Source organism: Chiloscyllium plagiosum, unplaced genomic scaffold, assembly GCF_037043375.1.
Source record: "Chiloscyllium plagiosum isolate Xiang-an unplaced genomic scaffold, Cpla_swu_hap1 HiC_scaffold_2, whole genome shotgun sequence".
Taxonomy (NCBI): Eukaryota; Metazoa; Chordata; class Chondrichthyes; order Orectolobiformes; family Hemiscylliidae; genus Chiloscyllium; species Chiloscyllium plagiosum.
The window spans coordinates 88,789,023-88,861,111 of record NW_028270140.1 but is presented as its reverse complement, the minus strand read 5'-3'; the positions used below and the strand labels follow the sequence as shown (position 1 = coordinate 88,861,111).

The 72,089-nt window shown below is 40.4% G+C and overlaps 1 protein-coding gene across 1 annotated transcript; it reads right to left on the bottom strand.

Moving 5' to 3' along the window:
• Nucleotides 1-50,676: 50,676 nt before the first annotated feature.
• Nucleotides 50,677-60,390, bottom strand: fem1c (fem-1 homolog c). The gene is made up of 2 exons (XM_043711069.2): nucleotides 59,310-60,390; nucleotides 50,677-53,086 (listed from the first exon to the last, which is right to left on the bottom strand). Exons 1-2 carry the CDS (start codon nucleotides 59,851-59,853, stop codon nucleotides 51,777-51,779), a joined length of 1,854 nt encoding a protein of 617 aa, XP_043567004.1. The 5' UTR covers nucleotides 59,854-60,390; the 3' UTR covers nucleotides 50,677-51,776.
• Between the last annotated feature and the right edge of the window lie 11,699 nt (nucleotides 60,391-72,089).

Genomic DNA, 72,089 nt, shown 5'->3' with positions numbered 1-72,089 from the left:
TTTGGCAATGGAGGAGACCCAGGATTTGCATGTCCTTGGGGAGTGGGAGAGAGAGTTAAACTTGTTGGCCACAGGGCAATGGGGTTGTTTGGTGCTTGTGTCCCAGACCTATCTTGTACTCACCAGCAGGGGAAGTGCCCAACACTGCTGGGATCTCCCAGGATTTCCAGGGCGTGTGCCATTTTTAAAACAGAGCTCCTTGATAGTCCCTATGTGAGACAAACTATCTCAGATATAGGTGATGTAAGGACATTGGCGCCCGCTTCCAGTCCTGCCACCTTTAAAGTGCACCAAAGACAGGACCATGTCAGGATGGCAAAGGGGACGTGACTCCCTACCAACAAAAAGATCGTAAGATGTTGGAGCAGATTGAGGCTAGTCAGCCCGTTGAGTCTGATCCACCATTCAATTATAGCTAATAAGGTTTTCAACCCTATTCTCCTGCCTTCAGCCCATAATCCTTGATTCCCCTTAATAATCAAGAACTTTCTTTGTCTTAAATACACTCAACGACTTGGCCTCCACAGCCTTCTGTGACAATATATTCCACAGATTCACCACTCTTTGGCTAAAGAAATTTATCCTCATCTCAGTTCTAAAGGGTCATACCTTCACTCTGAGTATGTGCCCTCAGGTTCTAGTCTCACCTCCTTATGGAAACATATTCTACACATCCATTCTATCCAGGCCCTTCAGTATTCTGTAAGTTTCAGTGAGATTCTGCCACCATCCCTGCACCCTCCGCCCCCCCCCCCAACCCACCTCCCATCCTTCTGAAAAATCAAGTACAGACCAAGAGTCCTGAATCACTCCTCATCTGACAAGCCCTTCATCCCCAGGATCATTCTTGTAAACCTCCTCTGGGCACCATCCAACATATCCTTCTTCAGATAGGGGGCCTGACACTGCTCACTATATTCCATATGTTTTCTGACCAGAGTCTTCTTCAGCTTCAACAATACAACCCTGCTCTTCCATTCTAGCCAGCCCTCTTGAAATGCATGCTAACATTGTATCTGCCTTCTTAACTGCCAAATGAATTTGCATGTTAACCTTAAGAAAATCCTGAACTAGGACTCCTAAGACAGTTTGTGCTTCAAATTTCCAAAGCTTTTCCCCATTTAGAAAATAATCTACATCTCATTCTTCCTAATGAAGTACATAACCTCACACTTGCTGACATTGTATTCCATCTTTCATTTCTTTATCCAGTCTTCTTGCCTGGCTGAGTCCTTCTGCAGCCTTCCTGCTTCCTCAACACCACCTGTCTCTCCACCTATATTTGTGTCATCTGTAAACTTAGCAACAATGCTCTTATTCCAGAGTGTTAATGTATAAAGTGAATAGTTATGGTCCTAACACTGACTCGTACAGAACTCCATTTGCCACTAGCAGCCATCCTGAAAACGATCCCTTGATCCCTACTCTCTGCCTTCTGCCAGTCAGCCAACCATCTATCCATGCTAGTGCCTTGCCCCTAACACCATGGGGTCTTATGTAGCAACCTCCTGTGTGACATCTTGTCAAAGCTCTTCTGGAAATCCAATTAGATCACACACAATAGCTTTCCTTTGACTTGCTTATTACTTCTAAGAAAATTCTAACAGATTTGTCAGGCATGACCTCCCCTTAACGAAGCTAGACTGACCCACCCCTGTTTTATCATCCAGTTCCAAGTACTCCACAATCTCATCCTTAATAATGAACACAAAAATGTTACCAATGACCAAGGTCAGATTAACAGGCTTGTAATTTCCTGTCATCTGCCTCTTTCCTTTCTTAAACACAGATGTTACATGAGCCATTTTCCAATCCTCTATCACTCTCCCTGACTCCAGTGGTTCCTGAAAGGTCCTCACCAATGCCTCTACAATCTCCTCAGCTACTTCCTTCAGAACCCTGGGGGTATAATGCACCTGGTCTGGATCATTTATCCACCTTCAGACCTTTCAGCATCCCCAGCACCTTCTCCTCAGTATGGCCACTAAACTCACTTTTGCCCCTGACTCTTTTGAAGTTCTGGTATTTTGCTGGTGTCATCTACTGTGAAAACTGATAGAAAGTATCTATTCAGTTCCTTCACGAGTTCTTTGCCCCCAATATTTGCATCTCCAGTTTCATTTTCAAGTGGTCTAATGTCCAGTCTTGTCTCTCTCCTACCTTTTAGATAACTAAAACAAATTCTTACAATCATCTTTCATATTACTATCTAGCTTACCCTCATATTTCATCTTGGCCCATCTTGTTTTGTTTAGTTATCCTCTGGTGATTTTTAAAGGTTTCACAATCCTTTGGTTTCCCATTTATCTTCACCACATTGTATGCTTTTTATTTCAATGATACACTGTCCCTGATTTCCCTTCTCAACCATGTTTGCCTGGTCCTCTCCTTAATATGTTTCTTTGTCATTTTGAGATGATTCTCTGTTGTGCCTCTCGAATTACCCCCAGAAACTCCTGCCATTGTTGCTCCACCATCTTCACTGTTAGAATCCCCTTCCAATCAACTCTGGCTAGCTCCTCCCTCATGTCTTTGTAGTTACCTTTACTCAATTGTAATACACCATTGTTCAAAATCAATGCATTCGCAAAATGGTTTCCTTGCCTACAGAACGTAAGTGTTTAGTCACAGAAAAACATTGTTTCTTGACTTTTGATTTTAATATGTTAGGTGTTTTTCCTTTTACCAATCATCTACTGTTAAAAGCAAGTACTTGGTTAATCTGGAATTGTTGGCTAGATATTTCAAATGATCTGATAACAAGGGGCAGTCTATTCACTGCATCTATTTTTCATGGAGCCTGCTCCAATAACTGTCCAAAATGTCTCAATATATGTTTGCAGCATAAAGAACCACCTCCTTATCTTGCCCATGTTTGATGTGGAATGGTATCTTTCCAGCTAAATCAGCTATTAACTCCAAAACAGAGAGAATTGACTATGGCATCTTTTAGGTTTTGGCCAATTAGATTTCATTACTTAAGCTCATCCTTGTAAACAGCAGGTTATGTTTGATGAGTTTGTTTTCAGCTTGGAGGTTCTTGCTCGTTTCCTAACAGTTACACATATGTATTTTTTAAGTGTGAGTCAAATTTCTACTTGATTCCAGCAGGCTGTAAGTTAAGATGGATAATAACAGGATTTCAGCAGATTTTCTGGCTGACTGTATTGTGCATGTTCCTAACTGAGGCAAGATATCATTGTATGTGATGTATATCAAGGGCATAAATCAAATCTTTGATTTATGTTGAGTGCTTATCCTATAGCCTGTCTGATTGACTCTGCAGTGAACTCAATGGATTTCAATCCTTGGTAAAAATGTGCAAAGTTTTAATGCACATAACATAGTAAAGAATTTTCTCTTAAACAATGCCCAGTCCACCTCTCCATCAGGTTATTTACACCTATAGTCAGCATGAAGTATGTGAGCTTCTGTTGTGTGTACACAAACTAACATTGCCCCTTATCTCAGATGAAAAGTTATCATTTGAGAAGTATTCATTTCTGTTATCGTGAGACACATAACTGGTACAGGGCACTTGATGGTGATGTATTGCAGATTCAGGAATGGACTCTGTGAGAGAACCACACCTGAAGCCCAGATGTGCTACAATGGCTTCTCTAGTACAGCAAAAGTATCAACAAAGAAAGCTAAATTTTGAAAGTTAAATAAAAAATAACCTTTACTGAATCTGAGATAAACAGTACCATTTTGCTGTTACTATGAATGAAGTTTCCAGGGATTAGGTCATTATGACTCAGAACTCATGCCAGAGGGAAAGTCCATCAAGTGGAGCAGGTGATAGTCAGAAAAGCATCTAAATTCCTATAACCTCTATCTGGCATCCACCATTAATGGCTTTATAATTGAAATGTGGAGCTTTGCAATGGGGTAGTAGCTGCATTTTTCTCTGGGACTCTGATGTTATTTGCTAGGCCAGTATTTATGGCCCAGAGGGCAGTTCGAAGTCAAGCGTATTCCTGTGGTCTGGAGGCAGAGGTAAGGATGGCAGATTTCTTCCCTAAAGAAAGGAAAGCTGGACTTTTACAACATTTGGCATTGGTTTCTATGATTGTATGTAAATTAGCTTTTTAATGCCAGATTTTTAAAAATTGTATTCAAATTTAACATTTGCCACACAAGATTCAAGTGTACATCCCAGAATGTTAACTTGAAGTTCTGGATTACTAGCCCAGTGACATTAGCACTATAGCACGACTGTGCCACTATTGCTGGAGTCCTGCCCCAAATTCCAATCTCATACATATTCACACTTCTGATTTCCACCCAGGGAGGATCAGAATTTCCAGGCACTTATTTTTGCACTGGCAGAAAAAGTATGTCTTACGATAAAAAGTGTGTTTGCATCTGGGGAGATGATTGAAGAAGCATGGAATATTTGCTTTCAAAATGTGGAAAATCCATCTGCAGTGATGCTCAACTTGGAAGATGCCCTCCTGACTGTATTTTCTTCAAATGAGGCATTAACTAGGTATTAAAATCAAAACCCTGTTGTCAGCATCTTTCCATCTCCGTACAATGAAAGATAAGCAATTTTATTAAAAATGTTCGAAGTTCTGGTTTTACTGGAGTCAAGAAATGTTAATATTAAAAGAGAATATCAGCATTTCAAGATATTTCAATTTCTAATACATTAAAACTGCTTCCCTACCTTACATTTTCTCACATGGTATTTAAAACTATGATCTGCCCCACCTCCTCTACCACCTCCTTATTTACCTTTCAACCTTCAACGATATTGTATACCAAAGTTAACGTTGTCTTGGAAACAGAAACACAGATCTAGTCCTCAAAATAGAATTGATTACAATGCAAGCACATTGATTTTCCTCCCTATGAATGTAGTTATCTATCCTGAATTCTGGTATACAAAGAGTCCATATGTCTATATGCTTCTGTCTTCCGCATTGCAGTGTTAGCATTGGAATTGCGACACTTCTCAAGAATCTGTTTTGTATGAGGAAAGAGGTCAACAATTTCACCTGACCATGGCTACAGTTGTAACAGTATCAGATGCTAAGAGTAGTCCTGTCAATGACTGTCAAAGCAGAGTTGTTATCAGCAGAAGGAGATCTATTCATGATCTCACACTTCTTGACAGAAGGCACATCACATACTAGTGGTACCTGGGGTCCAGTACAGCTTCAACAATAACATCTACCCCGGAAAATTGTCCAGGGATGTAAGGGAATGAAAAGCAGAACAAAATTGACCCAACCAATTATTGTGCTATCAGCCATTATACTGTCAGCAAACTGATGGAAGGGGTCATCCAAAGTGACATCAAGTGACACTTGCAAAGGAATAACCTGCAGTCTGATGTTCAGTTTGGGTGCTGCCAGGGTTACATTTGATCTTGGTCCAAACATGAACAAAAGAGCTGAATTCCAGAGGCGAGGAGGAAGTGTTCACCCTTGGGCATCAAGGCAGCATTTGAGAACACCTAGTAAAACTGGAATCAATAGAAATCATGTGGAAAACTCTCCCACTCACAAACACAAAACAAAATCATTCTAGTTGTTGGAGGTCAATTGGCTGAGTCCCAGGACAATACTGCAGGGGTTCATCAGGCTAGTATCCTTGACCCAATTGTCTTCTATTGCTTCATCAATGATCTTCCCTTAATCCAAATGTCAGAACTTTGCTGATGCTTACACAATGTTCATGACTTCACCGATACTAAAGCTTTCTATGTCCACGAGCATGATCTAGACAACAATCAGGCTTGGCTTGAAAAGTGGAAAGTAACAAGAGGTAATCTCGCAGTCATCCCTTGGCATTCAGTGGCAGTACCATCACTGAATCCTTTCTTCTCATCATTCTGGGGGTTGCCATTGATCAGAAACTGAACAGGATCAGCCATATAAATACCCTGGCTCCAAGAATAGGTCAGAGGCTGGGAATTTTGTAATTTACCTCTTGATTCCTCAGTCCAAGAGCCATAAGGCAAAAGTGAGGTGTGTGATGGAATACTCTTCATTTTCTTAGAAAAGTGCACTCAAGAAGCTTGACATCATTCAGGACAAAGCAATCTGCTTGACTGGTAACCTATCAACCACCTTCAACATTTACTCTCTCAATACCAACACAGTGATCATTTGGTGCACCATCTACGGGTTATGATCCAGTAACTCACCAAGGATCCTCAAACCATCCTGACTTGGAAATATATTGCTGTTCTTTCCCTTGTCTGGGTCAAAATCCTGGAATACCCTTCCCAACAGCACTTTGAGACTCCCTAACACCTAAAGAACTGCAACAGTTCAAAAAGGCATCTCACCACCACTTTCTCTAGGGCAAGTAGGAATGGATAATAAACATTGACCTAGCCAACAATGCCCACATCCTATGAATGAATTTTAAAAACTCTAGGTACCCTCTGCATTATACATTTGTTTGATTACATAAGTAGAGCTGCCATTTATTTTCAAGGCTAAAGGAATATGAATCTATTGATTAAAAATAATAATCAACAATTGTTTGTAATTCAAGAGCCCCAGAAATAGAGCGGACATAGCTGATTTTTACATTCCAAAATACAATGAGCTTATAGGTTTTGCTGGAGATAATTCAGCTACTTCCAGGCACCCCACTTACATGGAAGAAATTTCAACAATATATGTGTAAATAAATCACTTCTAACTAAGCAGGGTAAAATGGTGTTTCCTTGGCTTAGTTTGTAGCACTGTCACCTCAGTCAAATAGATGTGGATTCTAGGTAAAAGTGAAGACTGCAAATGCTGGAAACCAGATTTTAGATTAGAGTGGTGCTGGAAAAGCACAGCAGGTCAGGCAGCATTGGAGGAGCAGGAAAATCGACATTTCGGGCAAAAGCCCTTCATCAGGAATGAAGTTCCATTCCTGATGAAAGGCTTTTGCCCGAAACGTCAATTTTCCTGCTCCTTGGATGCTGCCTGACCTGCTGTGCTTTTCCAGCACCACTCTAATCTAAACCCTAGATGTAAATACTGTTAGAATTAGAATAGTTAGGTGGTTGCTTTTACTGGCATGGATGTGATGGGCTGAAGGGCTTTTCTTCTGTGCTGCAGTCAATGCCGTTCTACATTTCTAAGTCTCACTGTGGAATCTAATTTATTTACTAGTCTGACTCCATGCAGTGCAGCGGTAGATGATGTCTTTCAAGTAAGGTATTAAATGTGATCATGTTCAGTTAAATACTAAAGATCCCAAAGCAGAGCAGAGAGATTTCTGGCCATCCTCCCCTTGACTGACAGTGGAATATTTTTCCCTTGGGTGATTGCAGTATCTTACTACATGCAGAAAGGACTATTTGCAAAGGAGGTGATTACGTGTTTTATTACTTCAGCTCATAAATGTATTGAAAATGATATTATCATCCATAAGGATACTTTGCTAAATCCCCCATCTTTAGTGGCATTCTAAAAATATGATGAAACCTGAACGTGAACTAGATAGATAGAGAGACAGACAAAGAGAGAGACAGATAGAGAGGTAGATATGTAGAGAGAAAGGTAGATAGCTTTGATTGATTTGATTTGATTGAAGCTTAGACTTCAAACTACTAGCATGTTGTCTATTTTTGTGAAAGCGATTAACAATGAATTAGGTCAGTCTTCCCAGAAACATGATTTTAAACCAGTATATGTCAGACAGCAGGTGACTGCAAAGCCTTCTCAAGTCTTAAAGGAAGTTAGATTATACTGTGGGAGATTTACGGCAGTAGAGAGAAAACATTAAGCAATTGGTATTCACAGAATCTAGGATGAGCAAGTTTTATTTTCATCATGTAGTTCAAAAATTTTGGTTCAGTTTGAAGGAGATCTGACAAAGGTCAGATGCAAGTATTGTATCTCCTAGTAAAGAAGATTTTCCAGTGCAGTGATGTTAAATAAATATATTACCTTATGGAAGAGTGTAATGTTCGATAGCATAGAGAAAGCTCTCTTGATTTTGATTAATTGTTAAGTGGTGATTTTGGTGAATGAATGGATTTTGGTTAACCATGTGTTTTGGAAATATTTCAAAGTTGTTCTAGTTAGATAGCTTGGTTTACTTATTTTTCTTTATTGTTTATTTTGTGTAATGTGCTTTGATAATGATAAAAATGTAGGCACACAATGTCTTGCATGCTTATATTTCATTGAAAAACTGTCATGTTAAACTAAGAAAGAAAACAAGATCTATCAAGCCAACTTTTGCTTCTGGAATCTAACTGTTAATAAAAGTGTGAACATAAGAACTAGGAGCAGGAATAAGCAAGTTATGCCATCGAGCCTACTCCACTACCTAATATGATCATGGCTGATCTCATTTCAACCTCAACCTCCACCCCTCCATGACTTTCCTGCCATTCCTTCACTGTTGCTGGGTCAAAATCCTGGAACTCTATCCTTAACTTAAAGCACATGGATGACCACAGGTTCAAGAAGACAGTTCACCACCACCTTCTCAAAGGCAATAAATGCTGGCTCAGCCAACACATCTCACATCCCATGAGTGAATTAAAAAAAGAAAAGAACTTTAACCCATTAATTAAAAGTCTGTCCATCTCCTTTTTAAATTTACCAGGACAGGTGCATCTGTAGCTAGCAGATTGGTAAGGATGAGGTCTAGTATGTTTTTCCCTCTTGTTGGTTCCCCCAACACCTTTTACAGACCCCTGTCTAGCAGCCACATCCTTTAGGACCCAAGCAGACTGATCAGTCATACTGCTGCTGAGCCACTCTTACTGATGGACATTGAAATCCCCCAACTAATTTGTGTCCTTATCATTTGCAGTGCTTCCTCCAAGTATTAATCAACATGGAAGAGTACAGATTCATCAGCCAGGGGAGGAAGGTAATCAGCAGAAGGTGTCCTTGTCCATATTTAACCTGAAGCCATGAGACCTCATGGGGTCCAGAGTCAATGTTGAGGACTCCCTTGGCAACTCCCTCCTGACTGTATACCACTGTGCTGCTGGTTGGACAGGACATATCCAGGGATGGCAATGATTTGGAGTGTTGGATTGGGGTGTACAAAGTTATAAATCACAACACCAGGTTATAGTCCAATAGGTTTAATTGGAAGCACACTAGCTTTCGGAGTGCTGCTTCTTCATCAGGTGGTTGTGGAGGACACAATTGTAAGGCACAGAATTTATAGCAAAAGTTTACAGTGTGATGTAACTGGGGCATTACCTGTAAGGTATGGTTCCATGAGCATGACTACGTCAGGCTGTTGCTTGACTTGTCTGTGAGACAGCTCTCCCAATTTTGGCACTAGCTCCCAGATATCCATAAGGAGGACTTTGCAGGATGGACAGAGCTGTTTCTGCCATTGTCTTTTCTGGTGCCTAATTTGCTGCCAGGTGTTCCAGCTAGTTCCATTTCTTTCAGACTTTGTAGTGATTGATACAACTGAATGGCTTTCAGAGATCAAATAAGAGTTAATCACATTGCTGTGAGTCTGGAGACACCTGTAGGACAGACCAGATGAGAATGGCTGATTTCCTTTCCTGAAGGGCTTTTGCCTTTAATGTTTGCTCACACAAAACCTGCAGGGCTTTGTGTATAAGCCTATTCAAATTAGAAATGGCTTTAAATCTCATTGTTTTTGTTTTATTTAACCTATGTTCAGTGATGTTATAACACACATCTGGAGCAGGTGGAACTTGAACCCAGGCTTTCCAGTGAAAGGTAGAGACACTGCCACCACACCATAAGAGCACCCCACTCCGCCAACTGTATCCTTTATAGTGATGTTTTGATTGTTTTCAACTGTTTGACCTTCTCGAAACAGTCAGTTTGGTTATAAATCTAGCTAAGAGTGAATTTTCCAAAGCTGAAGTGACTTATTTAGGCCATACTATGGGACAAGACCAAATAACACCCAAGAAAGTGGAAGAAAAGGTTATTTTGGATTCTCCTGTTCTTACAGCATTATGGTCTACCTATACAAAAAAGGTCTGCAGGGGTTCAAAAAGGCAACCCACCATCACTTTGTCATGAGCAATTAAAGCTATATAATAAATGCTGGTCTAGCCAGTGAAGCTGAAATCCCACAAACGAATGGCTGAATTAGACAGATTCTTATTCAATATGAAATACAAGAGTTATGGGGGAGATATGAAAATGGAGTTAAGGCCACAATTGGCTCAGATGGATCCTATTGAATGCAAATACAGGTTCAAGGGCTGAATGGCCCACTCCTGATCCTATCTCTTTTGATCTTTATGGTCTTACTGCACATTCAAATTCATATCTCAGATTATTATTCAGTTGCCAAGTTTGTGATTGTGGCTTGCAAACATTTAAGGTTTTCTAGGTTGGCATGTTACGGAACTGATATCCTATTTTTTAATGAATAAAGATTATATTTAGTCTTCAGCAGAGTATTGAGATATTTAAAGAAATACCTCTTTGATGAAACAGTTGTTTTTAGAATGTAATGTGAGTAATCTTCTCCACATATGAAAGCAGAGGTCAGTCTGTAGCACAACATTAGCCTCACCCACTTAGCATTCCGGCCATGTCATCAATCAAAGTTCCAACTGCCTTCAGTGTTCCATGAATACTGTGAGTGGAGTCATCCAGCAACATATTAGCAACCATAACATAATCAATGTGTTCTTTTACCAATTTTTAACCAAGATAGAAGTCTATAAAATTATGAGATGCATAGATAAGGTTGACGGTCAGAATCTTTTTCCCAGAGTTGAAATGTGTAATACTAAGGGGTATGCACTTAAGGTGAGAGGAGAAAAGTCCAGAGGAGATGTAAGGGGCACGATTTTTTAGTCGGAGTGTGGAATACACTGCGAGGGTTAGTGGTGGAGGCAGACATGATAGGGGCATTTAAGGGACTTTTAAATGAGTACATGAATATGCAAGAACTGGAGGGATATGGACCAAGGCAGGCAGAAGGGATTAGTTTAATTTTGAAATTATGTTCGGCATGGGCCGAAGGGCCCATTCCTGTGCTGTACAGTTCTATGTTCTATTACTCACTAAAATCTATTACTAGTCTCATCACATGGTGAAGTATACAGTGGGCTGGCTCTATCAGTACACCCACTGCACACCCCATGCATTTCTTTTCCTTAATCAACTTCTCCAGAGATGTTATTACACTACCTTTGTAGCAAGTGGGCTGTGCACCCAGGTTGCTTGTCTCAGAGTGATGGACACTACCACTGAACCACAGGAGCCTGCTTACACCCATGTATCTATTTATATTCATAGATCAGGTCATTCAGCAATTGTCAACCTTTTGGGGCTGTGTGAATTTTTCATTGCTGCTTTTCAGAATTTACTGGTTTTCAGACTGTGACCAACCACCTAAGGACAATTGAGGGAGCTAACTGGGATTTCCCAGTCGGTACCAAATTTCCAACTAGTAAAGAATAGCTGTCCTGAGACACTGTCCCAGGAGCAAGCTGGGCTGGACATGGGAGAAATGCTTCTAGATAGGAAGAGGCCCTATATTTCAGCAGCCACAGGCCAACCTGTTGTGTGCTTCATCCAGCCCACACTGCAGAAACCTTTTTTTAAATCTTTACCTTTATTGTGGAGCTACCTTACTTGTCGTGACAGTCTGCTGATGCTGGAAATCCTTAATTGGATGGTAAACCAACTTTATTGAATATTAACTGGTTGACAAGAATTACAACAAGTGATGATAGCCCATTCAATGCAAGTTTATGACTCATATATGAAGGCTTCTGAAGGCCACAGTAAAAGTCCAGTCACAGAATGACTCCTACCGTAAAGTGGATGTGGAGGCAAATCAGATTAGGCTCAGCTATAACTTCATAGTTGTGGACTAACCCTTCGCTGCAGGTTTGAGGGTGAATGGCTCATAAAAATTAAAGTTTGACCGAGAAACCACCACCAGCCCCAGCCTATTCCCCATTTTACAGAATGCACTGCAGCAACTCAGCTAAGCTCCTTCAACAACTATAAATGGGACCTGTTCCTTCCAAGTGCATTCAAAGAAAACAACAAAGTTCAGAAACAAATAACCAATAAAACTTGCTGGATCTTCATGGTCTGCTGCTGCTACAATACCCTGGACATCGGCCCTTACTGTATTATATCCCCAGCTGAGTACTATACACACCTATCTGACATGAGTAACCACATAGGCATTTTGTTGACATGCAAATGAATGTGTATCAGAACTGGAACCCTCACATCCCTCCCCTGGCTCCCTATCCTAAGTAGGGGTATTTCTCAATGGGTTGAGAGAGGCTGTGAGCTCGAAGACAGCAATGGCTACCATAGAGCTGCTGCTTGCAGGGATATAGATCTGTTCTCCGCTAATTTGAATTTTATTTGTTCTACTGGCAGAGTGTCCCAGGTTGGCATTTGTTCTGGTCTTGGAGTCACCCTCATAAAAATGTGGTCCTGGTCTCCTTTAAATTTGGCAGGTGAGCTGATGGGCGTCAAACATTGAGTCAATGCATTTCTGGTCTTATTAGCATCCACAATAATAATTCAACTCTTACCTCAGATTCATGAAGCAGTCCATGTCCAAATGCAACAAGAACTTGGCAATATCTGGGCTTGGACTGAAAAGTGGCAACAGGTATTTGTGCCACACATGTGCCAGACAATGATAATCTCCAACAAGAGAGAATCAGACCTTTGCTTGACATTCAATGGCATTATCATTGAATCCCACACTAACAACATTTTGGAGGTTACCATTGACGAGAAATTGAACTGGAGCAGTTATATAAATGCTATGCTATAAGAGTAGATCTGAAACTGGAATTCTGTAGTAAGTAACTCACCAACTGACTTCTCAAAGGTTGTCCACCACCTAGAAGGCAGAAGTTTGAATTGTGATGGATTAGTCATCTACATGAGTGCAGTGCCAGCAACACTCAGGAAGTTTGACACCATCCAAGACAAACTAGCTTGCTTGACTAGCATTCCATCTAACATTGCTAATGATGCACAGTAGCAGCAGTGGTTACCAACTACAGCATCTTGAAACCTTGATTATCTAGAAGGACAGGCAACCCTCCTCTGCTGAACCTGGGGAAGAGGCACCACCCTGTCCATCAGGAGATCCAGGCTCCTGCGCCAAAGTAAGACAATGATATCCCCCTTTCTGACTTGGCTGGGGCAAATATCAGGAACCATGCAGAGCAGATCCAGGCTGATAGTGCACACTAGGCTTCCAAAGATGATGCAGTCACAAGAGATGAATTCTGGGATATCCCTGGCAGCGTTGAGTTATTCTGGGAATGGCAAATTGCTGGAATCGAATGTGAGGGATGCCACGAGGGTGGGGTAAGTAATTAATGAGGCAACTTTGGTAAGATACAACAAGAAAGGTCATTAGCCCCTGTGACAAAATAATTTCTCCAAAGAACTTAGCATAACCTTTGTACAGACAAAGGAATGGAAGTTTCAGCCCTGAGTTCTTTTATTTAAATAAGATTCAGTTTGAAGAGTCAGTGAGTATTTCAATAGTCTTGTGTACCTGGACAGACAGTAACAGAGAGAATTGTATCTGGTGAATGGGCAGAAAGTCTGAAAAGGAACATTTGCAAACTCATCAGTTGCGGAAGAAATTTAGGAGTAAAGATAGGAGTGAAACTTCACTTCTATGACTAATTAAGAATCTGAAAATTATACTGCTGAGTAAAGGATTAAATCGCGTATTGTTGTTGTTTAGGTTAAGATCTTTCGAAATTGTCATAGATATACACAGAGTTTGAGAGAAGTGTTTTTCTTTACTGTAATAAAAGTTCTTTTGTTAGAAGAACATTAGCAGCTTCACATGTATATGTTCAGTGTCTGACCACCACAGTAACCAAAGAACAAAAATTAAGCTCATGATGACCTATTGAGCCAAGCTTCCGTCTGGGATCTGAATTGTCCTGTACTATTGACATAAATAGATTCTGACAACACAAATTTGGTTGAATTACCAGTTTCCTTTGGGAATGCCAGAGGCATCTTTTTCAATGGTGATTCTCTACAATCTTGAACTCTTTGTGTGTTAATTTTGACATCTCCCATTTTTGCTCCTCTGAAGCTGTAATCATCATCTGGAAGAGACCTATAATTTTGTAGGTGCAACATTTCTTTTGTCAAGGCTGAACACAGCTTCTGCGTTTGAGGATTTTTTGTTTCATAACACTGATGAAGACTAGTATCTGCTGTTTGGCCTACTCTTTGAGTTGGCTTGTCATGTGTGTCCTCCGAATGTTTTTACCTTATAAAGTGGATATGTTATATTGCTCTCCTGTGGTAAGATTGTCTATCCTCCTGCAATCAGTGATTCTTCCTGATTTCTGCTTACACCAGAATCTGAATAGATTTTTCTAAAGTCAAATATGTAAGAAGCCCAACAATTCCAACAGTGCTACTTCTTACAAATTCTGATTTCAAAGCTCCATCATAATTTTTACTCATTTGTTGATATTGTCAATGAAATTATCTACAGATTCTCCTAAATGCTGATCTACATTGCATCTAAGGGCCTGTTTGCTTAACAGTGATAGAGGATGAACCACTTGCAGGTGTTAACAAGAAGAGCAAGTTTTCTTAACAGTATGTAGTTTTTTTAAGTGATAGCAATTGTTAAGTTACATAACCTTATTCATTATATTTAACTAGCGCATCAGGAGTCAGGGATGATGTATGATGTCATGGGAATCTCTAGTGGTTTAACTCAACAACAATGTTGCAAGTTTTCATAAACACCCAGCGCATCTGTGGAGACCGGTACACCAATTGGAAAAAGTGCTAATCATCTGTGAAGTGTAACTTCCAGGGAAGTTCAGGGCAGGGAGGCTGTCTACATCCCTGAAGGCTTACAATAAGTTTATTTTTGTTGAGAATACAGGGGTTGATTATAAAGGGCGCAGATTGCGACTGATCATGATATCTTTAGATAGATCTTGACATTCTCCATCTGTAAAACTCCCACAAACCTGGTTCTCCGCCATCTGCAGATTAGATACCAAAAACTGGATTTCTGGTAGGTTAAGGCAGGCAGACTGCTGAAATGTGACAAGGCATAAGAGTTGGGGTCATGGTTAAATCTGCCAATGCTTCAGATTATTCTAAAGTTTATGAAAATTGGAAATCTTAAACAATATCATTTTTGTTAGTTATAAAAAGGATTAGAGATAAGAATGAAGAATTTTAACTGTGAGAAATGCTTGGAGGTGGGAGAACATGTGACAGTACACCCAGGAATACAGGTATACCCAACCTGACTTAATGATTATAATCCTGACTATGAAGTTTTAGTTTCCTTATCTGTAACAAAAAGATTTTCTGTGAAGTCTTCATGAAAATATGAACCAAGCCACACCTGTTTACTCTGTTCTTGCTTTGTACCTAGTGTTAGATCTCAATTAATTGGACAGCCTGGCTGGCTACGTAACAATGATCTGCAAATTCCTGGAGCAAGAATATATTTTTATAAACTCTTTACTTCTCCTGGAAATGCTTCTCTAAAGCAAGGCATTGGTGAATAATTACCCTAATAATGTTGAGGAATTTTTAGAAGGCCTCAAAAGGATTCAGACTAAGCCTCAAAAAGGAAATAAAGAGATTTAAACTGATACTTTTTTCTTATTATTAGTAATGACCTATTATTAAGAAGTTATAAGGTTCACTCTAGTAACTGCAAATGGCTGAAAGTTTGCTCTCTTTATTGGTTCTAAAGATCCCACATGATAGTAAATCTGGAACATAAAATTAGTCTTAGTAATGGTGAATATGGCAACTATCATGATATAAAACCCAACCACAAGGGGGTTACAAGTTCAAACTTGCTATCAGTAATTTTCAGACTGATATTAGGAAAGTTTTCTTCATATAGAGTGATTGGTATGTGAAACGAATTTCCAGATAATGTTCAACAAAAAACCCAGAATCATTTAAGAAATAATTGGATATAATGCTGACAGGACAGTAAGATCATCCCTGAATGGATAACCAAAGAAAGTCCTTCCTCGTACATAATTCTCCTGTTTTCCTGCTCATGTATTACAAGTGATTCCTGAAGAAGGGGTCATGCCCGAAACGTCGATTCTCCTGCTCCTTGGATGCTGCCTGACCTGCTGCGCTTTTCCAGCAACACAGTTTCAGCTACTACACAGTGAAGGACATTTGATAAACTTGTTAGGGAGCCTTCATGACTTTCCCCTTTATAATGTGCCCAAATGTGCACTGATATATAATAAATCTTAATCAATTTATTATGTGGTATGTAAGAGAATCAAGACTTATATTCTGAATTCCCAACGCACAACGCAAGGGAAAGATCTATCATCATGGTCCCTCCACCTCCTCCCCAAAACATGCACATAAACTCTGTATGTCTCTGTTCCCATTTGACAGTATTATGTCAAGTTTTGCATTTACATTGGCATCGGCAAACCCTCTGAGCTTATGCTGTGGCTTAATTAATGGTAGGGTTTTGTTGCTGTTGTTTACAAGTCAGATTGCCTTTGTCTATTTTGTGTAACTGGCATTCTCTAGGTCAAGATTTTCCTGTTACAGCTAACCAATCAGGAATTCTGCTTTCCAATTTAGTTCAAATCTCAGCAAGCCATAGCAACAAATTAGAAACATACTGTGCCATTGGCAACAGTTTCATTGTAGTGGGGCTTATTTATTTTCACAAACCTACCATGAGTCAGTTGTGGACAGTGTCACATATATGTCCAAAAATGTGCCAAAATGCTAAACTAATGCATATTATTGCTTAAACCATAATTAAGAGATTGGAGTCACATTTTCCTCCACATGGCATTTAATGTGTAGTTAACAGACATTACCAGACAAAAGGCCCAACATACCATTTTCAAAGCCCAGTTTAATTATGTAGCCACGTGGAGGCTGACCAACTGGCTGGGAATATATTTGAGAGGAGGACAGGTGCACACATTTAGGCATGGGAGATCTACTAGGATCAGCTGCATATTATAACCATGTTTCACCTTACTATTGTTCCATAAACAATGTGCACTAAACTGGAGAGAAGAAAGAAATGCTAAGATCATGAAAGCTCATCAAATATCCATTTAGCTTATCTTGATCCTGAAGTTTGAAGCTGCTAACAGCTTCCATGATGATTGCACAATGATCAGCATTACTGACGACTCAAACACTGAAGCAATACTTCATTAGCTTTAAAACCTTTTGAAATGCGTGATAGTTTTTATACTTTTTAAAAGTTTCAATTTTCCAAAATCTCTAACTAACATGGACTTACTTGTCTGGGCAGAAGTGAATTACAGATCAGCTGTGCAAGGGTGTAATGGTTGTCTGATTCAAACTATACAAATAGCAACAGGGTGACATCTATAACCATTTGTATTTAACTCGGTCATGCTCAGTGATTATTATCATTAAAGATTCTGGATATTTAGGTAGATAGATTATTAATTCACAATTAATGTGCCACAAATTTCAATGTGAAACATATTATACAACTATAATTTCTAATAACTCTAACAGTTATGATGTCAGTTGTTAGTCTGTAACTCTTGGCTGTCAGCAAGAGAATGCATCTTTAATGGCATCTGACCAAGAATTGTGGTCAAATTTGCTACTGTTTTGTTGTTTTCCTGTCTTTCATTTGATCTCTGTAGGAGTTTTAAACCAAAGTGCCCATGTTCACTTTCAATAAGTTACTCCCTGAAAAATCTTCCTAAATTCCATCTTGGCTGGGAAATCACAAGAACCGCAAGAAATAAGAATAGATATAGACCACACAGCATTCTCTGCTATTCAGTGTGATCACAGCTGAGCTTTGGCTTCAACTCCAAGTTTCCTACAAATTCTCCATGTCCCTAGATTCCTGGGGAGACCAAAAAGATCTGTCTAATTGAACACATTTAGACCTGAAATGCAGAGATTTCGAAAGACTCACAACCCTTTGCATGAAGAAGGAATTGACCCCAAACTTTTAACCAGATACCACCATACTGGTGGTAATCTAGGTCAAACCTACTGGAAAATTTCCAAATTAGTCACAAAGGATGGAACTCTACCCTTCTCTATAATGTTAATAATGTCACCAAATAGCTGCTTCAGATAGGAATTCCTGTGTTGAGCAATCTGTATGGAACAAGACTATGGACCAACACATGAAATGAATTGAGTCATCCAAATCTCCAGATGAGCACAAATAAACCAATTAAGCAGAGAAGCCTGAATATTTGAAGAAAGGGTATTAAAAACAGGTGTATTTCTTCATATAACGAGCTGTGGAGAACACAATGCAGTCATAGGAGTCCAAGGGCACAAGGGAATGGTGAAATTTCCTTGCAAACCCAATATCACTGTTCAGAAGGTGTTGAACTTTACAGATTTAGAAAGTGCAAGTTCGGTTTTTTTCCCCCAAAAACCCTGCACATTCTTTAGTGGCCCCATTGGCAGGCCAAGGTGGAGTGTATACCAGCATAATATTAACCATGACCATGCAGCAAACTTCCCATTACCTGACTGAGATGGGGCATCCAAGTGAGCCAGCAGCCCTCCAGCCAGTCCAAATATATTAATACAATCCTTCTCAGTATGGTTTATGGGCACAATATACTTGCAGTATTTCCACGAATGTTGATATTAATGCATACAGTCTGATGCTGCTCCCTCTTCCCTAGAATATCTCTACATCGTAAGCATCAATCCTAGAGTAATAATACTGTAATAGACTTTACTAACATTTATTTCTAAATGTTATTGAAGACAGTTTTCGAGTGAAGTCTTACTTTTACTCCTCTCTCTCTTTCAAATACTCATTTGCTCTTCTGATATCAGAGTAATGTCACCCATTACATATTAACATTCACATTTTTTGCTATATAAACTTTATCCTAATTCATGCCATGCATATCTAGACACCAAACGCTGCATTTTTATATGTCTGCTGGAAAGGAAAAAGTGATGATAATACATTGTGAAATCAGCCATAAATCAATTGTGGCACTGAGGCTTATGTCAACACAGAGTGAAGGAGCAAACACTGAATTTATCTTTAAGACATTGCAGACAATTTTCTCAACAATTTAAAGGCCTTAAGAATTTAATTGTTTAACAGCTTTAAATTTCCAATAAATATATTCATGTTTTACACAGAATCATGTTATTTAAAAACCACAAAATGTACGTGACTTTTCCAAAAGGGTACCCTCTCTCTCCAAATGGTGCCCTTCCCCTCCAATTAACTCCTACAGTTTTAGACTTCCTCCTTACAAAGGTCAAAAGCCTATAACTTTGTGTATTGGACAGCCACCAATGAAAATGAATTTAGACTGCTGCCATGGGGGGGTGGGCATGGTAGCTCAGTGCTGCCTCACAGCAGCAGGGTCCCAGGCTCGATTCCAGCCTTGGGCGACTGTCTGTGTGGAGTTTGCACGTTCTCCCCATGTCTGCGTGAGTGTCCTCTGGGTGCTCTGGTTTCCTCCCACAGTCCAAAGATGTGCGGGTCAGGTGAATTGGCCATGCTAAATTGTCCACAGTGCTAGGTGCATTAGTCAGAGGGATATGGGTCTGGGTGGGTTGCTCTTCGGAGGGTTGGTGTGGATTGGTTGGGCTGAAGGGCCTGTTTCCACACTGTAAGGAATCTAATCTAATCTAAATTTTAACATGAGCAGATGTCTCCTTGAACAATGGATATGCAACATACACCTGGTTCCCTGCAAAATTACACGTGGTGGCTTCAGCGATGGGGCCTCCAGAATCAGGGCTCCAGCATCACTCTGACCAAGCCAGAGATCCTTACCAGTATTATGAAAATTCAGAAAACTAGTTCTGATGATCTGACTGCAAACAAGACTCATTCTTGAAGGAACTATATATATGAAAACTAATTCACATTGAAGTTATTCTAAACAGAATAGCTAGAAATGGCACAGAAGGAAAAAGCACAGCAGGGCAAAGAAATATTAACCAATAAATTCAAGGGCTCGTGGTGCACTAGTACATTAACATCCAAGAAATTGTACAAAAACAGAAAAAAATGACAATTATGAAGAGTTTTGAACTTACTTAATTCTTACAATCTTAAAAACTGGTACACAATGAGTTTCATTGCAAAGAAAAAAACAAAGCTCCACAATATTAAAAATACTTCTTTGGTTCAGTATCAAACTGACAATTTGCATACTCTTCTCCACTTTGGTCACTGCCCAACGATCCAAGTACATAACAGTAAATGTTTAAACAAGAGTTTGAAACTACTGCCAGTAAGTGGAAACTTTTGGACAGGCCCACAGACATTGAAAACAAGAGTTGCTTTTGAATTTGCATACAGATAGCAAAGCGTTTTCATTTCAGAACAAACATGGTAATGTAATGATAAAAGCAGTGTTCATGGCTGAAGTCCTAAATTATGATTTAGAATGTTTTACCAAAGAAGATGCTGCCAAAGCCAGAGCGAAAGAGGAGGTCATTTATCTTCCAATGCTCAAGTATGGAGAAGTAACAAAGAACTAGGGAGTTGTACGTGTTACAGTCTTGTTCAAAAAAAAGGGACTAAGGAAAATCCAGCAACAGTAGCTTGATGCTGGAAGAATTGCGGAAATTATAATCCAGGGAAAAATTAACAGTCACTTGGGCAAATTAGAATGATTTAGGGCAAGCCAGTTTATAATTGTTCATTTCCAATTGTGTTGAATTAACTTGGTTTGATTTTTGAAACGGTAATAGGGAAGGTTTGTGAGGGTAGTGAGTTTGTGATCTGATGTGCATGGATTTCCAAGACATTTTTCATAAAAGGGAAATATAATGCACTTGCCAGAAAATTTGAAGCTCATGGAACAAAAGTAATAGCAGGGATACGATGTTGGCTGAGTGAGTGGTGGAAGTACACAATGATGTTCCCTGACACTTGATGCTGGTGGCCGCCTTGATATATATAAATTACCTAGACTTGGAAGTACAGGGCACAATCTCAACATTTACAGATGACACAAAACATGAACATATTGTGAACCATCAGGAGGATAGTTAGAGATTTCAAGATGACATAGGCAATTTAATACCAGGAAGCCAGTAGTGATACATTGTGGTAGGAAGGATAAAAATAAAGAGTAAAATTCTTTAAGGAATATTGTGAAATCGTGAAGTATGAAATTATTGAAGATGGCAGGACAGGTTGAGAAAGTGGCACAGTGCAGTAATGAATTTAGCAACCTAGGATATATATTCACAAAATAATTGATCCTAGCTCTTTACAGATAATGTAGGAATATAGCATATGTAGATTAATGTAATGAAACCTGTGCATTTTCCATAAGGAAGACTTTTAAGAGAAGCTCTGGACAACTTTTTCCCCAAACTTTGCACGATGGTAGATACCTCAAGAAATCACCTAAGTTAACATTCCATGACCTGCAGTCTCAAAATGTATTGAGGCAACTAAATGTATTGATTCAAAGTCTTTCAATGGAGCGTAATTCTTGCTGCAAGTATGGTAGGGTAAAAACAGTTTACAATCCACAACATGTTACTATTGGTCAGGCTTAATTAGATTATTGCCAAATTGAAGATTTGGAGAACATTAGATTGGAAAGTCATGTTTTGGGGGAGTAGATAATGGTGTGTTGCAGCTTTTGTACCTAGCATTGCTCTGTCAGCAAACTTCATTTAGCATACATTATTAATTTCTGCGGTAAGCAGAATGCTTTTTTGGTACTCTATATATAGCTAGCGAGGGCTAGAATTAGGTTCAAGACTTTACCAGAAAATGAGTCACTTATATTTGCTAGGAATCCACAGCATTAAGCATATGTGCCACATATTAATAAAAGCCCAGTGGCTATTTTCCTGTTTACATTGCTTGATTGCAAGCATTTAAATTACTCACCATTTATGTTCATGAGGCACAATAAGCCTTTTTAAAATATTCAGTCATTTGACATGGCCATAACTGACTAAGCCAGCATTCACTGCCCAGCCCTAATTGCTACAGAGGACAGTTAAAAGTTAACCACATTGCTATGGGCCTGTAGTCACATATAGGCAAGCATGGCAAATTTCCTTCCATGAAGGAATTAATGAACTTCCACTACCATTCACAATGGTGTCAACATGTATCATCTACAAGATGCACTGCGACAATTCACCAAAGCTCCTGATCTAAGTAGTTATGCAGAAATGAGAAAACAAATGTAACACTGCATTAGCCAACAATCATAATATTGGAATAGATGGAGAACATTCAGTCTCTTGAGCTGGTTTTTGACAATTAGATCATTATTAGATAGTATCTTAACTCTATTTATATGCCATTGTTCCCTTAATACAATAGTTAATAATAAAAGCACTTTTGGTCTTGAATATTTCCATTCACCCTATTCTCTCCCTTTTAATGGGAGAGAATTCCAAACTTCCACCACCATTTATGAAAAAGTGCTTCCTGAATCCACTGATAAATGGCCACAACTGAACAAAATAGGATGGTTTTTGTTTTACTCTGAACTGGGGATTCGGGTCTAACCCAGGAGTGCAAGGATTCCTGACAACTGCTCCATATTTTAAAGATGCTGGATAAAGTGTCTATCAGTCAATCACTGCCTGCCTAGTAGGAAGCTGATAAATAAGCCAGGAGTAGGGTGTGTATTGCACTCAGTCCTCCGTGGTGGGACATTTAGGAACACAGCCAGCAAGCCATGAATTGTAAATTCATCAAGGCCACACATTCAGAGGGACTCAGGCAAATTTAAATGACCTTGACTAATTGAGTCAACCTGTCTACTTTAAATTTTAAAATTAAAAAAAGTGTGGGGCAATGAACTGTTGGCCACTATCGAACAGCCACATTATCCATGGCATCATGCCTAATAATCAAGTCTATTTGCAAACCAATAAAATTATATATGTTGTTTCCCCTTCACTTGGTAAATTGACCTGGTGAGTGCAAGATAAAAAGTTTTGACAAAATATTTATTCATCAATACATAGAACTATTGATTTGAAGAGAATTTATTTTAAACAAAACCCAGCAGGTAATAATTGTGCAGTCTCTTCCAAAGTCGTAACCCCATTATTTAGAAGCACAAGAGCAGCTAGAATATTGGAATATGATCATCTGCTAGGTTCCTTGTAATTGAACACAATTCTGACTTGAAATCAGACAGCAGTTCTGTTATGCTGCTGAGTCAAAATTCCAGAATTTCCTCTTTCATGCTGTGGGGTTACCTTTACCATAGACTGCAAGTATTCAAGAAAGTACATCACTGCCATTTGAAGGATAATGAGGGATAGTCAATAAATGTTGGCTTTTGATAAGTTAAAAAGATTGTACTGTGTGTCTTTACTACAGAGAAATTCTCAAAACACTTCAGAGATACAACCATAAAAAAATCACAAATGCAAAAAAGGAAAGCGAGGGCTAATCTGAAACTAAGTTACTAGAAGCAAGCAAAGAAAAGAGTAGAAAATTGAAAGAGATGATGCCAATTATGGCATCTAAGGAGCCGAAGGCTCAACGTTCAGAAACATATACACCTGACATTGACCTAGGCACTGAAAATGACAACAGCAAACATGTTTCAGTCAACACTGCAACATCCTACTTACTAACAGCTGGGGGCTAGTCACAAAATTGGGAGAATGTCTCACAAATTAGTCAAGTAAAGTTAGACTTTACTTGATTCTAGACTACTAGATAACAGTTATAGAATCATACTTCCCAAACGTACCAGAAAATATAGTATCACTATCCCCTGGTTATGTCCAATCGCACACACAGTGGTGGCTTAGTAATATACAAAGCAGGAAAAAGTTATAGAGACATGGAGTCATAAAGTTAGACAGCAGTGAAACAAACCCTTTGGTGCACCTCATCCACGCCAATGAGACATCCCAATCTGACCCAATCCTATTTGCCGGTATTTAATCCGTATCTTTCTAAACCTTTCCTAGTCATATACACATCCAGATGCCTTCTAAATGTTGTAATTAATATCCCCTCCACCACTTCCTCTGGCAGCTTATTCCATACATGTATAGTTTTCTGGTGAATAAGTTATCCCTCAGGTCCTTTTTAAATCTTACCCTCTCATCTTAAACCTCTGCCCTCCAGTTTTGGACTCACCCACCCAAGGAAAGAGAATTTTGGCTATTCACTCAATCCATGCCTCTTATGATTTTATAAACCTCTATAAGGTAACCCTTCAACCTCCAATGCTCCAGGAAAAAAAGCCCCTTGTATATCTTTTCTGCACCTTCAAGTTTAACAGTCATTCAGTTTGGAAACAGGTGCTTCAGGCCAACCAGTCCATGTTGAACACAATCCCAAACTAAGCTTGTCCACCTGCCTGCTCCTGGCTAATATTCCCTCAAACCCTTTCCTATTCATGTACCTCTCCAACCACCTTCTCAGGAGGTTCATTCCACACGTGAACCACCCTGTGTGCAAAACATTTGCCTCATGTCTTTTTTAAAAATCTCTCTCCTCTCACCTTAATAATATGGCCCCTAGTCTTGAAATCCCCCATCCTAGGGGGAAATACAACTACCATTAACTCTATCCATATCTCTCATTATTTTATAAACCTCTTTCAGATTGCCTCTCAACCACCTATGCTCCAGCAAAAAAGTCCCAGCCTTTCTTTATAAGTTAACCTTCCATACCCATCAACATTCTGGTAAATCCCTGCTGAACCCTCTCCACCGCAATAATATCCAGGATGCAAGTTTGCTCACTGAGCTGGAAGGTTCAATTTCAGATGTTTCGTCACCATACTAGGCAACATCATCAGTGAGACTCTGGATGAAGCACTGGTGATATGGCGTGCTTTTTATTTGTGTGTTTAGGCTTCCTTGGGTTGGTGGCTTCATTTTCTGTGATGATGTCATGTGCTATTCTTTTTCTCAGGGGTTGTAAACGGGATCCAAGTCCATGTATTTGTTGATAGAGTTCCGGCTGGAGTGCCATGCTTCCAGGAATTCTCATGCATGTCTCTGTTTGGTTTGTCCTAGGATGGATGTGTTGCCCCAGTCAAAGTGGTGTCCTTTCTCATCTGTATGTAAAGCAACTAGTGAGTGGGTCATGTCTTTTTGTGGCAAGTTGATGTTCATGTATCCTGGTGGCTAGTTTTCTGCCTGTTTGTCCAATGTAGTGTTTGTTACAGTTCTTGCAAGATATTTTGTAAATGACATTAGTTTTCCTTGTTGTCTATATAGGGTCCTTCAAGTTCATTACTGAGTTGGTGGGTTTGTGGGCTACCGTGATGCCATGAGGTCAGAGTAGTCTGGCAGTCATTTCCGAGATGTCTTTGATATAGGGGAGAGTAGCTAGGATTTCCAGATGTGTTGTCTGCTTATTTTGGTTTGTTGCTGAGAAAATTGACGGACATTCATTGGGTACCTGTCCTTTTTAAATACACTGTGTAGGTGATTTTCCTCTGCTCTTCATAGTTCCTCTATACTGCAGTGTGTGGTGGCTTATTGAATTAACGTTCTAATGCAGCTTCGTTTGTGGGTGTTGGGATGATTGCTTCTGTAGTTCAGTACTTGGTCCATATGTGTTGTTTTCCTGTAGACGCTGGTTTGAAGTTCCCCATTGGCTATTCGCTCTACTGCAATGTCTAGGAATGGTCTTTGTTGATGGTCTTGAAGATTTCCTCTAATTTGTTTTGTTTATTGATGACAAAGGTGTCATCCATGTCGCAGATCCAAAGTTTGGGTTGGATGGTTGGCAGAGCTGTTTGTTTGAGTCTCTACAATACTGCCTCTGCTAAGAACCTGATATCGGAGATCCCATGGGTGTTCCGTTGGTTTGTCTGACACCAAGATAGAAAAGGATGACATAACAGTCTCCTTTGGCATAACAGCTCTGTTCACATCCATCAACATCAACCTGGCCAAGGAAACACTGACTATACTATCAGAAGAACCAAAGACATATACACCAAACACCACCAACTTCATCAGCAAGAACAATATCGCCAAGCTAATGGACCTATGCCTTACCACCAACTTCACCTTCAACAACAAAACCTACACACAAGCCAACAGAACACCCATGGGATCTCCAATATCAGGGTTCTTAGCAGAGGCAGTAATGCAGAAACTCAAACAAACAGCTCTGCCAACCATCCAACCCATACTTTGGGTCCTCTATGTGGATGACATCTTTGTTATCACTAAACAAAACAGAGGAAACCTTCAAGACCATCAATAATACACTTACTGTCATGAAATTCACTAAAGAGGAGGAAAGAAAACAACAACAAACTGCCATTCCTAGACATTGCAGTAGAGCGAACAGCCAATGGGGAACGTCAAACTAGTGTGTACAGGAAAACACCACATACGGACCAAATATGAACTACAGAAGCAATCTTCCCGACACCCACAAACGAAGCTGCATTAGAACGTTAATTCAATGAGGCACCACACACTGCAGCACAGAGGAACTACGAAGAGCAGAGGAAAATCACCTACACAGTATATTGAAAAGGAACAGGTACCCAACAAACACAGTCCACCAATTTTCACAGCAACAAACCCAAACAAACAGACAAAACACGTCCAGAAATCCTAGCTACTCTCCCATACATTCAAGACATCTTGGAAATGACTGCCAGACTACTCAGACCTCTTGGCATCATGGTAGCCCACAAATCCACCAACACACAAACAGCAACTAATGAACTTGAAAGACCCTATACAGGCAACAAGCAAAACTAATGTCATTTACAAAATATCTTGCAAGAAGTGTAACAAACACATTGGACAAACAGGCAGAAAACTAGCCATCAGGATACATGAACATCAAGTCGCCACAAAAAGACATGACCTACTCTCAGTACTATCTTTACATACAGATGAGAAAGCACACCACTTTGACTGGGACAACACATCCATCCTAGGATGAGCCAAACAGAGACACACATGAGAATTCTTAGAAGCATGGCATTCCAACCCGGAACCCTCTCAACAAACACATGGACTTGGATCCCATTTACCACCCCTGAGGAAAAAAATGAAATGACATCACCACAGGAAATGAAGTCATCAACCCAAGGAAACCTAAACACAAAAACACGGATCATATCACCAGTGCTTCATCCAGAGGCTCACTGGTGATGTTACTTAGTATGATGATATGTCTGAAATCAAACCTTCCAGCTCAGTGAGCAAACCTACATCTAGAACCTCAACCCGAGCTACAAATCTTCTCAAAACCCGTTAATAATATCCTTCCTATAACTGGGCGACCAGAACTGGACACAATATCCCAGAAAAGGCCTCGCTGATGTCCTGTACAGATGCAACATGACATCCGACTCCTATACAGAATGTTCTGACCAATGAAGGCAAGCATGACAAATGCCTTTTTCACCACCCTCTCTACCTGCAACTGTCCTGGGATTTTCTCAACATTGACTCCAGCCAACATGAGATTTCATTGCATCAGATCAAACATTGGCAAGAAAACTTTATGATTACTTCACTGACATCCCTCAGTTGATGAATCAGAATTTTGTGTTGAACACAATTTGGAGGAGGCACTGAAGCTGACAAGGGTGCAGAATGTACTCAGGATGGGGGCGTTTAATGTTCATTTCCAACAGTGGCATAATAGCAACAGCATAAATGACCAAGCTGGTCGAATTTGAAAGGATCTGCAGGCAGATGAAGGACTACTAACAGGAAAAAAGATGCCTGACCTCATCCTCATCAGCTTGCCTGCCACAGATGCATGTGGTCATGACCATAAGACAGTCCACTGCACAGTCTTAGTGGAGATAAAATTCTGTTTGCACATTGCATGATGGAGAATATCCTCACAATCACAATAATAAATGGGATATGTTTCAAACAGATCTAGAAACTCAAGGCTAGACATCAATGAGAGTCTGAGAGTAAAATTTCAGCAATGAAATTTTATTCAGCAATCTGCAACCTCATGGCCCAGCATATCCCCGCTCTACTATTACCATCAAGTGGATGATCCATCTCAGTCACCTCCAGGGATTCCAGCATCACAGGTGTCAAATTCAGCCAATTTAATTCAGTCCATTTGCGATAAAGAAACAGCTGAAAGTACTCGATGCTGAAAACATTCCAATAATTGCCCTGAAGACCCCTCCAGAACCTGATGCACCCCTAACCAAGACATTCTAGTACAGCTGTGACATTGGCAGATGATATGTCAGTGCGGAAACTCGCCTGGTATGTACACAAAAAGCAGGCAATTGCTGCCCTATCAGCCTACTTTTGATTTCAGTAAAGTGATGGAAAGGGTTATCAACAGTGCTTTCAAATAGCACTTGCTTAGCAACAACCAATTTATTGATGCTCAGTTTGTGTTTTGTCAGTGCCCCATAGCTTCTGACCTCAATAAAACTTTACTTCTAACAAGAATACAAGAGCTACATTCAAAAGGGAGCTAAGAGTAACTTTTGATGACATCAATGTTACACTTGATCAAATCTAGCTTCAAGAAACCGGAGCAATATTTCCCTCCATAAGGTCAGGAGTAGGGGATGTTCATTTATGATTATGCAATGTTCAGCACCACTCGCAACTCCTCAGATACTGAAGCAGTCCATTTCCAAATGGAACAAAACCTGAATAATATCCAGGCTTGAACTGAAAAGTGGCAAATAGCATTCATGATGCACTATAGCCAGGCAATTACCATCTTCAACACAGAACTAATGATCACCACTTATTATTCAATGGCATTGCCATTGCTGACTCCCCCACCATCAATATCCTAGGAATTACCATTGACTAAAAGTTGAACTGGTCTAGAATGTAAATATTGTGGCTACAAATACAGGTCAGAAGCTAGCATCTGGCAGCAGGTAACTCATCTCCTGACTCCCCAAAGCCTGTCCACCATCTACAAGGTGGAAGACAGGAGCGTGTTGGATGACTCCCCACTTGCCTGAATGAGTGCAGGAGCAATTACACTCATGAAGCTTGACACTGTTCAGGACAACACAGCTCAATTGACACCACATCCACAACAAACATTCAGTCTGTCCACCACTAACACTCAGAAGCAGCAGTATGTACCATTTACAATATGCACTGCAGAAATTCACCAAGGTTGTTTAGAAAGCATCTTCCAAACACATGACCACAGCATCTAAAAAAGACAAGGGTAGCAAATACATGGGAACACCTCCACTTGCAAATTCACTTCCAAGCTATTCATTATCCTGACTTGGAAATAAATTACCATCCTTTCAGTGTCATTGGGTCAAACCTTTGGAACCCAGACCGACATAGGGTGCACCTACACCACATGGACTGCTGTGATTCAAGACTGCAGCTCATCACGAGCTTCAAGGGTAACGAGAGATGGGTAATAAATGCTGACCTAGTTAGGAGAAACCCCTCCCTGAATGACTTCTTTTTAAAGGTCACAGATCATTAGAAAGAATTCTAGACAAATTGTAGGGCTCAAGATTATAGAGAAAGGCAAGACCATAAAGATGTTTAAACAAAAAAAAAGGGTCATTTTAAATTGGAGTATTGTAGATGTTGAATGATATGGGTGAAATAGATAATGTGCAGAATAGTTTTTTTTTAAAAAAAAGTGTTAAAATAGTTGGATGTTGGTAGGTGGATGACTGGCAAGGAGAACATTAGAATAATTGAGTCTGCAATCAACAAAAATAAATTGTTTTCGTAAATATACACGTAATATCTTAATGCAGATAAACAAGATGCTGCACTCCACTGGAATTGATTAAATGAAAGTTCATTTGCATTTCTAACCAAGTAATATCAGCAGAACAAAGGTATTTCCAAGCTGTTTACCAGCCATGATTTGTTTCAAACTCTTCTGTGAAGATTATATTTTCCCAGTTATAATTTTCCCCATCATTTGAAGTACTAATTAAAGCACTAAATATAAGTAGGCTGGAGAATTTAAATACTTATCAAACATGGCTTGTGGTAGCCACCACTGCCTAAAACACAAAACTATCACACTGCACCAGTATTAGGTAGTGTGAGAACTACCTGCGGAGTTACATTTCTTGTCCAGAGTCCCATTTGTTGAACACCCAAGAAATGGAGTAATCCCATGTCTATGAAATCTTGGCCAGCCTTCCCCTCCACTGGGAAGGTGGCAAATCTTCAAATCACAATTCCTCTGGCTTCCATTTGCTGATCTAAATAGCTTGGCATCACATCTTCAGAAATTATCACAGGTTACCTTTAAACTGGTGTACAGGAGTGGAAAAACTAACAAGTAATGAGAGAGATGACCTGAAGGAAGTTTGTGATGGAGATACATGGAGCTGAGATCACCGAAGCACTCACCTCCAAAGAGAAGTCCGAACCTGTGCCAAAATTCTTCATTTCCTTTAATCTGTAAATTACACCTTGAAAACTATACTGTAACCAAATTTTGCTCAAAAAAAAAGGGAAAAGTTGGTGATTATAGATCTGTTTGTCTAATTACAGTTGTGGCTATGTCTTAGATATTATATCTAAAAAATAAAATCAGCTGTAGATAATGAAATTCTAGGATTAATCAATAATGATCTATTTAATAAGTCCAAAAAAAACTCAAAGGAAAATTGCATTTAAAAAGTGATTACTGAGATGGATTTTGGAAATGTAGTAAATGCAGTTTATATGAGTTCTCAGAAACTTGTATAATGAGGTGCTCTATAGTTACTTGATTAACCTGATCATTTTCGTCCAAATTCTACATAATATACTACAGAATATGCAGCAAATTACTATGACACTGAAGCAAAACCAGAAAATATGCATAGCAGTCCATTTAGCATTTCTGGAGTTATTCTGCTGCAAATTTACATCTTAAATGTTAAATTGGCCACTCCCTTTGCCAGACTGGCTTACTGTACATTCCTATCCTTTGTTTACATTACAGTTTTCAGTTTCCAAGAGTTATAAATAAAGTAAGGGTATGATTGTAACCGTTTCCTGTACCTATCAAATACTACTTCAACTTGTCCGCACCATTTTTGATATTGGTTCTTGTAATTGCATATACATCATTAGATCTACGCTCAGCAGCTGGCATATTCTTTGTCCAAACTCTCATATATGCCAAATGCCTTCAAATTCATGAATGCATTGTTATTACCCAAGGGAACATAGATGAAGTGATTGTGAGATGATGTGAACTCTGAACTTGGGAAAATACAATGCCTTTTAACAACACAGTCAAATCCTTGATGCAAGTATATACTGCTGACAAACCAACATTAATAAAGTCCTCTGGAATGAGGCCAAACCATAAAAGCGGAGGGCTGTTGTGAATTTGACAGGATCGGGTCTAGATGATTGTTACAGTGTAGCATTCAGCAATCACACTTGTTAATTAAAGCATGCAAGAGAACTCTGATAAATTCAGGTAGCTATGTCCATATATTCAAATTTAAATTGTCTCAACTTCATCTGTTTAGTATCTCTCTTTTGTAAATCACAAAATGCAGAGTCCATATGTAAATTACAACAGCTGAAAATTATACTATCAAGACTTATTAGTAAAATGTGAGGTTAAATACATAGGCTCCCTACCTTCTCCAGCTTTAATAAGGGGCACAACCAGAACTTTATCGGAGGGCTTTCTAAATCTCCATTCAACCTTCTAACTTCCTTGCATGGTTCTGTCTGTAATAATGTGTATTATTGTAAAAACAATCCAACAATTATATATTGGAAGCATCAATCTCCAACTCATTTCTGAACTCAAAAAAAAAATGGCAAAAGTGTGCAGCTTATTGACTTTGATTTAATTGCTGCATTTAGCAGTTTCGAGAACACTTCACCAAAGCAGCTATTACAAGGCTGTCAAACCATCACAATGTCAGATTCCAGCTGAACAGACTGAAGACAGGAAATATTGGGTGGGTTCTTTCAACAGTTTGCTTTCATGATAAGACAACTCAAATTGTGCCAACAGTGTTATCCTGCTTTTATACTTGAATTTAGGTTTGACACAGGATAAAGTATTTAAAAACAATTAAATGATGTGAAAACTCTAATCTTGGCTTAACCCTTGCACTCAAATGCTTTATTGTTTCGAACCAAAGTTGAGACCAGTCTAACAAATGTTATTTTTCTTCACATAAAGGTTATTTCTGTTGTGATCAAGAGGGCCCTTGGGCAAGTCTACTGTATTTCATTTGCTGCTCTCAATCCTTCCTTTCATAACTGGAATAAGATTTCTTAGTCCTCATCTTCCATATCACTGCCTTACATATTTCAGCACAGTATCTTCTGACATTTCTGACTTTTCATGATTCCATAACCAAACATCTTTCTTTCCTGTTTGTTTTCTCTGCAAGTCAGCTCTATTCCTTTTCCCATTAATTTCAGCATTTTAGCAGTTCTACTCCAGTGACCTCACATGAATCCAGGAGATTAAACACCTTTGCTCAGTGCCCCAAACGTTCCTTTCACAGGGACAGAAATTTGTATTTCCTCCCTTATAGTACATTGTATTTACTGTTCAGGATAGTATCCTCTTCATTAGGGGGACCAAACTCATTCAGTGATGACTTTACTCAACAACTCTATTCAGTCAACAAGTGCAATGTGAGTTACACAGTCTTGACATCAACTGTCCTTCCCATTTGTATTCCGATTCTTGTCATTACCTCATACCTGTTCCAACAAAGCTCAATAGAGACTTCAACAATCTTTACACTTTAACCTAGCCACCCTAAAAAACCTTTGTCTCAACATCAACTTGAGTGACTGGAGCTACATCACTTACAAATACATTTAAAACCGATATCTGATTCAGTTTTAATCTAATCCCTCTTTTCCTTAGGTATCTAAGGCTCAGAAGTTTTACTACTGGTCTGAAATGGAATATATAAATCTATAATATAATATATATCTAAAAGGGGCCACATTTGAATACTGATTCTGTTTTCACCGACGTTGAGTAACGTGCTGTATTTCCAACAGTTTCTGTTATTTATTAGAAAGCTGATATTGGAAATCAAATGAAAATTCACAACTTTCAGAACAAGCTCTTCTGAGGAAGAGTCACCGGACCAGAGATGTTAACTGATTTCTCTTCACAATGCTGCAGACCAAGGGCATTACCAAACCAAACAACGCATTAACCTTCTGAAGCTACCGCACAGGGCATACATGCTATAGACAATTATGATTCCATAACCAGTAGATCAGAGCTAAGCTCTGGAGTCCTACTATATTTAGCCATGAATTCTGATGGACAATCAAATAGAGGAGGAGATTGTACAAATACCGTGGCCACAGAGATGTTGAGCCCAAAAGATCAATGCAGAAGCCAAGGTTGAAACATTTTTAACCACTTCAGCCAGAAGTGCAATGCAAATTATTTATGTCAACCTCATTTAGATGGCCAGATGCCAATCTTCAGTTAATTCAATTCACCTCATAGTGATAATGACAGCCAGCTGAAGGGCACTGAAAACTACAAGACTAAGGGGTCTGATAACATTCCAGCAATAGGACTTTTGTGCTGGTACTAGCCGCCACTCATTAACAAGCTATTCCAGTGAATGTACAACACTAATATCTTTCAGCCGATATGGAAAATCATCCAGTTATGTCCAGTCCACAGAACGGCAAGTCAAAACCTGGCCAAATACTCTCCCTTTAGTTTGCCCTCAATCATTTGCAGTGTAATGTATAATATTTATTGTTGACAGTGCTGCCAAGCAGCACTTGCTCAATAATAACCTGCTCACAGACAGTCAGTTTGCATTCTGCCAGAACCACTTAGCTCCTGACCGCATTATAGCTGTAGTCCAAATATGAACAAAAAGAGACCTGAAGAGGAAAGATGAGAGCGACTACCCTTGACTTCAGGGCTGCATTTGACCAGGCATGACATCAAGTAATTTTTGTATTCTAGCAAAGACACATCATGAGGTAACCACCCACACAAAATATGAAGACCATAGGAAGATGGAAGCAGGAATACATCATTCAGCCTGTCCTGCCACTCCGCTAGGCTATGGCTGAACAACTACCAGATCACGATATTCCTGTCCTCTTCTCAAATTCCTTGAAATTATTAATGTCCAAAAAATGTATCAAATTCTGCCTTGAAAATATGCAAGGATCGACCTTCCACAGCCCTCCGATGTAAAGAATTCCAAAAATTCACCATGTGAATGTAGAAGTTCCTCCACCTTTCAGGATTAAATGGGCTACCCCTTGTCCTGAGATTATGGTCTCTTGGTTCCAACTCACCAGCCCAGGGGAACCATCCTAATTGCATTTGCCCAAGTCACACCTGCAAGAAAGAGATGTCATTTCATTGAAACTTTGACATTCTAGAGAATAATTCCAAATCCTGCTATTCCAGTGATTAATTTGATGAATCTCTGTTGCACTCCTCTGGCAGATGTATACTTCCTTAGAGAAAGAGACCAAAATCCTGTACCCAATACTCCAGGTATGGACTCACCAAGACTTTATGCAAGGGAATGCAAGACATTCAATATTCAATCCTGTATTCAAATGTAATGAAGGCCAATGTATAAATTTGTTTTTCTAATTGCTTCCTGTGCCTGTATGCTGACTTTTAGAGATTCACAAACAATGTTAACCAAGTTCTTTTGGGAAACACTTCCCAAAGTCTCATCATTGGAGAAATACTCTGCCTTGATTCCGACTAAAGTAGATAATTTCACATTTAATCCACATTATGTTCCATCTGTCATTTTCTTACCATTCACCTAGCCTGACCAAGTTGCCTCAAAGCCACTGTGCATCTTCCCAAGTTTTCTGTCATTGACAAATTTGGTTTCAACATCAAAATATAAATTTTGCAGATTGTGAACAGCTGTCAAGAAAATTTGTTTTGCAAGACTGCATCAACAATCTTCCCTCCCACAGACAGTCTCCATTCATAGCCCATCATTTGATATTAAGATTCGAAAATAATATGATCAACATTTGAATGCTTCATCAGAACTATCATTTCAGCAGATCATGCTTGATGTAGTTGGTACTATCCATATAAATGTTGGCAGAATATGCACAGTACATGATGCCAGTATAATTAATGCAGAACTGGTCATAGTAAAACAGATGTCAATGGAAATCAGAAGGCAACTCATTGGTTGGAGTCATACATAACTAGCAAAAATGAAGACGGTTGGGTTGTTGGAGGTCAGTCCTCAGTCCCATGGCATCTCTTAGGAGTTCTTTGAAATGAAAACAAAAAAAAAAATCAACCTGTTCAGATACTTGAACCCAGGCCTCCTGGCCAGACAAAGTGACATTACGATTGTACTACTGGGGCCTAGAATAGTGTCTAGACCCAACTATATTCAACTGCTTCTAAATTGATCTTCCTTCCATAAGTTCGAAGAGAGGATGTTCACTGATAATTGCATAATATTTAGTACAATTAATGTTTCTTCAGACATTTAAGCAGTCCATATTCAATAAGTCATTGCAAAGATAGGCAAAAATCAATTATAACCATCTTTAGCCAGAAATGCAAAGTTGATTTCAATTCACCTCCTTGAGGTTCATATTATTTTAAACGACAGGTTTGAGTAAATTCAATTTAGTGTGTTGTGGAGTTATCAAGCAACGGTTGAGATACTGTACACAAGTCATTCTGCTATAACGCGCATTTTGTTAACATAAATTTGCTGTAATTTAACTGATGAATTGTTGACACTTTCTAAAGCACAAACTTTTAAAACGTAGGTTGCTTGTACATCGCCAACACTTGAAGTGTTCTTTCTACAGCACAATGTTTCTATAAACCGTGTTGCACAAGGATACAACAATCGCATTATAGAACTACCTGTACTGCAAATGTAGTTGGAGTCATACCAGACACACAGGAAAATGGCCATGGTTGTTAGAGGTCAGTCATCTCAACTTGAGGACCTATCTGCAGGAATTTCTCTTTGGTCGTGTCCTAGGCCCAAGCATCTTCAGCAGCTTCATCATTGACTTTCATCCATCATAAGGTTAGGAGTAGGGTTGTCGATGTTGATGATTACATAACGTTCAGCACCATTCACAACTCCTCAGGTTCTCAGTAGTCTGCATTCAAATGCAACAAGATCTGGACAATATCCAGGCTTGGGCTGACAGGTGGTAAGTAATATTTGTGCCATATAATTGCCAGGCTACAATCATCACCAATAAGAGACAATCTAACCACCACCCCTTGACATTGAATGGTGTTCCACTATCAACATCCTGGAGTTATCATTGACCAGAAACTCAACTGGACTCACTACATAATGGCTACAAGAGCAGGTTAGAGGCTAAGAATACTGCAATAAATAACACACCTCCTGAATCCCTAAAGCCTGTCCAACATCTACAAGGCACAAGTCAGGAGTGAAAATGTGTTGCTGGAAAAGCACAGCAGGTCAGGCAGCCCTTTTCCAGCAACACATTTTCAGCTCTGATCTCCAGCATCTGCAGTCCTCACTTTCTCCTACAAATCAGGAGTGTGATGGAGTATTCCCCACTTACCTGGATGAAGGTAGGCCCAAAACACTCAAGCTTGACACTGCCCAGGACAAAGCAGCCCACTTGATTAGCACTACATCTGCAAATATCAACTCGCTCCACCACTGATGCTAAGTAACAGCAACGTGCCCTATCTACAGTGCACTGCAGAAATTGAACAAAGATCCTCAGACACCACCTTCCAAACCCATGACCACTTCCACCTAGAAGATATATCGGAAGACAACCACTTTCAAATTCCCCTCCAAGCCGCTCATCATCCTAACTTGGAAATATATTGCCGGCCCTTCACTGACAATGGGTCAAAATACCGGAATTCCTTCCTAAATGGCATTGTGAATCAACCTACAGCAGGTTGACTGCAACAAGTCATAAAGGTAGTTCATTATCACCTTCTCAAGGGCAACTGGGAACAGTCAATAAGCGCTGGCCAGCCAATGTCCACATCCCACAAATGATTTTTTTTAAAATTATTTGTTAATTTATTTCACCTCATTGTAAATATACTTGTTGAATTGAATGGTCACATGAAATATGCATTTTTCAAGTGATTTATGCTGTAAATGAAGTATAACAGTGATGCGTATATCCCCTGTATAACCTTTTATTTAATGTGCATTTTTCATTGATTATATGGATCTCTTGGTCATCTGAAATATTTGATCAACCAGGACATTCTTGGTCCCATGAATGCCAGTTAATAAAAAGCTGGTGGAACAACTGCAAATGGTGTTTAAAAAGCATCTAGGATACCTTGAACAGTCTCTTTAAAAGGATAAAATTGCATTGGAAGCAGTTCAGAAGACAAACACAGCTGACTCTTGTGATTAAAGGGTCCCTCCCATCCCCAGGAAATAATTAGTAGGTTGGGGCCGATACTTGGGTTTAGTAAAATGAGAGATCCTGCTTTGAGACATAGTATTTGGGAGATTTCCTCACATGGGAGAAATTTAGAAGTAGGGAGGCACAGTTCAAAAAGAGGGGCCTACTATTTAACAGAGTTATTAGTCTTTAGAAATTTCAGTGAACCTCGGTTGCAGGGAGGTTATGAGAAAGAATTTTGAAGGACCGAATGTATCTACACTGGGACAGAGAAGTATTAAATTAGGGATAGTCAGCACAGATTTGTTAAACGAAGGTCATGGTTGAGAAAATTGAACAAATTTTTGGCAAGTAACCAGTGTTGACAATGTAGCATATATTCGATGCAGTATACGTGAACTTCAGCGAGGCCTTGGATAACATCTCACATGGCACATGACTGGTCAAGAAAATAAAATCAGATGGGATCCAAGACAAAGTGGCATGTTGGATCCAAGATTTACATGCAGGAAGCAGAGCAAGATGGTAGAGGGATACTTCTGTAACTGGAAGTCTGTATCCAGTTGGGGTTTGCAGGATTTGGCATTGGATCTCTTGCAGATTGTACTTTTAAGGGATTTAGACTTGAACAGAGGGTACAGTAGTAAATACAGGTGTTAACAGATTTCACAATGACATTAAAAAACTGATCAGACCGAGACAGCAGTGCTAAATGGATTTTAGCCTGAAAAGATAATATACTTGGAGGACTAACAAGGTAAAGGATTTATTATTAATTGTAGGACCCTGGAAAGCACAGAAGATCAGAGACCTTGATGTATCTAATTAGAGATCCCGAGAGGGGATTAGAGGGGGGAATGTGACTACAGAGATTTTGTTGGTTGGTCTCCCAACTGTGGGCCTGAGTAGTCACCTTCACAGTTTTCTTTACATTTTTTTTTAAATCGACTGCGAAGTTGGTCGAACCTCCACGTGGTATCCCCTCCGGTAACGGCCTGGTAGAGGAAACCCGATAAACAGAGGGGCGGTATTTTAACTGTTTTACTGTGATTTTATCAATCCAGATTTTATCTCTATTTTATCTTGTTTTTATCTGGCTTGATTTTATCTATGGGAAATGGTTTTAATGGGCCTCTTCCATTGCTAGGGTATTACTCTTTCCAGGCCGGCTAATACGACCTAAAGAATTAATACGAGACGGCTGGTAGCCTTCGGTCAATTTGTGGAAAAACCTTGTTAAGTGTGGCGATTTTATCTGGTTGGGTGGGAGACCAGGAAAATAACCACCCCGCATGGTTGCATTTGGTGGCACCGTATGCAAAATGTATTAGCCATACAAGGTAAAGGTCATCCACCTCAACACAAACAGATGAGACCATTAGGATACTTTTGACATGGTCGAGATGGGACAAAGTCAAGTTGAAAGATCTGTTGAGATGGCCCCTCTCAGATCCTGTCCTCTTGACAACCGGACAATTTTTAATTCGAATTTTAAAGGGCTTTTGATTTTAGTCTTAATAGAGAACCAGAGAAAGAGGTCTTTGAACCTAGGGTTATTCCACTGGTTGTAAATGATAGGAGTAAAATAGAGTTAATAATTAAATATCCTATAGATACTTTTATATGTCAGTTTTGCCATAATATTTATAATACGACAGGTCAGTTTAGAAAGCATTTAAATAAATGTAATGGGATAAAGTCCGTTAGAGTTAGATATAGCAGATGCGACTGGGAGGGCAGCTATCATGCAGTCGCATGTCATTATGCTAAATGTAATGGTAACAAAGAAAATAGAGAAGCAGATAGCACTTTCAAATGTGAGTTATGTCCACTTAAATTTACTACGGCTATAGGGCTAGGACAGCATGAGAGGCACATGCATCCTGCAATAGAAATATGAAAAGGAATAAAAGTAATAATAATGGAAAGGTAGAGAAAAATAAAAAAGGAGTTTGGTCCAGCTTCGAAGTAGAATTGTTAAAAAGACTAGAGCAAGAATTTAGTGGCCATAGAAATATTAATAAATTAAATCGCTGAAAAGTTAGAAACAAAAACACCAAAACAGATTTCAGATAAAAGACTATTGACTAAATAAATTAAAAGCAGCAATAAAAGGGAGGAAAATACTCAGTGAGAAAGTAGTCCTCAGTAACGATAATGACGAGAATAGGGAAAATTAACTATGAGAATTGAGGAAGAAATATTAAATGGAAATAGGTATTTAGAGAATTAATAGGGACGAGGCAAATGTAGACTCGTCTAATAAGTCATCAACAGAATTATTAAACATTATTGAGGATAGAATAAGTAGTAATAAACGAGAAGTGGCAAATGAAAATTATGGATGAGATTATAGGTCAGTTATTTAAAAAGATAGATAAGATGAAGGAGGAAAGGTTGAATATAAAAGCTAAAAATAAGAGCACTTGACAAGATAACGGGGTCATAATTAGTAATGCAAAAAAGAAGTATAGTAAGAAAAAAGGACAATTTAAGTGAATACAGATGCTTTATAAATTTAAAAGACAGTGCTTAGCTAGATCACTAATGGGGACCCCTACAAAATGTATATGTCCGTTAAGTAAAAATGACGGAGAGATATTTTAGTAGCAAACTATCAGTTTTAAATGAAAAAAGTAATTTAAGAGGTTTAGTCAAATATAAAGGTGGTTTAGATGGTTCGCTAGGCAATATGCTGATCAGTTGAGGATGTCAATCAAGCCGTTAAGGCGATTGATGTCAAAACTGCAGCAGGGCCTGATCAGTTATTGGTTAAAGATACAATTCGAGTATTTAATAAGGATAATAATGTAATTTCAAGAATTTTTCTCAATTTGGTTAAAAACGGGTAATATTCCGGACTCTATGAAAATTAGGACAGTATTAATCCCAAAAACAAAATGAGGAGGAAGAACTTAAGGATATACAAAATTGGAGACCGATAACAATAGGTCCAATTTTATTAAGATTATGTACCAAAATTATTGCGAAAAGGTTAAGCGAGGTAGTTATTTTAAATAAACAACAGAAGGGTTTCCTCACTGGAGTCGCTGACTGTGAGGAAAATATCAAAAACTTCACGAATATTATTAATGAAGCCAAGAAAAGAAAAAAATTAGCAGTAGTGTTTGTAGACTTGGCTAAGGCCTTTGACACAGTGGGGCATAAATTGATAATCAATTCATTGAAAAGACTGCAGCTTCCCCCAGAATTTTTCAAGTTAATTACTAATTTATATAATTATACAGTAATGGAGGGTTTTTAAACTGTAAGACAAGCTTGATTAAGATTTTAAAGGGAGTAAAGCAGGGTGATTCCTTGTCATCCATTCTTTTTAACATTGTAAAGGACCCCCTCATCAGCAAGCTTGAGGGTAAAAGAGGGATCTTTTTGGGTCCCATAGGTGACAGTTATCACTGTGCATCTCTTGCCTTCGCAGATGACGTAGCTCTAGTTAGTCAATCCTACGAAGGTATAATACACAATTTAAAATTAGTGCAAAAATTGTGTGATAATACTGGGTTAGAAGTTAATGTCAAAAAGACAAAAGGTTTTCATTTTATGTCTAGGAATAAAACTTTTATCTATAACAGTAAGGTAAATTGGAAGTTTAATAACAACGATATACAATACATAGAGCCAGGAAGTACGGATAAGTATTTAGGCGCAAAAATAGATCCTTGGATTGGAATAAGTCAATCACATTGGGAAGATCAGCTTAGTAAATGGATTAAGAATTTAAAGGGTTCGTTATTAAAGCCAGTGCAAAAATTTGAATTATTAAAAAAATTACCACCTTATATTATCTGTGGCTTCCCAGAATTATTTAAATAAGTTAGATAATTTAATTAAGGGTTCAGTAAAAGAAATGTTGCATCTCCCACAATCAATCACAGATGGGATGCTATATGCTAGAAGCTGTGACGGTGGCCTTGGATTGAGTAAATTATCAACTCTTATTCAGAGTGCTGTATTAAGAAAATTTGAATCGTTATATAATTCTTCAGATGAAATTTTACATGCCTCATTTGCGTTTGAAGGGACTAGTATAACGACAAAAACGGAAAATTTGAGCAAGTTGAAGGTACTTAAAGAAATCTGGAATCCATTTTTAATCAGCCAATCAGAAGAAAGAACGAGTGTCGATGATAGTGAGAATATTGAAGGAATTGAAGAATATAGCAGTAAAAATTACATTAAATGAAGAGAATTGGAGTTGCAGAAATGGATGGCCTTGCCCTGCCAGGGCGCAAGCATTTATTACTTTAAAAATGATAAAATCTCCAACAATTGGCTGAAGGGAATACAATACATGAAGACCTTGAAAGTGATTAATTCAATTCTCCTATGAACAAACCTGTATCCAACCAGGACGACATTATCACATGGGAGGCCATTCAATGTAAAGAGCTGCAACAAAGGAACTGAGACGATTGCACATATATCGGGCTGGTGCCCATATGTGAAAAATATGCGTATTAAAAGATATTAACAGGATAGTGGAAGAAACAACTAAATTTGTTAAAACTAAAGGATGGACCACTTACATTGAACCCCGCATTAAGGATAATACAGGAAAACTTTGGATTCCAGATATAATATTTAAGAAAGAAATTTTTAAATTTAAGAATAATATTAGTGTTGTGGACTTTACAATTCGGATGGATAACCAAAAAATTCGTTACAGCTAGCTTGGGATAAGGAGGTGGAAAAATATAAACATTTAAAGAAGGAAATCATGGATCTTATTGAAGGAACCTGTATATCTTTCTATGGATTTGTGATAGGATCCAGAGGCAAATGGTTCAATAAGAACAATGATCTGATGAAAGAACTCGAGATTGTAAAAAAGAAGACATTTGCACAGAATCTCATAAATCTTGTTTTATCCTTGACTCCTGAGCTGCTCAGAATTTTTATGGACCTTTAATGGACTCTGTCAAATAGAGAAACTAATAATTAATTTTTAATAGTTTATCTGATTTTATTACGTTTTAGATAGTATTTTAAATGTTAGAATGATTTTAGTAATAAAGTTACTTGTTTTTAGATCACAGTAATGGTGGTGGGTAGTTAGGGTGAATAAAATTAAATCTGCACTTGCCAGCACAACGGGTGATGAGCTAGTTGGGTAGCTAACTTGTCGGTTGAATAACCCGAGCTCAATCTTCGCTTGGTTCCGCTCTCCAATGATTGATCCCGTTCCCTTTAACATCATCTGACTGTGGTTAGCTAGATAGGGGTTACTTTTATGTCAACGAGCGACGGAAAAACTCGAAAAGGACACAATCCATTCAGATGGTGAGTGCAATAATAGAAGGGCAAATAGTTCAGACAGCACATGGGCTTCCCATTAGTAGCTGAAACATAGAATACAAAAGTTGAATAGTGAAAATGATACTAGAATTGTGTAAGATCTGGTTAGGTCACAACTACAGTTCTGGTCACATAGGAAGGATGGCATTTCATTAGACATTCTCAGAGGAAAGATTGGACAGGCAGGACTACTAACTTTGGAGCAGCAATGGTAGAGAGGGGACCTGATAGAGGTGTATAAAGATTGAAGAGCATAGATGTGGTGGATATAAAATGCACTTCTTCCATTAGTAGGTCAGTAACCAAGGGGCACCAATCTAAGAGATAGAAGACTAAGAGGAAAAATGCTTCTCAAAGTCTTGAATTCATTGCTGGAGAGGGTAGTTGAATTAGAAACATTTGCAACGTTTAAGCTGGATTCAGATATTCACTTGTGTTGCCATAGCCTTAGGCCATGGATCAAGAACTGAAAATGGGATTAGTGTTATCAGGTCTTGGTTGACCAAAATGGACATAATGGGCCAAATGGCCTCAGTCTGTGCTGTATGTATTTATGAGAAAGCATTAAGGCTGGATCATTGAATATATTTAAGTCTGACTTAGATAATTTTACAGTTGAGGGAATTAAGTGTCAAGGGAGCAAAGTCCAATTAAGCCCCCAACCAAACCAGCCATGATCTATCAAATTTTGGATCAGTGGTGCTGGAAGAGCACAGCAATTCAGGCAGCATCCGAGGAGCTTCGAAATCGACGTTTCGGGCAAAAGCCCTTCATCAGGAATAAAGGCAGAGAGCCTGAAGCGTGGAGAGAGAAGCTAGAGGGGGGTGGGGGTGGGGAAAGAGTAGCATAGAGTACAATAGGTCAGTGGGGGAGGAGATGAAGGTGATAGGTCAGGGAGGAGAGGGTGGAGTGGATAGGTGGAAAAGGAGCTGGGCAGGTCGGACAAGTCAAGGGGGACAGTGTTGCTGGAGGTTAGAAACTAGGATGAGGTGGGGGAAGGGGAAATGAGGAAGCGTGGAAATCCACATTGATGCCCTGGGGTTGAAGTGTTCCGAGGCAGAAGATGAGGCGTTCTTCTTCCATGCGTCTGGTGGTGAGGGAGCGGCGGTGGAGGAGGCCCAGCACCTCCATATCCTCGGCAGAGTGGGAGGGGGAGTTGAAATGTTGAGCCACGGGGCGGTGTGGTTGATTGGTGTGGGTGTCCCGGAGATGTTCCCTAAAGCGCTCTGCTAGGAGGCGCCCAGTCTCCCCGATGTAGAGGAGACCGCATCGGGAGCAACGGATACAATAAGTGATATTAGTGGATGTGCAGGTAAAACTTTGATGGATGTGGAAGGCTCCTTTAGGGCCTTCTATACTCTCAACAAACAGTATTTCAATTCCATCTCAAACATCAAAAACTGTAAGTACAACAAATTTTTATCTACCCACCTCCATAACCAGCGCTCCTCGAACATTCCAGAAGATTCCCCTGGCCTCGGAAACACCATTAGCCATGCAGCTGATGCAGCTACCACCCCCACGCTGATTTATGATGTCACTTCTGCCCCCATCATGGCCACTCCCACAGCCACTTCCGCCCCTCACATCATCGCCGATGCCACACGCTCAGTGACGTCCGCCACCCCTACTGCCGTGTCTGCCACCACTTCTGCCCCCACCAGCGCCACTCACCTGCATTCTGCTGACACGCCCCCCACAGACCCCACTGTCACTATCCCCACCCCCCAGAACCCCGAGGGGAACACTACCCCTGCTCATGACTCTACCCCCATTCCCCCCACCATCACACCCACTCCAGGTACTGGCTCCGACCCCACTCCCAGCTCTACACCCACACCAGCTCCCAGCCCTGCCGAGTTTTCACCATCCCACCAGACCTCCCCCTCACTGAGGACAAACGATCAGTCCTCAGCAAAGGACTCACCTTCGTCCCCCTCCGTCCACGCATCAATGAATTTAATACACGCCATGACATCGAACAATTCTTCCGTCGCCTCCGCCTCAGAGCTTACTTTCACAATCAGGATTCCCGCCCATCTTCAGAGGACCCCTTCGCCCACCTCCAACACACTGCATCCACCTGGACATCCCGTGCTGGCCTATTACCTGCCCTCGACCTCTTCATTTCCAATTGCCGCCGGGACATTAACCGCCTAAACCTCTCACCCTCACAACGCGCAGCCCTCCAATCCCTTTGCTCCAATCCTGACCTCACCATCAAGCCAGCGGACAAAGGGGGCGCAGTGGTACTCTGGCGCACTGACCTCTACATCGCTGAAGCCCATCGCCAACTCGAGGACACCTCTTCCTACCGCCCCCTTGACCATGACCCCACCCCCCATCACCAAACCATCATCTCCCAGACCATACAGAACCTCATCACCTCAGGAGATCTCCCACCCACAGCTTCCAACCTCATAGTCCGGGAACCCCGCACTGCCCGGTTCCACCTCCTTCCCAAGATCCACAAGCCTGACCACCCTGGCCGACCCATTGTCTCAGCATGCTCCTGCCCCACTGAACTCATCTCTACCTACCTCGACACTGTCCTATCCCCCCTAGTCCAGGAACTCCCCACATATGTTCGAGACACCACCCACGCCCTCCACCTCCTCCAAGACTTCCGTTTCCCCGGCCCCCAACGCCTCATCTTCACCATGGATATCCAATCCCTCTACACCTCCATCCATGACTAGGGCCTCCAAGCCCTCCGTTTTTTCCTCTCCAGACGTTCCCAACAGTACCCCTCCACCGACACACTCATTCGTTTGGCCGAACTGGTCCTCACCCTTAACAATTTCTCCTTTGAATCCTCCCACTTCCTCCAGACCAAAGGGGTAGCCATGGGCACATGTATGGGCCCCAGCTATGTCTGTCTCTTTGTTGGCTACGTAGAGCAGTTGATCTTCCGTAATTACACTGGCACCACTCCCCACCTCTTCCTCCGCTACATTGATGACTGCATTGGCGCCACTGCGTGCTCCCGCGAGGAGGTTGAGCAATTCATCAACTTCACCAACACATTCCACCCTGACCTTAAATTTACCTGGACCATCTCTGACACCACCCTCCCCTTCCTGGACCTCTCCATCAGTGACGACCGACTTGACACTGACATTTTCTACAAACCCACCGACTCCCACAGCTACCTGGATTCCACCTCTTCCCACCCTACCTCTTGCAAAAATGCCATCCCGTATTCCCAATTCCTCCGCCGTATCTGCTCTCAGGAGGAGCAGTTCCACCATAGAACACACCAGATGGCCTCCTTCTTTAGAGACCGCAATTTCCCTTCCCACGTGGTTAAAGATGCCCTCCAATGCATCTCGTCCACATCCCGCACCTCTGCCCTCAGACCCCACCCCTCCAACCGTAAAAGAACAGAACGCCCCTGGTGCTCACCTTCCACCCTACCAACCTTCGCATAAACCAAATCATCCGCCGACATTTCCGCCACCTCCAAACAGACCCCACCACCAGGGATATATTTCCCTCCCCACCCCTCTCTGCCTTCCGCAAAGACCGTTCCCTCCGTGACTACCTGGTCAGGTCCACGCCCCCCTACGACCCACCCTCCTATCCTGGCACTTTCCCCTGCCACCGCAGGAACTGTAAAACCTGTGCCCACACCTCCTCCCTCACCTCCATCCAAGGCCCGAAAGGAGCCTTCCACATCCATCAAAGTTTTACCTGCACATCCACTAATATCATTTATTGTATCCGTTGCTCCCGATGCGGTCTCCTCTACATTGGGGAGACTGGGCGCCTCCTAGCAGAGCGCTTTAGGGAACATCTCCGAGACACCCACACCAATCAACCAAACCGCCCCGTGGCTCAACATTTCAACTCCCCCTCCCACTCTGCCGAGGATATGGAGGTGCTGGGCCTCCTCCACCGCCGCTCCCTCACCACCAGACACATGGAAGAAGAACGCCTCATCTTCCGCCTCGGAACACTTCAACCCCAGGGCATCAATGTGGATTTCAACAGCTTCCTCATTTCCCCTTCCCCCACCTCATCCTAGTTTCTAACCTCCAGCAACACTGTCCCCCTTGATTTGTCTGGACTTGCCTGACCTGCCCAGCTCCTTTTCCACCTATCCACTCCACCCTCTCCTCCCTGACCTATCACCTTCATCTCCTCCCCCACTGACCTATTGTACTCTATGCTAATCTATCCACACCCCCACCCTCCTCTAGCTTATCTCTCCACGCTTCAGGCTCTCTGCCTTTATTCCTGATGAAGGGCTTTTGCCCGAAACGTCGATTTCGAAGCTCCTCGGATGCTGCCTGAATTGCTGTGCTCTTCCAGCACCACTGATCCAGAATCTGGTTTCCAGCATCTGCAGTCATTGTTTTTACCTCGATGATCTATCAAATGTCAACTGATTACGATTGACTGGCTTACTCTTTCTTATGATCAACATTCAGCCAAAATGGTTTATTACAGAATATGCAAAGAATACAGGCTACAGCAATGAATGAATGGGCACCTCAGAACAATCTACAGACAGGAGCGTTCCCTCCCAATCGGAGAACACTTCAGCGGTCCAGGACATTTGACCTCTGACCTTCGGGTGACCATCCTCCAAGGCAGACTTTGGGACAGGCACCAACGCAAAGTGGCTGAGTACAGGCTGGTAGCTAAATTTGGTACCCATGAACCGGTACCTTGGGTTCATGTCAAGTTATGGGTGACCACACACACACACTCCCCTACAAACCCATACACTCTCACAGACCCCCTCACACTCACACATACACACCCACCCTCACAAACTTGTAGCCCTTTACACTCTTACAGACACTCGAAGCTCCCATACACACAAGTTTGTGGGGTGAATTTGTACTTGCAGAATTAAGTTTTATTTTCCTCAAAAATTGCTTGAATCCACTTAAGATTTTGTAAATCCTTTTTTAGGAATAGAATCAGTCTGAACATTGGGGCACCTTCAATGCATTATCTGGGCTGACATGGCACATATTGTTACAGCTCACTTGAGAATGTAACTTTTTTTAAAAAGGTTCTGGGATTTACATATGAGAAAACTGAAACTAACACGGTCATGCTAAAAGATGAGAAACTTAAACAATCCAGGTCTTCAATATATAATTTCATTTGCACCACACTGTAAACTTTTGCTATAAATTCTGTGTCTTACAACCTTATACTCCACAACCACCTGATGAAGGAGCAGTGCTCCAAAAACTCGTGCTTCCAAATAAACCTGTTGGACTATAACCTGGTGTTGAGAGATTTCAAACTTATGATTGAATTTTGTTTTATCAACAGATATGCTGCAGGGCAAATCTATCCAATTACAGAATAGGCAATTGTTTTGCTTTTCCTGAGTTATGTTTTTAAGTAATTGCTAGATGCTGTGACATTACCCAAAACAGATTGCTCGAGAAGCTTCACTGATATACCAGTTTAGCAGATACAAGTGTGAAGATCATCCAGAAATGCTCAAGGCATTCATGCTGACAACCTTAATGTAGGTTGCCAACTTTTCAACATTTGTATTATAATATGTTAACTACTAGATAACTAAGAAGTTAATTTCAGAATGGTCCATCTCTGGGAGCTGTTGATAAAAGAAGCAAGTGCATTCGTTTAGAGAGGTGGAAATCTATCCCTGATATTCTAGTCAGTGTTTATCATGCAACCAAAACTATTAAGAACAGATCTGGTTGTCACTAACATATAAATTGGCAGGGGGAGGGTTTCAGCATTCAGCTCCTCTATAAGGTCAGGTCTGTGAGATTGTAACCTCAAATCCACATCCCCACTTAAAGATAATCCTTCGACTTCCAGCATACCAAGAATCTACTTCAAAAATATTTAACACATCTGGTACGGTCTTCCTGAAAAGTTGGTGGAACCAAAGAGACAACCATTAGAATAAGTTTCTTACTTCATCTCAGTTCTATAGGTGTGACTCTAATTTTTGAAGAGATCCCTTGATTCTTCAATAAGAGGAAGCATCCTCTCCACATCTAACTTGTCAAGTCCCTCAGGAACTTGGTGGTTCAATATATTAAAAAAAAAATCACTTCTTACTTTCAACCCTATTTTAGGTATTAATTTAGCAAATCCCCTTTGAACGACCCTAAACGTATTAACATTTATCCATGAACAAAGTGACCAGTAATGTATTGCTGTTTGAGAGATGTGCTGTATATAAATTGATTGGTTTTCTTAAAAATGATAGATAGAGAGACTTCAAAAGAAAATCATAGGCAGCAAAACCTTTAGGAAGTTATTAAGGTTGCTACATAAATTCTCTTAAACCAACTCTCAATCATTCACATCAGGACTGAAGAGGTAGAAAACAAATCAGTAGAGACTGCAAGTAAGCATGTGAGTACTGCGTGAAGGAAGAATAGTTGGTGGGACTTTACCCCCCAGAATATTTTGCGGAGTTTCAAATATGTACATTTCCTCGGTACAAAAGCAATAGTTTTGGATCAGGGTCCAAATAATTCATATAGCTGAACACTCTCCCAGCTTATGGAATACGACACTTGGATGAATTGCTGGGACATCACTGAAGTAGTCTTTGCTTTGAGAATGATAAAAGGCTGCCTGGAAGCATGAAGCAAACCCAATTCTCTTTCTAGCTTTTGTCTATGCCCACTTCCAGTCAGAAGGGCTTGACTAGAGTGTGTCACTTCAGTTGGTTTGATCACCTTGAAATGTTGTCTATAGCCTTGATGTGGCACAGTGATATGTCTCTACCCATGGACCAAGAGGCCCAGGTTCAAGTCCCACCAGCCCCAGAGAATGTGTAACAACATCGCTGAACAGGTTGATTCAAAAAGAAGGTTAGATAAAATAAACATTAATGGCTTGCTAATATTAAATTTTGTGTGTCTGGTTTGGGGGCTGGGTATTTGTTTTTTTTTTCCAGCCCAGAATATGTCTCAGTAAAACAAAAGGCGAGGGACATCTGCCCCCATTCTGTCAAATGTTTTAGTTTGTCAGGAAATGGTGAACTGCCCCTTTTACACTTGCTGTGTTCTGATATCTCTTTGGTTTCCAAATTCATTGCTCAGACCATTGAGTACAAGAACCATGTTGCAATACAGGAAATGGGTGAGACCACTTTGAGGACTGTGTACTGTTCTGGTCACCCTGCTACAGGAAGGGTGCAGAAACAATTTACAAGGGATGTTACCAGGACTGAAGGGACAGGAAAGTGGAACTAGTTTAGTTTAAGAAACTTGGTCAGCATGGATGAGTTGATCTGAAAGGCCTGTTGCCATGCTGTCTGATTCTATGACTCTAAGTCAGTGAGCAATGGTCCATTGAGTGATAATCAATTAAAAGCCAAATCTGATGAGCAGCAGTCCCATATCTGGAAAACCATTTAACATGGAGCTGAAGATACTTACTGAACTTGTAAAAATACCAAATCAAGGGTTAGTGACCATGATAGGGGAAGTATTTATCTGAAAAACTGAGCTATAGATAAGTCAACTATGCTGCTGTAAAACAAGTAGAACTATCACAATAGCTTTTCATCACAGTATCTGTTTATCACTCAGTTGCCTGATAAATTGAAACTGGCTGACTGGTCAGGTTCACCTGATGAATTTCAGTCCAGTCCAGTAAATTGTCGAAATGGCACAAGTTTTTAAAACACTATACATCTTAAGGCTCTGGAGAACCCCAAATGTACATAAATGCTCTTACAGCCAGACATTAGGGATGCTCAAGTATGACATTTAACCATCTCAAAAGTGCTTCTGAAAAAAAAAAGGTGCTCAACGCAAGACCATTGTGGTGCAGAAATCAGCTGAAGATTTACAAACTGAAGAGATCAATAATTTTACCACCACCCAGAAAGAGTTTCAGTTGCAAAAAAAAAAAGCTTGGATGACTAGTTTGTAAAGAAACTAGTAAGTTACGTCTTTCGGAGAGCAAACGGCTGAAAATTCTTCTAAAGTAAAAGGTGGAAGTCTGGCCATGTTCTCTCAAGGAAGCTATTTTGCAAATTAAATGCTCTAGAAGCAAATCAAACAATGATTGCTTTACAGAAAGGAAATATTTAATCAATGACTATTGCTTGATTAGACAGCAACTTCACACCAGCAAATGCAAGTGCAGCTTTTTTTTGTGCATTTTATTTTGAATGCTTCATTTAAGACATTACATGGCCAATGTACCACAATAATTGTCATCTGTGTCAGTAAAGTGCAGAATTACAGTATTTGCCCAAATCCAACTGAGCCCTCAAATGTCACTTCCAAAGTCAACAGTAATGTGGATATTGTTTCAGGTATTACTTTGATGTAATATCTGGTAATTATCAATAGCTTGTCGGAAGGTTGTTCTTCAAAGGAAACATCTCTTCAGTTGCTGTACAAAGCTATTGTAAAGATGTGAAATCTAATTTAATGATGCATTAACTCTTGTAGATAAAAGTTCATTTCCCTCCTCACTCCATAACACAGTAAAAAGGAGTCAAAATGCAGCAACTTCAAGGATATAGCCCTATTTATATTCAAAAAAGCTCTAGGTGCTTCCATCAATAAAATGGTCAGAATACCTTACGCAGTTTGAAAAACAAAGCTTTTTAAATAAATGAGCACTCCACAAAAAGCATGAGAAAAATGCCCAAAGTTCTAATCAGCTTCCAATATCTGCATAGTGATGTTTTCAACATGAGCAGTATTTTCTCCAAGCCATTGCATTGGGAGACTTTAAAGCACTTAAGGCGTTGACATTAAAGCCAGCTTTGACAATGTGCAGAATCAACAAAACACAATGCCAATTTTTTTTTCCGTGTCAATATTGCATCAACACTAATCTGGACCACAGGAAACGTAAAGTCAACTTGACCTGATCATTCCAATACTTGTAAATATTCAGAACAAAACCAAGTTTGGCAGAGGTGTTGCTAGAACTCCAAATTATAATAAACAATCCCAAGTTTAAACAAAAAGCAAAGCAGCATATAACAGACTTCCATTAAAATACTGATGAACAGATACAAATACTATATACACACACATGCATTACCATTACACATGAATTGCAATGCAAGGTGACCTAGAGGGCAAAACAAAAACATGCAATCAAAATTCACTAACAGCTGCTGAATCCATTCAACACCTCTTAGCGCACAGATGAAAACTAAAGCACGCAACAAAATTCTTCCCATATTTACAGGCATTCTAGAAACTAACCCAAAAACCATTCATTTCATCTGTGGAGCAAAATGAAAGCCTCCAGTTTTTCTGGAATCTGTCCTTTGTAAACTAATTGGTGTTTTACTATGGCACAGGCAGCAAGACATTGCAAAGTTGTGTGGTTGATGGGTTGGATCAAGTTTTTCCCCATTTCCTTCTCATCCAGTAAATCACAGGCAGTCTGTTTATGGGAGTTTGTGGTATCAAAGTGTGCACCTGCCTTAATTAGAAGATTCATGATCTCTGGATGATTGTTACGTGCTGCAATGTGCAGCGGGCTGTTGTCCTCAAAGTCTCTTGCATTGAAATCGGCTCCACACTCCAGCAACATTGCAGTGACTTGTAAAGATGGAAATTTACAAACTGGATAGCGACCCACAGAAGTAGTGTCTTTATCAACTGCAAGATGAAGTGGAGAAAAGCCAGTTTTCCCTCGGGAGTGAAGTTTTAAAAATCTGTAGATAGTCTGACGCTTGAGATGTTCTTGCTCGGAACTGCATTTCACTTTCTCCAACAAACAGATTAGATGCAGAATTATCGAGAGAGCTTTGCTCAACTGTACTAAGTCAGGTGAGGTCTGTACCTGCTTCATGGCTCTGTCTATCTCAAAGACACTTTTGCTTAATATTTCAATCAAATCACTGAAGGACACACAAGTTCCCAAGACACCTTTTGTGCGATCTTGCAGCATAAAAGAAAAAAGTTCAGCAAAAGACAGCAAGCTGCTCGCCGTCATTGGACTTAATGGATCCAGATTGTTCTGCTGCATGTCCAATGCATACTTCCACAAGTTGATGCACCTTTCAAAATTGCCAGAATCAGCATACACAGCTCCTCTGTATCTAATATAGTAAGAGGTATCAGGGTGTGAAGGACCTAGTATTCTCTCTCTGATCAAAAGCGCTTGCATCCTCATCTCATCAGGATCAGCAATCAAGGCTTCCAGTTCCTCTCCAGAAGTTACTTCTTTGGCATAATCATAAGCCATTATTAACTCCTGGGACTCTGGTTTAATAAGAACATTAGTCTCATCACTGTATCGCATGTCCATAGCTTTCTTCCAGTATTTCATAGCTCCCAATAAGTCTCTCTTCTTGTCCACAAATGTGGCTCCAAGCAGCTCTAGGGCATCAATACGTTCACTTTTGCTAGTTTGTGGGTGCTGAGTCAGGAATTCTACAATATTGGTGTGACCAGTCACACTGGCTGAAAGTAGTGGGGTCATTCCATAGCCATCTTTCTCCATTTTGGCTTCATGCTTAAGCAACATCTTCATAATGTCCAGGCTCCCAGACTCAGCACAGTCATGCAAGGCTGTATTTCCTTTAAGAGAGGGGAAAATAAATTTTTAAAAGTAGAAAATATTTAATGTCTAAACCATGTAAGAGAATATTGGAAGCAATGTCTGACTGAAAAAAATCTCAAAATAAACAACATTCCATGTGCAGTCTCACTAATATCCAGTTTGATTACAGCTGCAATTTTCTCAGCTTTTGTAATAAATACCAAAATTCCAGCTGCCTTCCATATTACCTGCATACCAGTTTTTGAAGATTCATGTATGAGGACACCCAAATGCCAGTAAAAGTAACACACTAACACAAAACAAATTGAGGAAATGGTGGAGTGCGGAAATGAAGTTAGGCAAATAAGGGATCAGAAACTCATCTGAGGTTACCTAGGATATCAAGGTTGTGGGCTATCAGATTTAACTTCGGAGTTGAGAAAGATTAATTGAGTTACTAATAAAGATTGAAGCCAGTGACTTCAGCCTTCTCAAAACATAAACAGGAAAAATGTTCTGCTCAAGCAATACTGGAGAAGCAAGCTGAGTAAACTCACTTGAATGTGTTCATGTGGGATACTGCTAGTTGTCAAAAAAGTATAAGGAAACTCATTTTTACCAGATGCTGCAGCTAAAGTACAGCATGAAAGAAAGAGAAATGAGGAATCCCAATGGACTAGTCATCGTTAGAGTTGTACAGCATGGAAACAAATCCCTTCAATCCAACTCATCCATGTCAACCAGGTATCCTAAATTAATTTGGTCCCATTTGCTAGTGTTTTGTTCATATCCCTCAAAGCCTTCCTACTCATTTATCTATTCAGATGCCTTTTAAATACTGGAAATTGTACCAGCCCTCACTTTCTCTGGTAGCTCATTCCACACACACATCACCCTCTGCGTGAAAAAGTTACCCCTCAGGACCCTTTTAAATCCCCCACCCCTCCCTCAACCTTAAACCTATACCCTCTAGTTGTGGACTCCCCTACCATGGCCCCTCGTGCTTTTATAAACTTCTATAAAGTCACCTCTCAACTTCAAACTTCAGGACAAACAGCCCCAGCCTCTCTCTACAGCAAAAAAAATCCAACCCCAGCAACAACCTTGTGAATCCCTTCCGTACCCTTTCAAGTTTAGTAACATCTTTCACATTGCAGAGAGACCAGAGTTAACGCAGTATCCTAAAAGTAGCCTAACCAACATCCTGTGCAGCCACATCATTACATCCCAACTCCAATAGTGCATGAGTCCATGTAAAACTCTGTAAATCACACTCTAGAAATAGAACCAGTCTAACTCAACATTGGGACACAGACAGACCTCATATCTTACTGCATTGAGTTGAGAGAAAAGCTAGCCCTTGAGAACACAAGTTAAAAGTAGTTCTGGGATTTATATCTCAAAAAATTGAAATCAACACATCCCATTCTAGAAGATGAAAGACTTAATCTAAAATTGTTTCATGTATCATCTCCATGACTTACTTCATTTGGCTATAAATTCGGTGCCTTATGATCTTATACTCCACAATCACCTGAGGAAGAAGCAGTGCTTCGAAAGCTGGTGTTTCAAAATAAACCTGTTGGACTTTAACCTGGTGGTGTGTGATTTTTAACTAACTCAAAAGGTAGTGTACCAAATGCTTTCTTCACTACCCCGTTTGCCAGGGAGTCCACTTTCGAGGATTTAAGAACTTGCATCCCAAGGTCTCTGTTCGGTAACACCCCTCATGACCTTTAGTTTATAAGTCCTGTCCCAATTTGCCTTTCCAAAATGCAGCACCTCATATTTATCTAAATTAAAATCCATCTGCCACCCCTCGGGCCACTGGCCCACATGATCAAGGTCCCATTGTAGTCGGAGGTAACCTTCTTTGCTGTCCACTACACCTCCAATTTTATCGTCATCTGCAAACTTACTAATCATTCCAACTATGTTCACTTCGAAATCATGACGAAATGCCTTGGATCCAGCACACCACAGGTCACAGGCCTCCAGTCCAAAAAACCTTCCACCACCTGCCCGTTTCCTAACTTTGAGCCAATTTTGCATCCAAATGGCTAATGGTCCCTGGATTCCATGTGATCTAATTTTGCTAACTAGTCTACCATGCCAAATCTTGAATACCTTGATGAACTCCAAATAGACAATGGATTCCGCTCTGCCTTCAATCTTCTTCATCACTTCTTCAAAACACTGACACTTTTTAGACACTACTTTACATGCACAAAGCCATGTTGCCAATCCCCAATCAGTCCCTGCCTTTCCAAACACATGCAAATCCTGTCCATCACAATATCCTCCAACAACTTACCCACCACTTAACGTCAGGTTCACTGGTCTACAGTTCCCTGGCTGTTCCTTATCTTTCTTAAATAATGGCACCCCATTAGCCACCCTCTTCCAGCATTTCCCCTGTGACTATTCATGATACAAATATCTCAGCAAAGGACCCAGCAATCATTTTCTTCGCTTCCCACAAAGTCCTACGATACACCTAACCAAGTCCCAGGGATTTATCGTTTTAAGACATCCAGCACCACCTCATCTGTAATATGGACATTTTTCAAGGTATGACTATTTATTTCTCAAAGTTCTCTAGCTTCCACATCCTTCTCCACCGTAAATACCGACTCAAAATATTTATTTAGTATCTCACCCGTGACCTGTGGTTTCATACACAGACTGCCTTGCTCATCTTTAAGGGGCCCTATTCTTTCCCTGGTTACTCTTTTGCCCTTAATGTATTTGTAGAATCTCTTTGGATTTTCCTTAACTATATGAGCCAAAGCTATCTCATGTCCCTTTTCGCTGTCCTGATTTCCCTCAGAATATACTCAGAGGGACTCATTCAATCCCAGCTGACTATACCTGATATGCCTGTTTTTTTCTTAATCAGAGCCTCAATTTCTCTAATCATCCAATAGTCCTTCATACTAACAAATGTACTGCCTCTGGACACTTGTTCTCATTTTTGAATGCCTCCCACTTTCCAATCATCCCTTTCCCTGGGAATAGACTGTCTCAATCAACTTTTCAAAGTACTTGCCTAATACAGTCAAAATTGGCCTTCCTCCAATTTAGAACTCTGACTTTTAGACCAGGTCTATCCTTTTTCGTAACGTTTCAAAACTAATAGAATTATGATCACTGGCCCCATAGTGCTGCCTCGCTGATGCTTTGGTCACTTGCCCTGCTTTATTTCCTAAGAGAAGGTTAAGTTTTGCTCCATTTCTAGTTGGTACATCTCCGTACCGAAGAAGAAAATGTTTTTGCATACACTTGAGAAATTCCTCTCCCTTAGCACTATGATACTCCCAGTCTATGCTTGGAAAGTTAAAATCCCCTACCATTACAACATTATTTTTACAACTATGAGATTTCCTTACAAATTTGCTTCTCAATTTCCAATTGACTCTTGAAGGTTCTATAGCACAATCCCAATAAGGTGATCATCCCTTTCTTATTTCTCAGTTCTACACAAATAACTTCACTGGACATACTCCCTGGAATATCCTCCCCTGACACAGCCATAATGTTAGCATTGGTACCTCAAGCATTTCACTGCCGGCCCTGTCCTTCCATGAGCCACGTTTCTGTAATAGCTATGACATTCCAGTCCCAGGTTCCCAAACAAGCCCTGAATTCATCTGCCTTACCTGTCAGGCCTCTTGCATTGAAATAAATGCAGCTTAACTTATCAGTCTTGCCTCATTTACTCCCTTGACTATTGGACTTGCTCCTGTCCTTAACTGTACCAGTCTCGGACTTCTCTCACTTTCTGTGGGTCCCATGCTCTTCACTAGTTTAAAGCCTCTTGAGCAGAACTAGCAAATCTCCCCACAATGATATTGGCTTCCTTCTAATTCAGCTGTAACCCATCCTTCTTATACAGGTCACATCTACCCCAGAAGAGATTCCAATGATCCAAAAATGAATCCCTGACCCCTGCACCAGCTCCTCAGCCACACATCCATCTACTCTATGCTCCTCTCCTTACTCTCACTAGTACATGGCACCAGGGGTAATCCAGACACCGGAGGACCCATTTTTTAAACTCCCCACTTAATTTCCTATATTCTCTTCAGAACCTCATCCCTACATCAATCGGTATCAACATGTGCAATGACGTCCTGCTAGTCACTTGCCCCTTTGAGAGTGTTCTGCACCCTCAGATATCCTTGACCCTGATATCATGCAGTTGGCTGCAGAAACATATGTGCCTCTCACTGGACAGTCCCCTACCACAACTGATCATTTGCAACCTGACATACCACGCATTACAATACAGCCAGTCTCAATACCAGTAGCCTAGCTGTCAGTGCTACATTTCCCTGCAAGTCCATCACCTCTCTATAGTTTCCAAACAGCATACTTGTTTAAGATGGGGGCAGCCACAGAAAGCTCCTGCACTACCTGCATTCCTCCCCCACTTTTCCCAGAGATAACTCATCTACATGACTATATGTGTTTTTTTTAAACCTGCCTGAATCTGCCTTCCATCACACCCCTGTAAATCCCTCACTAAAATTTGTTGACAGAAGGAAATAGTGGGAAGAGACTCATGTGAAGCTTAGAAAGGCCTCTTCATTGACTACGAGATGTCTCTGTTGACATCTAGCATTTTTTCAATAGTTTCTAGCAAAAACTGGTCAGGGATGCTGTTGCACACCTCTGGAGCAACTTGGACTTGAAATCATGCCTCCTAGGGGGACACAAGATAAATGATGCTGGGTGGGTGGGAAGAGGAGCCATAGCAGGCAGCTGTCTGGCTACAAGTTGATAGTTACAAATAGAACTAGAGGGCTCTTGTAGCATGCAGTGGTAACACTTCTACCCCTATGGGCTAGGAGACATGGTTTCAAGTCCCAGCTGCTCCAGAGGTGTGTAACAGCATCCCTGACCAGTTTTTGTTAGAAACTATTGAAAAAAAAACACTAAATGAGAACAGTCGCATCTAGCAGTGAATCTCTACCCATTATTTCCTTGTCAACAATTTTTTCTATTCTTTTCTCCTATGCAGAGAATAATTTCATCTTAAACATAACGACAACTATCTCAAGTGCTCCACATATTACCAAGTTTGACACCAAGTCAGCAATTCCAAAATTAATAAGTCTTCCAAAAGACCGGTCAACTTGAGGAAAGTTTCTGCTCTGCCTATCATACATCAATGCTCAACTTTTAATAATTTAAAAATCAGTAGAGTTTCTCTGAATTGTTCTCAAATAGTATATCTACAATATTCCCTACAGTTGGAACCTCAATGCCAATTTGAAAATTTATTTTTCAGAGTATACTAAAATTAATATATTAAAACTAAAATTGATTTATACATTTTCTATATTTGATTAGTTCTAATGATATACAGCTGAAACATCATCTAATAGTCTGGCCCATTGCTCATACAGTAAAGCCACAATATACACTTACCTTAAGGGTATAAGCTATTCAGTCGATTGTACAGTTTGTAAACTGCACAATACTGTGCAGTATCTCAAAGCAATTGCGACAGTTTTGAGAGCTTACTTAATTGCCAAGTCACACACAATTGTGTCTTGTTACTTGATGTCAACTGGAGTACTGTAGCTAAAGGCTAATATTTTGCCTTAGGATAAAATGATAATTATGCAGGATTTCTGCACAGCAACACTACCTGGAATGTGTATATGCAGATTCCAAATGAGAACACAATCAAATAACATCACAATTCATGGGTGAAATTAATAGTGGTGAAATTAAGTTTCAGATATTACAGAAAAACTGCATGGATATATACGTCCTACATGAATACCAATGATCCAAAGCAATTATTTCTTTTTATCCCAATCATCATTGCAACAAGTAAAACCAGGGATTCCATGAAGACAGACAGGACGACCCACGGACAGAAGAACAGGGGGAGAGGACTGAGACGGAAGAGGGAGGACAGACAGGACAGAGCATGAGGGCTGGGGAGACAGACATGCAGACAGGACAGAGACGGGTCAGTCAGCGGAGAGACAGAGAGAGACGGGGAGTGATGGATAAAAGGACGGGGGAAAAGGTCCGGGGGGCGGCGAGGAGAAAAAGAGAGACACGCAGACGGAGAAAGGGAGGGAGAAGGACAGGGAGACACATGAACCTACACAGAGAGAGAGAGACCCAGACAGACAAAGGGGCTCAGAGACAAAGACAGGTACAGGCAGGGCCTGAAAGACGGCAGAGTTGGGCGGAGGTAGCTGCGAAGTGAGGGCCGCAGGACTTCCCTCTAGCCAATACCTTTCACGCTTTTCCTATTGACATCAGCCCCCTTCTCCAGAAGGTATTCGGCGATCTCCCGATGGCCCTTGTAGCAGGAGATCATGAGGCAGGTATGGCCGTGCCTATTGGCCACCTCCATGTCGGCGTGGTGCTCGATCAGGTACCTGACGATATCCAAGTGGCCGTCGAAGCAGGCAGCCCGCAGCGGGGTCGAGTTGGTCAGGGTGGTGTTGTTGACCGAAGCTCCGTGTTCGAGTAGAGACCGCACCACGGTGAGGTGGCCGGCGGCTGAGGCGGCCCAGAGAGGCGGCGCCCCCTCGATGGTCTCGCCGTCGAAGCTGACCGAGCCGCCGAGCTCCACGTTGGCGCCGCACTGCTCCAGCAGGTAAACCACCACGTCCAGGTGGCCGTAACGGGCCGCCATCAGCAGCGCCGTGGCGCCGTTGGTCTTCTCGGCCGCCAGTTGCGACACCTCGTCCGGGCTCTTGGCGGTCAGCAGTTTCTGCAGCAGCCGCAGTTTGCCGTCCCGGGCAGCGTTGAACACCGCCGTCTTGAAGTCCATCGTAGAGTCGGGAGTGAAGAAGCTCGGCCGCGGTCCTGGCCTGGCCTCTGGCCCTCGTGCGCCTGCGCCCCCCTCCCCACCTAGGGGCTCGCGCTCCCCTCTCGCGCCGCCCGAGCTCCAACCGCCGCCTCCTCAATCCAGCCGGGGGCCACTCACACCGACAGGTCCTCTCAGTTTCTCCTCCCTCTGTCAGATCCCTCGGACTCTGTCTATTCCTTTCCTGACCCCACTTTTTTTTTTAAGAAATCCACTCCACTCCCTTCCCCTTTTTACTGCTTAGTTGCAATTATTTCTATTTTTGAAAAAACAAACTCTGTTGTCGAGTGGCTTTCCGACCAAATCGAGAGTTTGCTGAGTTTTTTCTGGTTCCTTCTTTTCTCCGCTCACAGTCCACACCGACCAAGGGTGTTTTCTTTTTGGTTAAATCCCACTACCAAGCCTAAAGGGAGTTCAAATACGAGAAGAGCCGACGGGGAAAATCGCCGGGCTAACTTTATTAGCGGAAGTTGAACTTTTTCTTCAATTGAAAAGCATCATGGCTGACACGCCGGGGAGTCTGAGCTGGGAATCGGCCGAATGCGACTCATTATGACGGAGCCGGTTTCTATGGCGTCCACTAGCCAATCGGACGGCAGGAGAGCTGATGGGGCGGGGTCCTGGGAGAGGTCAGTCGCAAAGAGCTTGTAAAGTCCAGTCATTTCAAAATCTGCCCAACGTAAGGAATGAGTGTCAAAGTTAAGTACCATCTAGTCTACAATCCATAAAGAAAATTAATTTAATATACGTGAACGAGTTTTTTTTTATTTAGAAAGCATTTCCCTCGATCCAATTTCATTTCCCTACCCGTAGCTTCATGTTCTGAAGTTGATGACTCATGCTGCACTCATTCACTATTTCACCCATCTATTCATTTCTCAGTACTGAGTTGAAATATTACTTTTCTTGGTAAATTGGAATCATGATCAGTGAAGAAAATCATCACGTTTGGGAGCTGTTCATTGATTAAGACTTCCACATATATATCTAGACTTACTGCTCACCCAGTGTGAAATGTACACTACCTTTGACGACCCTCACTGGGATAATGACTTAATAGTGCCATGGGCTATAGATAACAAAATTAGACGATTTACTTAGCTTTGAGCTTTCATTACATGGCATATCATTCTGGAGCCACGTCACCTTCAATAGATCTGCTAGATACTCCACACCCAATCCTGACTGCCAAGAAAGATCGTCACTACATGATTTCAAACAACTGAAAAGTACAGAGTTTAACAAAGTGATAGCAAGTAATAGACTTTGTTCATGAACAGCATGAATATTTCCAAACTGCACCATTTCTTATTGAAACAAACGCAAATAGTTCCAGTTTCTGGAAATCTGAAATAAAAACAAGAAACAATGGAAATGCTAAGCTCAAGAAACATCTCTGAAGAAAAAAATAGATTTAATGTTTCAGGCCTTTTATCAAAATCTATTAAATTGATTTTCCTTTAGAGTGTAGAGCAGCTAAAACAGCTGGCCTTCCTAACAAATTTAGTCATCCGAATTTATAAGACATCTCTACAATGTTGCAAAACTTTGAGAGTGTGCAACAAAATAATTTTTGACACTAAGCCACGAAAGAAAATGTAAGAACAGGTGATGAAAAGCTTGGTCAAAGTTAGATTTTAGGTACTGCTAGCAAGAGTTTCAAGGCAGTAAAATTCATTAGATAATGACAGATGAGGCACTGGAAAACAAGAGATTGGCAAACTGTTTAAGACTGGTGCTCAGGAAAAGCCAGGGAACTGTAGACCAGTGAGTCTGACATCAGTGGTGGGCAAGTTGTTGGCAGGAATCTTGAAGAACAGAATTTACATGTATTTGAAAAGGCCAGGATTGATTAGGGGTGATCAACATGGCTTTGTGTGTGGCAAATCATGTCTCACAAACTTGATTGAGTTTTTGGAAGCAGTAGCAAAGAGGATTGATGAAGGCAGAGCAGTGGAAATGATCTATATTGGCTTCACTAAGACGTTTGACAAGGTTCCTCATGATGGTTTGGTTAGTAAGATTAGATCACATGGAATAGAGGGATAACTAGCCATTTTGGTTGAAGGTAGAAGACTGAGCGTGGTGGTGGAGGATTGTTTTTCAGACTGGAGACCTGTGACCAGCGTTGTGCCACAAGGATCGGTGCTGAGTCCACTATTTTTGTCATTAATATAAATAGGAGGTATGGTTAGTAAGTTTGCAAATGACATCAAAATTGGAGGTGTAGTGGCCAGTGAAGAAGGTTACCTCAGAGTAAAACCTTGATCAGATGGGCCGAGGAGTGGCAGATGGAGTTTAATTTGTGAGGTGCTGCATTTTGGAAAGGCAAATCAGGGCAGGATTTATACACTTAATGGTAAGGTTCTGGGAAGTGTTGCTGAAAAAACAGACCTTGGAGTGCGGGTTCATAGTTCTTTGAAAGTGGAGTGCCAGGCAGATAGGATGGTGAAGAAAGCATTTGGTACACTTGCCTTTATTGGTCAGTGCATTGAATATTGGAATTGGGAGGTCATGTTGCGGCTGTACAGGACATTGGTTGGGCCACTTTTGGAATACTTTGTGCTTTTCTCGTCTTCATGCTATAGGAAGGATGTTGTGAAACTTGAAAGGGTTCAGTAAAGACCTACAAGGATGTTGCCAGGGTTAGAGTGCTTTGAACTATAGGGAGAGGCTGAATTGGCTGGGGCTATTTTCCCTGGAATGTCGGAGGCTGAGGGGTGATCTAATAGAAGTTTATAAAATCATAAGGAGCATGGATAGGGTGAATAGCCAAGATCTTTTCCCTGGAGATGGGGAATCCAAAAGTAGAGGTCACAGGTTTAAGGTGAGAGGGGAAAGATTTAAAAGGGACATTAGGGGTAACGTTTCACACACAGGGTGGTGCGTGTGTGGAATGAGCTGCCAGAGGAAATAGTGGAGGCTGGTACAATTACAACATTTAAAAGGCATCTGGATGGGTACATAAATAGGAAGGATTGAGAGGGATATGGGTGAAATGCTGGCAAATGGGACTAGATTCAATTAGGATATCTGGTCAGCATGGACAAGTTGGACCTAAGGGTCAGTTTCAGTGCTGTACAGCCCTATGGCCCTATGTTACATTAGCAATATATGAAATTTAAATAGTGCCATTCCCCCTCCTTTCCCCATAATATTGCATATTCTTCCTTTTCAGATAATTTAATTCCCTTTTGCTTGCTTCAATTGAACATACCTCTGCTGTGTTCTTACATGATGCATTCCAAATCTTCACTACTTGCTGTGTGAAAAGAAATTTTCATCGTATCATTTTTATTTCTTTTGCAAATTACTTTAAATCAGTGCTCTGTCATCTTATTTGTTTCACAAGGTGGAAAAGATTCTCCTTTACACTCTGTTCAGGCCTCTCATGATTTTAAATATATCTATCAAATTTCATTTCAGTCTTCTCATCAAAGGAAAATATTTATAACTTCACCAGTCTATTTCCTTTTCTGAAGTTCTTCATCCCTAAAACCATTCCGTGAATCCTTTCTGCACACTCTCCAGTGCATTCACACATCTTTCTTAAAGTACTGTTCTTGTGTACTATGATGGGATGCATCATAGAATATTAAAGAAAGATGCTACAGATGAGAGGTTGAGTAGGTTGAGCCTGTGCTCCTTGGGATTTAAGAATGAGAGGTGACATTATTGAAACATACAAGATTCTTAGAGGACTTGACAGAATAGATGTAGTGAGGTTGTTTCCCCTGGTGGGAGCATGGCAGACCAGAGAGCATAATCTCAGAATAAGAGGTTACATATTTAAGATAGAGATGAGGAGGAACTTCTTCCCTTGGATAGTAGTGAACTGGTAAAATTTTGTATGGCAGAGACTGGTTATTAATTAAGTATTAATAATTCTACTCATTAAGTATGCTTAGAAGTCAAGATTTAATCAGTAAGGTAATCAAGGGTTATAGGGAAAAGGCAAAAAGTGGAGTTGAGAATTATCAGATTAGCCATGATTTCACTGAATGGTGAAGAAGACTGAATAGGATGAATAGCATACTGCTACTCTTGCATCTGGTCTTAACCATGCTGTGTGCATTTACATGCAAATTCTCCAAATGTATCTTATTGCCTCACATCTTCTCTATCTGGTATCTCATATTTCCGAATTATTCCATACTCCGGGTGATATTTACCTGTCTTGGTCTTCTATTCATCTTGTTTTTCTCTGTAATATTTAATCCTGGTGCCCATCCTCTGCTAAATTAATTTAAGTCTTCCCCACAGCACATTTCTACAAGGACAAAAGTGCCAATTTCATTCAGGAGCAACACATCTACAATATACAGCTTCCTCCATTCCTTGACTCCATCCCAAAGCCCTGAAGTTCTCTCTCCTCCACCATTTGTTCAGCCACATATTAACTATTAATCTACTACTCCAATACTCACTAACACGAAGCACTGAGAATACTCCAGAGATTGGTATCTTTAAAATTTTCCACAAGTTCCTGAAGGAACTGCAGGAACCACACCCTATTTCTTTTACATATTATTAGTTATCACATGGATGAGACCTCCCCCTTCAAGAACACAAGCACGAGGAGCAGGAGTTGACCATATAGCCTTGCAAGTCCACTCTGCCATTCAATATGACCATGGTTGGCATGGCCTTCAACACTACATTCCCATTGGGTCGCCATGTCAATTGATTCTCAGAGTAACCAAAAATCTGTCTAACCCAGCATTAAATATTTTTAATGATGGATTGTCTACATCTTCTGGAGAAGAGAACTACAAAAATTCAGAACCTTTGAGTGAAGTAATTTTAGTCTTAAGTGATTGACCTCCTTATTCTGACACTGAATCCCGGTATTTTGGGCTCAATTGACTTTGTCATCGCCCTCATAATCTTGTATTTTTCAATAAGATTGTCTGCCACACTCCACAGAGGATAAGCCCAATTCAACAACTCCGGTCAGAACAATCCAATATCCCAACAACCCAATATCCTTTAACAAAGCAAATCTCTTGTCTTTACTGCATCTGTGCTACATGTGACTTCAGACTCCCAGCAATGTGACAGGCTTTTGGAATGGGTGAGAAATTCATTCAGTTCAAAGGAAATTAAGGTGGGCAACAAATGCAAGAATAAAAAAACTTGTTTCCAGGAATTTTTGCTGCATAGCCTCCAATGCAAAGAATCATAGAATTTTCTCGTGAAGAAAAGGTCTTTCAGCCTGGCGTGTCTGCACTGACAAAATACTACATCTCACTGTTTCTGCATTCCATCACTTGGCTCAAAGCCTTGTATGTTATATTTCAAGTACTCACCTTTTTATAAGTTGTGAGGTTTCCCACCTCAACTATCCTCCCAGCAGTGCATTCCAGAATGCAATTGTATCTTTTCTTAAGTCGAGTGATCAATACTTCACAGTACTCTACATTTGGTCCCATCAAAATCTTGTGCAATTATAGGAAGACTTCTTTATTCCAATACTTAAATCCTCCAATCCTTTTGCATCCCCTTGTAATGAAGGTCAAAATATTATTTACCTTTTCAGTGGTGTTCTTTAACTTAGTATCAGAGAATCAATGCATCATGTTTCATGTACGTGCACCAGAGCTGGAGAAACTTTTCTACCCCCATGACTGTTGAATCCAATAAGATCACTGCAATCTTATACTGAAATTTCAACATGAAGTGAGAATGTCACATTCCTGAAGTATTCTTGCATGGCAGAATACTCTGCTGCATGTGTACATAGTCACTTACAATTCAGAACCCTCAATAGCTTCAGTGTCACTTTCTGAAGTATTTCCTTCACTCTCCTCATCTCTACCCTACTAAAGAGTTCTGTTGCTCCAGTGAAGAGTTCTGTTGCTCCAGTGTAGTTTTACAACCAATTTGTGCTCATATAATCACAGTAAATGATATTTTGTCATTGGTATGACATCTAAACCCACAAGAAAATCTCTCAAAGTTTAACACTGATTACATCAAAATGAGAGAAAAATACATCCTTGTTTCTTTTGGGGGGCATAACATTTGATTACATCTGTGATTTTATTCTTAAACTGAATTAGTATTCCAAGTCCATGTTTATCTGCTTTTACAATGCTTGTTGCTGACTCCTTGAAGAATGTCTTCTCAATGTCAAAACTGTCTAATATTTTTTAAAAAAGACAAAGGTATTGATTTTTTTTCCATATCTACTTTTTCCATATTGTTTCCAGTATATGGCACTTTTATATAACATCATCCAAGCTCTCTGAATTTGGTCCTTTCTGCAAGTCCTGACAGATGTTTGTAGGATACAAAATCTTGTTTTAACAGAAGGCATTAGAAATGGGAGAAAAGAGCACAAAACTGAGTAAAACGCCCCAAACATCAAAATAATCTTTTACAACAGTAGGACTTTTGTGGTACTTACCTAAACAGATGTAAAAAAAAATGTTCACTTTATTCTTTGATTGTTGACTAAATTAGGAAGAGGACTGTTTTACAACAAAGGACTGAGGAAGGAATTGCAGTACTCTTAAAAAGCAAGTTATTGAAACATATTGTAAGTCATGTTGACACTGCTGTTCCACAAGCAGTTTGGCAATGCATACGAGATGACAGCTTGACTGTAGAGTCTTAGTGCAAAATGAGATTCGGCTGGCAACATATTGCTGATTGGTTTGTGCAGTTGTGACTGCCAAAGGACAGTGGCCTGAAAACAACTATCTGATGGGCTCCTGGGTGCTGAACAGCCTCTACGTGTGATTATACCAGTAGAAGCCTTTCGGCTGCTCAAAGGCAGATAGTGTGCCTCAAGAAAACCAGTTTATTTTCTCCAACCAGCTGTTGCTGCTTTTAACCAATAAGTCAGAGATTTTATCATTTGTGATACAATCACTCTGTGCCTTCCGTGGAAGTGAAAGAACTGAAGGTTTTGGGAAAGCAAAGGAATCCCTTCACCAAATCCTGAGGACTAATGCTGTTGCACTGCTTCCCCAGACTTTTTTTTACTCCACACATAAAACCAATTTTTTTGTCTGACTGTGCCTGTCTATTTGGGTGTGTAGTGACATTTTAGAAAGGGCTAGGGTTTAAACTATTACAGTTATGTGTTGTCAATTCACAGTTGTTCACCTGTCATTGACTCTATGTTTTTGTAATAAATAGTCATTCTTACTAAGTACAGAAATTGTGTCTGTATATTCTGTCATTGTATTCTGTCAAGCAGGCAAATTGGGGATTTTGCATACTTTGATAAAATCTTTAACTTTAGTGACAACTCTGAGAATAGCACAGCTTGACTCAGAGCTTACGTTTAACAATGAAAAATATCCAAGAAAGAATAAGAGTAATACTTAACCAGTTAAAAAACAGCAAGTCTACAAGTATCTGAGATCTCTTGGCCTTGGTAGATTCACTCCTGCTTCTGGGCAGTAAGTACAAGTCGGATCTCAGTCACTGCCACCTGCTGGACACAGTTGACACTGGTAACTGTGGGAAGCTAATGTGACTGGCTCATACTGCTCGCTGCGCACTAGGCTTCAGCTCTCATTGGAGGTTGCATCACACACTATTGTTTTAATTTAATTGTTTCCCCAATATTATTTTAAGTGTTCCGTACCTTTTAACATTGACGTGTATTTTAAACTTATTAGTGAGTCAAGTTCAATTTTAAAGAGCATCCTGGATATACACTTTAGCTCATTATAAAATTTTTATTACAAAGAAACCCAAAAAAGCAAACAATAAAAATGAAATCTCATTAAACTAGATTGGCAGAGGGATGGGGCCACCACAAGTAATTCAGAGGGGAGAGAAAAACAGAGGTGGAATTAAATGTTGACCTGCGAAAGGTAAAGAAAGAATTGGCTAGATAAGGAAGAAATGGGTTGAGCAAGGTTAAATATGATATGTTTTAATATGAGGAGCCCAGAGAAATAAGATAACCTGCGGGCACCAATAGCAATGTGGGATTACAATATCATAGCTATGACCAAGACTTGGCTAAAAGGCTGGTACAATAGGTAATTCAATATTCCCGGATGTAGAGTATTCAGAAGAGATAGAAAGTGGAATAGAAGAGGATCAGGAGTTGGAATATTAGTGAAGAAATCAATTAGAGCAGAGGGGAAAGATCATATCTTGGAAGGATCCTCAAATGAGACCATATGGGAAGAAATAAAAAACACAAAAAGGGCAAATGCTGCTGGGTGCATACCGTAAGTGCCGAAACAGTCAGGGAGAGATAGAGGATCAGACACATTATCAACACTGAAGAATAGGATACATGAGAAAGAAGGTTGTACTGTAACTGTATTAAATGCTATTGAGGCCACAATTGGAGCATTGTGTGTAGTTCTGGTCACCACATTATAGGAAGGATATGATTGGACTAGAGAAGATGCAGAGGAAATTTACCAGGATGCTGCCTGAGCTGAAGTGTCTGCATTATGAGGAAAAATTGGATCAGCTAGAGTTGTTTTCCTTCGAGCAGTGAAGGTTGAGAGGGAACTTGATGGAGGTGTACAAGATTATGATGACAAGATTATGATGGACATAAATAGGGTGGAATATTTCCATTGGATTAATAACTAGGGGGCATAGATTTAAAGTAGAAGATAGAAAGCAAAGCAGAGAGTTGAGGAGAAATGTTTACTCAGAGGGTGGTGGGAGTCTGGAACTCACTGCCTGAAAGTGCAGTTGAGTCAAATGCTCATAACATTTCAATCATATTTGGTTTTACTCCTGTGTTGTGCTGTTACACAGGTGTAAAGCCCATACTTTTGGATTATGGGCCTAAAGTTGGAAAATGGGACTGGTTAGTCAAGTATTTGTTGACCAACATAGACACAATGTGCTGAATGGCATCCTTCTCTGCCATAAATGCCTATATGTCTATCATTAATAAATAATACTTACTGAATAGGTAAATCATACAAGCTTTATTTACAGATTAGGTATTTATGACATATCCAGTTTCTTACTTAAATTTTGGATTTTTTAGAATGTGTAACTTTTCATTTTCTGGAGCTCGTTTGAGGCTTCATCCCCATATAGCCCCTGAATGTAAAGGTGGCAAATGCTGTGCATATAAATCAAAGCATTAACCACAAATGTAATAAACCTACACTCACATCACAAAATGGACATAATAGTGAAAGTAACAAAGTTGCCATCAGACAATGCAGATATCAAAGAGAACTTTGCAGTGCTCATAAGAACTGCAGATCATCCAGAAAAGATTTGCTTTAGGAATATGGCATTGGAAGATCATGACCGATACATTTGAAAAATCTCTTAGACTGACTGGCATACGTCTTATTTTATGATTATCTCTAAATGTAATCAATGAGGTGACTGAATGAAGGAAAAATATAATGCTGTCATTTGAGCTACGGAAGCGTTCTCCAAACAGCTCTGTAAAGTTCCACCCATTGTGTACTATTGTTCTTTAAATATTTAATTCTTAAAATAACTTTTCTGTCTTTTTAAACAATAGAAATTTTGTTCCTCTCTATTGCACATTTGTACTGTCACAAATTGAATCAAGTATTATTTCAGTTATTTTGAAAGTATATGAAATGCATATTGTAGGCAAGGCACATATTAATTATATAAAAGTTACAGATACCAATTAAATTTAATTTGAAAGGAGTAAAACGGTTGTAAGCTCAATTGTGTTACAATGTAGTAGGAGTGATTAAAACTTGTTTCAGGGAAGTCCGTGACACACTGAAAGATTGTAAAATGCCTTTCCCCAATTGTTCTGCTGTGTATTACTGCCCTCTTCTGGTTCTCTTCCCAGCTTTAATATTTTCCAGCTTTACATTCCTCTTGAGAAATCTGCAGTCTCCAAATATGGACTCTTCTTCAGGCCCATTCAACTCAACGTTGATGGCCAGGACTTAAGTCACCTAGAAAGTTAGCTCCGAACTTTCCTTCCTAAATTTACCATCTCTCTGTTGTAGTACAGCTATACAATGTATTCGCCAAAAACGGATATCCGCGCAATTTCATCAACAGATGCCTAAGGGAAAGACAACGGAAATGTGCCACAAACCAAAGGACTAGCCACACTACCATACATCAACAGCATTTCCGAACTGACAGCCAGACTACTGTGACCACTAGGACTCATAAGAGCACACAAACCAATAGCCACTCTCAGACAACAACTCACCAGAACGAAGGACCCGATACCCAGCATGAGCAAAACCAATGTAGTGTACAAAATCCCATGCAAGGACTGCACAAAACACTACATAGGACAAACAGGAAGACAGCTAACGATCCCCATCCATGAACACCAACTAGCCATGAAACGACACGACCAGCTATCCTTAGTAGCCACACACGCAGGTGACAAGCAACATGAATTCGACTGGGACAACACTACTATTATAGGACAAGCCAAACAGAGAACAGCCAGGGAATTCCTAGAGGCATGGCACTCATCCACAGATTCAATCAATAAGCACATCGACCTGGACCTAATATACTGGCCACTGCAACGGATAGCTGGAACTGACAACCCGAAGCGACAGATTCAAACCACTACAAATGCCGGAGGAAAGATCACAGAAGCGCTTCACAGGAGGCTCCCAAGCACTGAGGATGTCACCTAGACAGGGGACGAAACCTCTGCAACATAAATTCCCAGCTCGGCGAACAGAACCACAACAACGAGCATCCAAGCTACAAATCTTCTCACAAACTTTGATTACCATCTCTCTCTTTCTCTGACACTCTCTTTAAAGCCTGACTTTGACAAGGTTCTTAATAAGCCATTCCAATATCTCTTCTGGTTCAATGTCAATCTTTGTCTGATTATGTCCCCTTGAAACTATTTATGACAATTTCCAACCTTAAATTACCTTGCCCAGGTAATTAAAGATTGTTGTATATTCCCAGAATGTTATTTAGCCCAAAAATTTGTCTAACTCAGCCTTGAATGACCCAGCCTTCACTACTCACTGAAGAACGAATTCTAATTCTGAGAGCAGAAGTTCTTACTCATTTTACTTTTAAATTGGAGATCCTTTATTTTTGAACTGTGTCCAGTTTTAAGTTCCTCAAGAGATAAAACATTCTCTCAGCATCAGCCTGTCAAATCCACTTAGAATTTTATGTTTTAATAAGAGCATTTTGGTTTCTTCTAAACTCAACTGAGTATAGGTGCAACCTACTCAACCATTCCTCATAAATTATACTGTCTTCTTATAAGATATTGTGCTTTGCCAGCCACAAATACCTAAAATGCAATATATATATATAATGCAGCATTTCCTGTATTAAGGACAGTATTCTCTTGAACGAGTAACAGGGAATATATATATAGATAAAGAGGAATACAGATGCACGAAGATTCCCTGTTACTCGTTCAAGAGAATACTGTCCTTAATACAGGAAATGCTGCCCTTGTGATCATTATCTCTACCTTGTAGAGAGACTCACCATTGGTGTGTTGCCTGCCCAGTGCCAGGGTTCGTGATGTCTCTGATTGTGTTTTTGGATCCTTGAGGTAGAGGAGGAGCAACCCCAAGTTGTAGTCCACATAGACACCAACGACATAGGTAGGAAGAGAAATGGGTATTTAAGGTAGAAATTCAGGGCGCTAGGGTGGAAGGTTAGAGCTAGGACAAACAAAATTGTTATCTTTGTTTTGTTGCCTATGCCATGTGTTAGCATGGTAATGAATTGGGAGAGAGAGGAGTTGAACACGTGGCTACAGAGATAGTGCAGGAGGGAGAGTTTTGGATACCTGGACAATTGGGGCTCTGTCTGGAATAGGTGAGACCTCAACAAACAAGATGGTCTTCATCTGAACCAGAGGGGTACCAATATCCTGGAGGGGGGGTTTGGGGGGAGGATATTGGGTGAGGGAATCTGCAATTAGATCAGACTGCTCTACACCAACATTGTCAGTGCAGTCTCAATCAATGGGTGGGAATCAGATAGCTTCCCAGTCAGATCTGAGTCAGGCAGGGCTGCCCTCTCTCTCCTGCCTTGTTTGTGTGCTGCATAGAGCCATTTGCCAAGTCCATCAGGAAGGATGCGAGCCTGAGAGGGGTGACTATTCCTGGCAGTGGGGGCCTGCAGTTTAAGGCCTCCCTGTACATGGATGACGTTGTCGTTTTCTGCTCGGATTCGCTGACCGTGCGCAGACTCATGTGCATATGTGACCAGTTCGAACGGGCCTCGTGGACTAAGGTAAACCGAGG

Coding starts and splice junctions, on each gene's coding strand:
- fem1c (XM_043711069.2), bottom strand. CDS start 59,853: ATGGACTTCAAGACGGCGGTGTTCAACGCTGCCCGGGACGGCAAACTG. Junction 53,087..59,309: donor CAATAGGAAAAGCGTGAAAG/GTATTGGCTAGA, acceptor CCTCTCTTAAAG/GAAATACAGCCTTGCATGAC.